Source organism: Thermobia domestica, chromosome 4, assembly GCF_964235325.1.
Source record: "Thermobia domestica chromosome 4, izTheDome1.hap1.1, whole genome shotgun sequence".
NCBI classification, from domain to species: domain Eukaryota; kingdom Metazoa; phylum Arthropoda; class Insecta; order Zygentoma; family Lepismatidae; genus Thermobia; species Thermobia domestica.
In genome coordinates, this window is record NC_137457.1 from 332,855,692 (window position 1) to 332,927,780 (window position 72,089).

Sequence of the window (72,089 nt, forward strand, 5' to 3'; positions counted from 1 at the left end):
TGTTCTTAGTGATACCATTCCTTTTTCAATAATTATTTTGTGCTTGTATGGCATTTAAAACACTTTTGTTCCACATTCGTAATTGCAAATTTCAATTTATTCTTGTTAGTTCTTGTGTCCCGTTGCTAGTTCTTCACGGTCGCCTGTTTGGATACCACTGCTCTACACTGTCCGTACACTTACAACACAGGCAGCAATTGTTTTCTTCTGAAATGCGGCAACGTAGCGATCGCTATGCTGCAGATCGGCAGCTTTCTTCTCGGTTTCATAAAATTAATTACACATTCTACAGACGATGTTATTATCCTTTTTCTTACCAGTTGACGCTTACAATTATTACCCTGCTTAAAAAAATAACCTAATATTTCACGTCCAGTTGTGGAAATAAATTAAAATAATAACCATGTTTGAAATCAGCGCGCTATGATCGCCTGCTGAGAGAGGTTTCAGTGAGAAACAAGAATACATGGCTTGCGAGTGTAGATTCAAGTTCCACATGCCAAGTCAGCTGCTCCCGAATACAAATGTAAAAGGACGTGAGAATGACCCTAGGTACCAGCCACGAAAATTTGTTTCTGTAGTCTGGCAACGCTGCCTGTATTTTATTGATTGTAAGTATGAAATTTCTTCTGTGAACGTTCTTGTAAGTTATTTCACGAACAGTGGTAGAATGAAATAAAATGGAAATAACAGTCGTATCTATTGCGAGCCTATAATGGCAGATGAAGCATCTGTTAACTTGGAAATTATGTGCAAACAAGAAATCATTTATGACCTTCCTGTGGAAGATCCGCTGGAAGGGAAAGAGTGGAAATACCCATTGAATACGGACAATAAAGAATTTATATTACCTATAGAAGAAGGAAAGAAAACAGTGGCGAGGGATGAAGCAGTGACTTCTTCCGATGTAAAAATAAATGTTACTATGGTAAAGTCAGAATCTGCAGTTGAAGGATATTATGAACATGATGAAGCATTAAAAAACGTAGTGGTGCAGGATACTTGCGCGTCGTATTCTGATAACTACAAAGAATTAACTACACATGCAAACAACTTAAATTCAGTTGAGCCAGAAAGGTATGTTTAGTTTTGAATATTCTAAGTGATTCAGATTGGTAACATAACTTCGGAAATTTTAAATGCAAAATACAATACTTAAGGAAAACCCGTAAGTTATTAGGTCCATATTTAGTTCATCTTGCACATATAAGATCTCCAATGATACTTCAGAAAGGGTTAAGTGCCGTATCACCGGACCAATTTTAGGATATTTACCGGGCCAATTGGAGAATTTATTTAAGTTTGTGTAAAAGAATTAGTACAAGGGCGGTAAGGGGAATAGTAAAAGTTAAAAAAGTGGTTGTATTTGTTGATGGTTTTTGATGTTGTTAGCGACACTGTCTGTGGAGGCGGATGGACTATTTCGCGGAGAGGTACACTTGTTTTTATTATACGGATCGAGAAATTGTAAAAAGTACAGAAAAAATTGGCAAGTCTTTAATTTCTCATTTCATGTTGAGAACAGAACCCAACAAACCCCTGCCGGGCTTCTAACCCTTCCTACTTCTACTATTACTACTCTTACTCCTGTTTCTACTAATACTATGGATCCGTATTAAACTAATACTGCACGCCTAATGTAACGCAATCTAATGTAACTTAATGTAATTCAACAAAATATAAGCGAATGCAATACACTTTGGCGCTTTTTTCTTCAGTTTTCAAAGTAGTCCGGCAATACGGCATAAAAGCCCTTCAGAAAATATAGCTGAGCGAGTGAAGGAGGGCAGAAGCCTCACAGGGATGGTTTTCTATTATCACAATTTAGGAAAAAAAAAAAAAAAAACAACAACAAGGTACTCGGTTCTGGAGACACGAAACGAGTTGTGGGAGGTATTAAATGCCATACATTATTAGAAGGAAATACTATTAAATGAGAGGAACATAATACTCTACAGTTTGAAAGAGAAATTCCACATACAAATTAGCTGTATCCAAAATCACAAGAGATTGATTAGGCTTTTACAACTCTTATCTAACACAATAAAATAGTGTTTCCTTTATCCACTGTTGTACATATTTGTTATGTGTGCTCTACGTCAATGTTCATATTTAAAGCCTTACATAAAAATATTTCAGAAAAACAAACGCGAAATCTGTTATACGGGGTTGGTGATTTCAATAACGATTATGGTCGTTAGTGATTTCAACAAAATTATGGTTGTTAGTGATTTCAATCGCGATTTTCTCGAACGTGGCCAGCCGTATCGTCTTGTAAGCTTTATATAAAAATCTACACCTTAGACTTACAAAGAAGATTATATGAATGTTTGAAAGTAATTTTATCGAAAACTTCGTAATTTAAAAGGAATCGTACGTAATAGGTTACTTTGGCTAAGGGAAGAAGATAGCTTCAAAAAGAAGAGGTAGCTCATAATTTATGGCATAGCTTTGGATTTGGGGGATCAGAAATTTTTGAGATTGTTTGTTCAGATTAGGCTAGGTTAGTGTAGATTAGATTATGTTACATTACGTTAGATTAGGTTAACTTAATATAAATCTAAAACTATACCAAATTTCTATAAAAGTAGATAATACCGTAATGTAACGAGTTTCTCATATTGAGAATATGAATGTTGGTTTCTGAACTAGTTTCTAAAAATAAGTTGACGCACACGAATGACAGACTATATGGAAAAGATACTCTGGAGATAAGACACCCCAGATAATAGAGAAGAGGGAGAATGTGAAAATAATCCAAAGTGACCATTGTTAGTATCGAGTCCATAGTTTTTACTGTCGTGAAGGTAAATAGTGACATATTTGATGCTATCTAAGTCCAATTTCAACCCCCATCGGCATAGAATGTGAGACGAAAGGAAGTTAATAGCAAAATGTCCAAAATACTTGAGAACGTGCATGTTAGCTTGCTTAAAGCGTAGTTTACAGATGTGTTTTACACATTTTTTACGGGGATATTTAAGTTGTACCGGAATTGAGAGGCACATCGCCGTGAACGTTGCTCTTCTTCATTTATTCTACTCAGCTCCATTAACGTTATTCTTTCCATGCAGCATCGTGTATCTCAGCTAGTACATGTTATAATTCAAGTGTATGGAGTAGAATAATGTGTGATGTACAATAATTATAAGTTTAAATAAATACGTGCGGCGAAAAATATTCTTCCACGATCAGTTTCTGAACAAAATATACAAGATATGTAAGTGCAGAATATATATTTGTGGTTGTACTCTTTTCAGGAATTTTGAATTTTTCTGGAAATGATACCTTATAATTTTGTTCACGTAAATAATCAGAAAGACAAAGAATCAGAAAAACACCCTCTTGCTTTAAAGAAATAATGGCTCCAGTAACCTGCGCAATTTTGAAAACGTCGTAAACAGGAAACGGCAGAAAATGTTTCATGGCTCTTACCTAGGGTCATACATAAATATTTGTAGATTCAAAAAATATTATCTGAAGTTACTCGATTTGTCTAATAAGAGTGACGTGTTTTGAAATTATGCTTTTCGCGATTGGAACCTGAAAAGTGGTTACAAATAGTCCAAGTTCAAAAGATGTTTCAAGTAGAAAAATGAGAAATTTTTGGAAAGTTGTTTCGAACTTGAGCCTTTCAACGACAGCTATTCTGCTTCTAACTGGAGAAGGTACAATATAAAACATTTTTATTTTCGTTAGATAATTCTATTTAATTATGAATTTTAGTTTCTCTCATATAGAAACTTGTAAGAATGTTCCTAGCTACGAGCCACGAGAAAAAGTCATTCGTTGTATTTTAAATTTTTCAAACACGTTTCAAATTTCAATCTTATTTGCGCCCTTTGGGGCCTATTACAGGAGGATGTCATTCACCATCATTCTGTCCTACTAATTGAGCAAAACCAGTTGTTAGGTACTATATCCTAGAACCTAGAAGGATCTGAGAAAATATCTAGATACAAACGAGGAAGCGAATTCTCTTTTGTATTTCAGACATATTTCGATTTTGAACTTGCTGTCGGCGCCTATTCTTCTTCGAGTTGCGGAGGGTATGATTTGTTCCTGTGCTATCATTAATAGATAAAAAAAATGATTAGTCATTATTTTCTGGAATCAAGAAGTTAGGAAAGTCTCTACGTTTGAGCAATGCAACTTTTCCCAATCGTTTTATTTGAAACTTGTTTCAAACTTGGGCATCTACAGACTGCATTTTACTGCTTCTAATTGCAGATGGTGTTATTTCAGATCGTGTGATTTGTTTCAGGTGAGTGGACTGGATTTTAAATTAGTGAAATCATTTTGAAAAAAAAATTGTTTGAGCTCAATTTTATTTTCCTCCGACCACACTAAGTTTGACTAGTTCTATAAAATATTCCTTCTGCAATTCTTCTAAATAGTTCAGAATATATTTTGGATTCACCATTTTCTATTATTTAAAGTATTAATTATCAATTCATGTACACTATTCAAAAATAGATATTAGAATTTTAATTAAATATAAGATACTCATTTTTCTTAAATTATTATTTTACTATGAGAAGGACCAGTGTTGCTTGGGAAGAATAGGTTTCTATTTCAAAGTTTATTTTTGCTTTGTTTTTTCCAGTAGAACACGTATTTGAGTCCAAGTGAAGCAGTAAGAATGCAGGTACGCTCAATTGCAATAAACTGCCGCTATTGCCTTAGATTTTAGTAGTATCATGAGTGTCATTATTCATCTCGGCGACCAAGATAATTATGGGATTGACAATAATATCGGTCGTTTTAGAGTTTTTGTTTTCACCCTTTTGACCTTTATGCCGATCCAGGTTGAATTTGTTTTAACAGCCAACAGAAGTATCACCATTTACCTCAGTGATCCCGAAAACTATTGATTAGACATGGATATAGATTTCATTTTGGACATTTCTACTTGTAACCCCCTTCTTTAATCTCCGTGCAGAAGGGCTAAAGTTTGATACTAACTACATCGTGTGTATCACAATTCAGCACAATAACGTCAGAAAGTGTCTCTCTACCTTTCTCTGTGTGAATGTGTGTGTGTGAACATCAATGTCTTTCATATTCAATTTTTTCTAAATGCCCCTGTACCCCACATCGCCTGCTAGAAGTGATACGGGTTTCGATTCCCGGTGGGACTCGTGTGATTCGGTTTCCGTTTTAAGTTGTAGATCCATTATATAGACTCTCAGTTGAAAGGGATGCTGAACTCTAGATCACCTTTCCTCGTGAGGTATTCTGCATTTGCATAATTTCAAAACCACTTTTCTTCTTCAGAACGCAAAGTTCCGCTTAGGACACGGATAATCAAATCCGAAACGTACTTCGTTGATGATGGACGAAAGACTACTGTACCATGTAACCCCATGGGACTACGGCGGTGTGTTGCGAGTTCGAGCAGCGCGCACTGACAAGGCACTCTTACATTTATTGTAAATATTTATATCAAAATCATATATTGGGCTATACAATATTGTATTGTTAGTACGTTTGTCCATTACTCGGCAAGACAACCCTATTATCAAAGAGAATTTCTAAATTCTGTTTAATTATTATTATCATCGCAAATATCTCCGCCAACTTCGTTAATACATTTAATTCATCAATCGCAGGAGTTAGAATAAGTCCACTTGCAAGCAGTTATTAACTCATTTGCTAGAGCTCTAGCTTTCGAATTCAAAGCCTGTGAATTCCAGTCGAGGTCAAGTAGATTTTTTTCTGATTTTCTGGAAATAAGAAAGATAAATTACCTGATTACTTTTGCAGTGTAAAGTACATTTTCACGTCTTTATGACGTTTCTAAATGTTTTGGAGTTTTTTCCCCAGATTTCTAGATACCACTTTCGCTCTCTTACATGTGTTTTAACTGGGGTATGGTTATTAATATAGTTTGTTAGTGAATTACATAGATCTTACAGATGTCGAATCTTTGTTTCTTTTCTCTCTAGATTGAGGCCATGGTGGCTCAGTAGTAAAACATTTACTTCTGGTGCGCGTGATCTCTGGTTCCATACCAGCTCACGAAACAAACTTTGTGGTGGATAAACACCGTATGCGTCGGTTCTCTCGGAGTTCTCCTGTTTCCACCCACTTTCTAGAATCCACCATTTCATCCATTTATCATCACCGACTTTTTGGGCCTAACCAGCATGACCGTAGGACATAAAATTAAAGATTTCATTTAATTTTTCTCTTTACCTCGTTTCTGGAGGTGAATATTCTGACAAATAGGCTGCAGAGGCGATTGTGAAACGTAGGATGATATACACTATCAGTGATACATGTGGTGTTTAACATATGAGACAATGAATCGAAAAATTTCTTATCTGTCTTTTGGCCCTTCGTTGGAAAAATTCCTGTTGGGTTAATGGTCATCATGTTGCTTACCTATTGTGTTAATAATTATAATAATATACAATTATTGCAGAGTTTGCTTTAATTAGAAACAGCAAAGCATATTCTTGTACAGCATTATTAGTTTCCATATTCGAATAAAGACAGTGAGGCCAATGTAATACTTCGTACTTAAGATTTATAGCAGTGTTCCACGGACAGTTCGTGGTTAATTCCACAACTCTAACAAGCACCAATGAACACTGTATTCTCAAAGCATTTATTAGCTTTTTGTTAGAACTCTGGCTTCCTAATTCAAAGGTTACAAGTTCGAGTCTACAAGTTCGATTTTTTTTTCTGATTTAAGTTTCAAAATGAAAATATTTTTATCTCCATTTTATCTGGTAACCTTAGGTAGAGACATTTGACTGGTTAAATAAGTATACTACAATATAAGAAAAGTTAGGTAAATTACACGATTAATTTTGCAATTCTAAGCTATATTTTCACCTATAGGTCATTTGTACAAGTTCAGATTTCTAGATCTTCCCTTCTCTCTGTTACATGTGTTCTAACTTGAGTGTTATAATCTTGGAGTTCCTTGTTGAATCACACAGATATTATATATATTGTATCTGTTTCCTTGTATTCTCTCTACATAATGTTTGTAGATGAATATTCAAACAAATAGGCTACAGCGGCGATTGTCAAAGTTAAATGATCTACGTTGTCAGCGATACATATTTTGGTGTTTCAGTTAACATACAACAAAATAAATCGAGAAAGTAAAAATATGAATGGTTTCAGTGCAATGATTTTTCAAACATGCGGCAGTGCTCACTGTAGCGACTTCAATTTCCTAGTCAAAATAAAAACTCTTCAAAATTAATCAGAGATTCTTATGCAACGTAGTCTTCCTTTGTTTAATTCGCGATCCCATACCAGTCATGGCGATGTAAATGGCCTTATGGCGATGATGATACATTCATGTATAAGAATACATATAGGTAATATGCATATAGGTAATACGCGTTATTTATACAGGTAATATCTAAATGAAATAACAAATAAAAATTACATAGAAATTGTTGGTTATTTTCTTTTATCTGTTTCTATTTATTTAATGTGAAAACTTTGTGTCGCTCTGTTGGGGGAAAAGTGATCTTGCTGTTCCCTTATAGGTATGTTGAACATGAGCTTCCCATTCTTCATATGTTATGTGTGGTTTGTTTCAATTTTTCTTTATTGTTTATAGAATACTCTTTCAGATTCAGTGAATATACTATTTCCACAAAATGGAATGCATTTGCTTCAGGGAAGCAAACTATTTTCCAACCAAGTGAGAAGTCTAATACGTATCAGGTGTGCGACGAAGGATTCTCTCAAACATTACAAATGGTTAGTTGCATTTTAGCTCAGACTGGGGAAAAACATCATATTTGTGATGAGTGTGGAAAACGATTTGTTCCAAGATTCCTTTTCACAGAAGACAGACTTTCATATACAGATGAAGAATATCGTGTGTGTGAAGAGTGTAGAAACGGATTTAGTGAAAAATTAAGTTCGGGAACTCATGTTCTAACACATGCCCTGGAGCAATCTCATACTTGTAAGGAATGCGGGAAGTGCTTTAGTCGAAGAGTGCATTTGAGAACACATATGTTTGTACATACAGGGGAGAAACCTCATTCTTGTCAACTATGTGAGAAATCATTTACTCAGAAATCAAATTTGGAACGACATATGTTGACACATTTAGGTGATAAAAATCATATATGTGAGGAGTGTGGGAAAGGATTTACTCAAAGATCACATTTAACACGACATATGCTGACACATACAGGTGAGAAGCAACATATATGTAACGAATGTGGGAAAAGTTTTGCGCTATTATCAAATTTAGAATCACACATGTTAGTACATACAGGTGAAAAACCTCATATTTGTACAACGTGTGGACATAAGTTTACACTGAAATCAAGTTTGGCACGTCATACCTTGACACATACAGGTCAAAAACATGTGTGTGAGGAGTGTGGGAAAGGATTTAGTCAAAGGTTACGTTTGGCAAATCACAGGTTAACACATACAGGTCAAAAACCTTATACGTGTAACGAATGTGGAAAGAGTTTTATTCAATTACGAAGTTTGGAAACGCACATGTTATTACATACCGGTGAGAAACCGCATATTTGTCAAATGTGTGGAAATAGATTTACTTTGAAATCAAGTTTGGCACGACATATGCTATCACATACAGATGAGAAACACAATATTTGTAAGGTTTGCGGGAAAGGATTTAGCCAAAAGTATATATTGGCACGTCATATGTTTATTCATTCAGGTGAGAGACCTTTTAAGTGTCTGGAGTGTGGAAAGGGATTTATTCGAAGACCAAAGTTGGCACTTCATATGTTAACTCACGCAGGCGTCTAACCTCAGGTTCGCAAAGACTGTGGGAAAGGGTAGAATAGACGATCAAGTTTGACGACATACTTTAATGAAAATTCTCATATTTGAGAGAAGTGTAGGATAAGTTTATCCTTAGGTCAAATGGGACACCATGTATAAATGATGTATTTTACACATGTGAGGAATGTTCAATGGATTAGTTTCATGTTCATAACTAACATGCAGTGTATATGTTAACAAGTATAGTTAAGGAATCTCATATCTTTTAAAAGAGTAGTAATAATTTTATTTAAAGATTATATTGCAGAAGTGATGTCACCAAAATCTTCTCTGCACCACTGAACTATATAAAATTGGATATAAGTCAAACTTAGGACTGACCAATCTTATTATTTGTGACAATGGCGAAAAGGGGTTTGGTGAAATTTTTAAGAGACGTGGTAACACATAAAAGTAGTGATTACAGAATATAGTAAAAGCATTTTATAACAAATGTGAAATTGATTTTAAAGATCTTAAAAACATGCTGGCGAACGTGTGAGAAACGGTTTAGTAGTAAATATAACTTGGCTAGGTACGTGGTAAAATCTTTAAGAAAAGAACACTACATACCGATGGGATAAGGATTTGTTACAAAGTGTCATTTGCTAATACATGACTACGCACCCAACAAAAACGTTGAGCTTGTTCGCTATTTAGGAAAGGATAGCGCAAAAAAGATTTGAGAATTTCCATTTTCACGGTTAAACATCATACATACCACTTGTGTTGGCAAAGACCTAGTGTCAGTTTCTTTCATTAGATCGATTTCATTTATGTTTCAACTATGGTATAGCTGGAAACACCGCACCTTCGGAAGATGTATTAAGTCCTAGGTACTTAAGAAGCCATTCGTTCTCTTATTCATGCATTTCGTGCATTATCAGTGAGAAACGAATATAGGATTTGTGAAGTAATATGATATTTGAATATAATTCTTTAACATTAATTTACAAACTATCACTCAAGTATTCGTTAATATCGTAATACGTTTTGCTACACGAAAAGTTGAACAGTTCATTATTGAATTTAAGTATGCTTTTGAGATCCTTCAAGTAAGTCTTGGGCTTATTATAGAATTTAGTGGTCCTAGGAAGGACACTTCTTTTGGTGCCCGCATAGTTTTCGTATTATATGAATATATTATCCATTTGTGACGTGTCGTATGAATGTACGTCGTCAACACGAAGAAAACTACTTTTATTTCTCTTTACATTATGATATTTTTGTATATGTATAGGAAAAGTACAGTTGAAATTTTATTTGACTGAAAGACCCTTTTGTACCAGGCTCCTGGTGATAGATTAAAAATATATTTTATTGCCTTTTTCGGTAAAGGAAAAGTAGTAAGATTGAAATAAAGAAGCTCCCGACAAAATTATTGCATAACTTAACAAACATTAAAATTTACCATAGTATAACAACGGCAAAGTTTCTTTTGACTACGTACCATGTAGTCTATAAGTGATAAAACTGATATGGCTTAATTCGTTATTTGGATTAGTTATATGCACATCCTTCGCTCCGCTCAGTAACCTTCTGAACTCCACCTGAGCTGTCTAAACTTTACTGGCAACATTGACAACACATCACCAACAGCAGCATTGTGAATAGACAGAAAGTGGGCAGGTAGAAAGAAAATAATAAAAGAAAAATGTAGCGATGAAGAATTATTTTAAAGTGAATTAACAATAGAATAAGAAGGGCTTAAGGACTTGTTTTGGTTTAACCTGCCGGTGAAGGTAAGAAAACAATGTGCTCGAAAATAACAAGTAAGCCGTATTCGTGAAGAAGCAAGACACTGCAACTAAACATCGCATATTACTATTGAACATCGTCGTATTGAAAACACTTGGATTATATAGTTTGTTTGCATGCGTCATAGTAAAAAAAATATATATTTAAGCAACTGAATTTAACATGAATTCACGTACTAGCGTCAACGAAAAGGATTAAAACAAGTGATATGTGTATACGGTATAGGACAGACTAAAGCATGCTTTGCATTCGTAACCTTATAGAATTCTTTTGGTATAACCGTAGAAACATATGCGTATATAAAAAGTAAATCTAAAATATTGATACATTATGTGCCGGTGCTGTGTCATCAGTTATAGCTCAGAATATTAAATAAATAAATGTAATCAAATGGGGATGGAACTGATGCACAACACGGTACTTAACTGTAAAATTGTGGTTGAATTTAAATAAAATTCAAATGTTTTTAATTTAGAAAATGACTAGTTGGGGAAAAGGGTGAGAGAAAGAAAAAGGTTGTAATTAAAGAATAGGAATGAGCACTAGCCTGACATATCCAACGAAGCTGGTGTCGTCCTGGTCATCTGGAATGAATATCTGGAGAAGTCTGGATTAGCTGGTGACAGTCAACATCTGGATCTTAATCCTGTTGAACTGCAAGGGGCGTCGATGATGCGTCTTTGCGATGTTGTCCTCCTACACCTTCATTCTACTACTCTGGTGACAAACTTAAAGATGTCTGCGGCGATGAACCGTCAGAATGGTACTCTTTGACTTGTGGAGTCGGTGGTCCTCCAATGGTGGGATCCGCTTCTCTCCGATGATTCTGCACCTCTCTTGATCGCGTGTCGAATACCCCTTGTTGTTCTGTTCCTCCTAGTTTTGTCCAACTCAAGAATGATGACTTAATCGGGAAGTATCAGGCTGTGCTCGAAGGTATGCGGAAAGGAAAGAAGGAAGCTAGTCGAGTTTATTTAACAAATATGCATTTACAACAGGTGTCTGAGAATGTACACTTCTAGTCAAAGTTTTCTTCAATAAGTTTCCAAAAGTTCATGCTTCTTTATATCAAATACACAGTCACTTCATTTCCAATAGACAGATACTTCACAATTATTTATGTAAGCCGTTATAATAATATTAATTTCAAATACTTCACTCATAACCTAACCTATTTTATTGCATACTAAATCTCAGTACTACAAAAAGTAAACATAAAGTTTCTTGCGCCAGTCGATATTAATGAATGTTAATAACTTGTATACACTCTAGAGGATCAGTAAATACAGAACGTCATGTGTATAATGAGCGCACAATATGAACGCATTCCTTTGTATTGAATTCTTTTTGTCGTGAGCTCAAGTTTGAAACATGTATACATAAAAAGCGCTTAAAACAAAATCAATCTATATTTGATATAGGCCTATATAATAGCATAACTTCAATTTATAGCTATAAAAATATCTAACAACTACAGTAGTAATATAACATCGTTACATAACTGCATTATTTCTGAAAAATGTGCTGGCTAATATATTTATCTGAGAAGGATATTTGAAATATCAGTAATATGTCAAATTCAATCTAAATAAAAGTTCGCCAGTCGCGACTATCAAGTGTGAATTAGTTAGTCACTTTGCATTCAAATTAGTATTTCACTAGTGAATCATCTGTTCGGGCAAAGACAGAACTGAAAATAAAAAAAACAATTATACCAAGTGGCAAGTATAATATAATAGTTCAGTGCATCCGTAAAAAGGAAATAATTAAAAATAATAAATAAATAATAAATACAAATATAAATAAGAGATCAAACTTCTCTAAAACAATTCTTTCTAGACATTTGAAATAACATAATTTGCTACTGTCGTTTGGACTTTCATTTATTCTGAAAAGACTTTTAGAAGTATAGTAGAGAAACCTTATTGCATGTATTATTATTATTTTTGTTGTATATAGTATTTTGTATGTTTCGTTGTTCTATATATCTTGTTTCTTTTGAGTACTGTCAATCTCAGTTTTATGTTGAACGGTATCAATAATTAAAATCAGTGACGTCAAATCATTATTGAAGCGACTGTTTACGTCAAAATATTGTTCATTTGTGGTGAGTATTATTCGTTGTGTATATGAATATTGTTTTGTGATAGAATGTGGTATTATAGAAACAAATATAGTAAATAAACACATGGTTTTTAATAACAAGTTTACGCAAGTGTATTCTGAAAATCCAGTCTAGATTGCATCATCTTTCTACGTCCACGCTACGTCTGGCAACTTCGTGAATAACATTAGTGTGGAGATCTATATTGAAGGTTCGAATGGTAAGTTGTCTATTACGACCTAAGAGTGTTGTAGTATTAATATTGGTATTCTTATTTGAGTTCACTATTTCTTGATGCACTTTGTTTTCGGAGCGTGCGCTCCCGCTACCGAGATTCCGGATAACGGGAGGTTATTAAAATGTTGTTTCATATTTTAACCACTAATACCCTCCACCGTTACCGTTACAGAAGGAAGGACACCACATGGAATGTGTATTTAGTAATATATACCGAAAATGACTTATTCTCGTACCGATCAGCTTATTCCTCAAGGTAAATTATGTTGCGTGTATGGAATCGCTGGGAACATCCGCCCTCTAAATAAAAATTCCATGTACTTTGATGTATTTTCATTAATACATCATAAATTTCGTTTTTACTCTATTTATCTTTGTAAATTCAAACTTTAAAATTCATAAACAATCTTTAGAAATTAAAAGTTGCTTTCATTAAATGTCGGAAGCGCAGGGTATGATTTTGTAAATAGCTTTCCATAAGCTAGGCAATACAATTATTACTAATATATACTGTTAAGTCAATCTCGTTTTCAGGATGATGACAAAAGTATGGACCTGAATGTAGGAGTTATTTTATTATACTTACTTGCTGACTATCTTTAGAGAGAGAAATGTGTAAATGGGAGCTATTGTTATACGAAGGTCAGTCATTAAGTTCCCGGAGTTCTGTTTTATCTTTTTATTAGTCAATATAAATACACAATTACTTAATCACGTTCAGAGTTGCCACCTTCGAAACATACAAACCTTTGTTCCGCTGCTCCTACGATTGTGTGAAACACCATTGAATGGCCTCTTTTGGTATCTTCCGAAGTTCAGCCGTAGCGTTAGCTTTGATCTCTTCTACGTTGGCGAAACGGAAAGGACCCATTGTTAGCTTTAGAAACCACCCGATGGTGTTGAACTGATTTTAAGGCTATCAAACTCTCTGAATCAGATTTTCTCCAATTTGCACATGAACAAGATGTTTGCGGGTTATTCGATATGTGAAATTGCGCCGATTAATCACTACACACTTGCGTTCAGCTATACCACTCGTACACTGTCTGTTATGACCTGTTTTCATTTATCAATTTCACAATTAGGTTACGTAAGTTGTGTACTGTAAAGATTCATTGTGATTGCTTCACAGATGCCGAAAATACAACAGCATTCTTTGAACTTTTTGACTAACACTCCTATAACTATACGTTGAAGGCAGTATGGATACAATTGTTCCCGTCGTTGTTTTTCTATCTCTATTTTTATATTACTAAATTAAACTCTGTTGTACCAAGGTGCACAACTTCTACACATATATAAAATACCCTATTGATTAGATACCCAGTAGAATTGAGTACATTGATAATTTTTACTCCGTTTCTTTTTTCTTTATTTCTAACATACTTAAATAAACTGATCGCACATCTGCGAAAGGATAAACTTAATTTATTTAGAAATCAATTATAGTTTTTCATTCGTTTTTCAAATTTGACGAAGTTGGATGCCTTTCTCATAAATGATTGTGAAATTGAAGAAATAAGTGTATCGAATTTGGAAGGCGAATTTGAACAAAAAATATTTATAGAAATTAAGTTCAATTTTCATTCGCTTGCGATTAGTTATGTATGTTAACAATAACAGAATAAATGGATTAAAATTACCATTTTAATTAATACTACTGGTTGCATGTGAGATTAATAGTTCATGTGTGACTTTATGTGCAGATGATACAAACATAATAGTTAGTGGGAAAGATTAATGCGAATTAGCTTCAAACTGCCAAACGGTAATGAACCAACTTTCAAGTTGGATGAACAAAAATGACCTAATCATTAATGTAAATAAAACATGTGCCTTAAATTTTAACAATGGTAAAAGTAATGAAGCCAATGCAATAATAAAAATAAATAATAAAACAGTTAAATATGTAGAAACTGTTACCTTTCTCGGAGTTAAAATATCTAATAATTTCAACTGGGAACCACATATAGCACATGTAAGAAGTAAGCTAAGCAAACTATGCTATGCAATTAGATGTGTAGGAGATAAGATTAATGTAAAAACAGCCAAGTGTATATATTACTCAAATCTTCATTCTACAATAAAATATGGCTTGATGTTCTGGGGAAATGCACCTAAAAGTATTGCTATCTTTAGGCTACAGAAGAAAGTAGTAAGAATACTTGCAGGAGTAAAATGGAATCTCTTCTTGCAGAAATATTTTTAAGGAACTTGGAATAATGATTCTTCCCTCAATGTATTGGTTCGAAATATTAATGTATTTGAAAAAAACAGTAGTGAATTTATTGTTAACAAAGACATTCACAGTTATAACACAAGAAGTAAAGACGACATTCTCAGTTATAACACAAGAAGTAAAGACGACATTCACTTGCATGCACATAGGACAAATATATACAATAAATACGTTACGCACAAAGGTACTCTATTATACAATCTACTTCCATCATGTATAAAAAATCAGGTCTCTGTCAATAGCTTTAGATCCAAACTTAAAAGTGCTTGATAGAACATTGCTTTTACTCGGTTGAAGAATATGTAGAAAATAATTCGTATATGTAAAATTAAATGTATAGTAAGTAAATTAGTGAAACCATAAGAATATATATGTAATAATAGTATATATGTTTATGTATACTGGTATATATATATATAAATGACGTCCAATTTCGTTGTATGACGATGAACGGATACAATAAATTATGATTATGATTGTAGACTGCTAAAGATTGAAGCAGACCCAGACTGCGTCAATCCCTGTGAGTTTGTGCAGACCATCAAAACTGTATCATGTAAAAATGTTACGAAGATTGTGTAGTTCAGACCCTATGGACCACGGTGATTGCATCTCTTTAGAGGAGAAGCTTTTCTTTCAAAAGCACTTAAATAAATGTTAGTCTAACGTTGAAAAATGGGTAGGTTGGTTGAATTTTCGGTTAAAATTGTTTGGTAGAGAACTTTTCACGGAAAGTGGACATTATCAGTTGCTCAAAAATAGGAATAACCAAAAGTCAAAGTTTTCTCAACGCATTCGTTGCTTTTGTTAGCAACTAATAAGAAATATTCTCTTCCGAGTTTCCTCCTTCTACATTTTATGCTGCACTAAACAAAAAAATAAGTGTACTAATAAGCAATTTACATGCTGATGAAGTGTAGATTACTTTCGATTTCAGTAAATAAATTATTTTTATGATCAGTATTTAATAAATATATTTTATTTACAAGTTACATACTAATAAGAGAGGTGAGCGCTTAACTCCATAATGATTTTTGGCAATATCTTAATTTTTCTACAACAGTTTAGAACATTTAATATAGTTATTTTGAAGGCATATTTCACCTGACGAAACGTTACTAATTTGACATTGTCAAACTAGTCTTCTTAAAAATATGAATAGCGAAGATTCTACAGTGCTACCGCATTACGAAGTGTCCGGATGTACTGCATGAAAGTGCTCCTCGGCGCGGTATAAATTTACTTTATGTAGTATGTAGGTATCTTGTGGGTAGCGAGCTTAGCGAATACACTTAGTACCTAAACTAGAAAATTACTCCTCCTTTATTTTAGCTTTCCGCGCCTAACAACTCCCCTCATTTACGTATTAGGATGAATGATTTGATTTTAATTCTACAATCTGGTTGATGCAAGGATCTACAAACAGTTTCTCAGCTGATACAATTTTCCTCATGTTCGTATCTTGCTTTCGAATTTTCGAAGTTACTAACTCTAGTAGCGTATGGAATTCTGAATAGTCCATTCTGTACAAATCTTTGTAGGAACGAGGATCTGCAAGTAGTTCGTTATCCACCATTGAAAATACGGTGCTTTCTTGTGCATTATTGCTGCGAAGAATCCACTCCTGACCCAGCAGTTCCTATTTTTCCTTTTCTGGGAAGGGGCTTTTGTGCCAACAACAATGCAGATATCGCTGCTATGGCTATTTCATCCTCTTCGGAAAAATTGAATTTGGGAAATAGAAAAAAAATAATTTACGATTGCGGAAGCTGATTGCCCTGTAAGTATTCAAGGATGTTCCAAAATAGAGGATTTTTCCATATGTATCTCCATTTTATTACCTCGATGACGCCAAAAAAACAACCTAGCGTCGGCAAAACGGATTGGCTACTCTCGTTTCCGCCATGAATGTTGGCTCAAAACATTGACCAGTATGAGTGGCAAAAGTGTGACGTATGGCTTCGGGCCTTTTTTTTTGTATAGGCAGATCCTTTACTTTATAACATCCTGGTATCACATTCTTCAAGTGTTTTTCGTGTGGTTCATACGGTGGCCAGGAGAGGCTCTGCTGGTAAAATCTATTTAGTTTTAAGGACTCTCTAAGGCTGCTACATGACCTCAGGATATGAGAAACTGTATGAAAGTTTGAATTAAGTAACACTTTCAAGTTGTAACTGGAGTTGAAGCCTTAGTTCAGGTTCACCATAGCATATTCTTAAACAGAGAAAGGACATTTCAAACAAAAGGAACTCAGACTAAGGAGAAGGAGTAACAGAGAAAGAGAACTACGCGGGCACCCTAACAAAAGCACGCTTGCAAACACACAGGTATCACGTGATCGGCCAGCAGGCCACAGAAACAGAGGGAAAGACTGCAACCTGCCACTTTGGAAGCAGACTGCAACGAGAAAACCACGCAAGAAGCCCCGGCTGACGAGACGAGTTGTCGAAATAGTTGGAGCCCTACTATCCTGGGGCAACGCACACAAAGCAGTCATTAAGACCAGAAATTAAAACTCGAAACTGTACTTGTCAGTACAAACGCAAAATCTAACTACGAAAACTCCTATACCTCGTAAAGACCTGTGTGAAAACGTACTTTTTAATACGAACCCTCCAAGACCGTGAAACTCCGGAAAACCCAAAACAAAGAATACCCTTTAACAATGGAGAAGCCAAAGACCGGAGGAAATGAACCAAGGCCAAACAAGAAAAGAAGAGAAGAGTAAAGGAGCAATACTTCAAAACCAGCAAACAATCCGTAACCCCTTGGCCCAACTAAAGGCTGAGCGGGGAAAGGAAACAGAACATTAAAAACACTACGCAAGCTAGTCTACTATGACGCCTTGCGCAACACAACGAAGCCAAACAAAAAATAGGGGTCCCAACTTGGAAAACCCCGAATACGGCTTCAAATAATCAGATATAAACTTGGTTGAATACGCCAAAGTACCAACCATTTTCGAAACCAAACACACAAAATATATTCTTAAAAAAACTGAAATAAACAGACGAGTCATTGAACACCACAGACAACAAAAACAAAGATTTAAAAAAAGGGGAAATTGCCCTATAGACGCGCAAGTCTCGCTTTATCCCACATGATACAAAAAGAGGCAGTCCAGAGAAAAACAAGTAGCTCTGGACTTCTCAAAAAGAAATATTCCAACCACCAGAACAAGAACGAACCACAAACGAAAAGAACCCAACCATAGAAAGACGGAAACAAAAATACCCCACAATGAAAACCAAGAAAGGAATCGACACAAGACCTTACAAGTTTCTGAAGAATTTAAAAAAAAGGATAACACGAAAGGAACAAGGGTCCCTCTCAGGACCACTAAAACTTCAAAACAGAGTTAAAATTTTACATACCCTTCCCAAGCAATACTGAAAAACCACCACCAACAAACCCAAAGAGATAACGACAAAAAGAAAAAGAAGAGAAAGGAAAAGCAAGCGGAACCAGAAAACAAACAAAAAACGAAAAGAATCATTAATACGCAATCTCTTAAACAAAACTCCAACCCGCAACCAACTGAAAATACTGGGAAAAGATTTTCCACTTCTTAACACACGAAACAATTCAGATTGTTCTGAAGAGGAACCCGAGAAACTCACACATAAACTGAAACATTCTACCAAATAGCAATAAAAGACACAACAAACTCTCCTTAAAGAATAATGACAGCTCAAAAAAAATCCCACAGACCTCCTATATAACACAGACACCAAAATTCTACAACCAAGCATTGAAAAGCAAAAAGGAATAGCACTCGCACCAAACCATCACACCTCGAGAGATGCTGGGCGAAAAAAGAATGCGAGGGAGAAATTCTGTAACCACCAGCCTCATCACTAGACAGGAGGGGGCTGGATAGTCTTATGTATATTATTACAATAGGCTTGGTGACAAAACATTTCTCCTGCGCAAACATACAACCACAGGGGGACCGGTTGTCGGTTGCCCATGCGAACGACTACGTTCAAATGGAGTTAACTCACACAGAAACGGGCCGTAAGAAACCTTTATACGAAAACAGAACTGAAGCCCATCGTGCAAATAATCATAGCCACAAAACAAAAACTTGAAACAGAAAAACCTGCCAAAAATCATAGGTGTGTGGGGACTCACCATGGAAACAAACCAAACCCGATCAAACTACCGCGATGTAGGAAGATAAAAGAAAATGCTGTCTCCTAGAGACAAAAAAATACACCACAAGCCCACAATCAAACAAGAAACTCTGGGAAAGGAACCAAAACAAAAGAAAAAACGGAAAAACTAAAAGAGGAAAAATAATAAAGAAAAGAAGGGAAATCAGGAGAAGTAAATAGAAAAAGGAAAATACCAAACGAATGAATAAACAGAAACCTATCCAACCAAGGAAACTGGAAACACAGAACGAATAAAAAATGAAGCTAGAACCCATGAGGAAAGAAAAAAACACAACCAAAACAGTCAAACATCCCAACCAGAAACCACAAAAGAGAGATGATCGAAAACAAACCACACACACGCACGAAAAGGCTTTAACGCAGACGAAAGATTGAACCCGAGATCAAACAAACAAGAATTAAAAGCAAGTAAAACAACAATTAGAACAGAAAAAAATACCGAGACAAAGAAGACGAAACATAATAAAGAAAAAGGACAGAACAACAAAATAACGAAACAGATTCAATAACCACATTTATAGTGAAACAACCACACGTGTGGCCACATTGACATAAACCAAACTATTTAACGAATAATAAAAATAATACTAATAATAATAATAACAGTAATAATGCCAATAACAAAATTAAACCCGGAAAAAAAGCAGAAGGAAAAAGGAAAAGGACGATATACAGGGGAAAACTAAAGCCCCATCTGATTTTATATAGATCACACACATATGTATATGTATATATAAATCTTTGCACACAAACGCTGGTATAAAAGAGAAACCAAGCTCTCTTGAAGCAAAGGAAAAGAATGCTAGGTGTAAATGGAAGAACCGGGATCTATGTCCCGCCTGCACACTTGTATAAAAAAAATTAAACTATCGCCTGGGTGGGAGTCTCAGTAGTATACATACGGAAGCGAGAATATAGACAAAGATAATTACTTGTCTAATTGTAAGGAAAATCCCCTTTTCTTATGGCGGGAAGAAGTTATATTGGGCAATAATAGATGCCAGAACTTGATCGTTGATGTCGGCGATAGACGTGCCATTCCATTTGATGCTTCCGTACGAACAACTCGAAGAAGGCGAATGCTGTGAGAAGGAGATCGCAAAACGAGCGACGTAATATTCCGTATCTACTAAGGATATAACTGACTTCTTAGTGTTTTCGTTCCCTGGGATCTCGCAATGAGAACGTGTATGAATTAACGCGACAACTTCATTACTATTTTCTAGGATCGAAACTATTTACGAATATTAATGTGTAGTCATGTATTTGCAAACGTCCATGGGTTGCTACATATTCATGGTAGCATTAAGACTGTCACTACAAATTCCAACGACAGGTAATTTCCGTTGAAGAGCGTCTTTCAATCCTGTGCAAATTGTCCAGGTCTCTGCTAGATAAATTGATGTATTGGAAGAAGTTTGAGAGTCTGAGTGTAGTTTAGGCCGGCTATATATATTCTTGCTCCAACCATAGGTCCACACTCAGTATGTTGTTTAAAAGCGTCCGTGTACACGAGAATAATACTTGGGAGGTGGAGTTTTATCTGGTGTTCCCGGAGATCGGGTAACTATCTGAGGTTGGGCATGTTTGAAGGAAAATTCCAATTGTTCAAGTTCGGGTAGTATATACGACTTGCATTCTGCGTAGTATACTGTATGTCAGTTTCATTCCTCTATATAGTTGGTTTAGTTAAGTATAAATATGAACATAATACTAAAATGGTGGATAAAGCCAAACTAATTGTTTGTGGCAAGGACGTCTGGTGTGGAGAGTGCTATTTCATAGCAGATGTAATTTTGGAAATAATAATGAGAGATGCGTTAGATGCATTGAAAGAGAAATTTCTTAGCCATAAAGTATGCTTTTACCGAAAAAGGAATAATTCCAGGTCTTTGGTTGTCGGAAATGGGAATGGTACTAAGGCTGACGTCTAGTTGTATACGCTACATGACTTATATTTACCTCTCTGAGACTAAAATATAGATGATAGTTATCCTGAAATTCCCTCCAGTATTAGAATTTATTTTTTAAAAATATATTGAAATGCATCTCTATGCCTGAAAGGAAATAGCTGATGATTATCCACAGATGAGGGGACAATACAAACATATTACTATTATAGGCTTAATTAAAATTGTGACAAAACGGGGCAAGTGCCTTAACTAATGGGCTCAAAGTGGTGGAGGACAGAGCGAAATGAGGCCAATTTATTAGCTATTAATTAGGATATTAAAATTAATGACGTTGCAACCATATTGAATCTTTGCCTATAAACATGGCAACACCTAAGCGACTATTTAATGTACAGAAATCAACGAAACATATTGGGTCGATACATAAGCTCGTGCGGTTCTTATTATATTTTATTTTTATTCGGCTGTTCTGTTCAAATACAAATAGAACATAGACATAACATTAACATATTCTACGAGTGTAACAATACATTGCATACGCACTCAAAACTTGCACCATTTTCCGCGTTGTTTGACGTTGATTCCCATAACGCAACTCATTCAAGAGATTTTTGTCAAAACCTGGTCTTCCAGAACTTGGATCATCAGACAAGTCAAACCGTTCTGCTAGAAAACGGGAAAACCATTTCTGTGCTGTTTTTTCCTCAATTGCTTCATTCTCGTACACTGCAAAAATTGTTCTCGCAGCTTCTGCTGCACTGGATCCTAGGTTAAACTCGACGAAAAAAAATGTGATGAATGTGATCACTTTTCTCAACTTGACATTCCATATTAGTTAGTCTGAAATATATACAATAATACATTTACAATCAAAATAGATATTTGTGCATAACTCGTAACTTGGTAACTCTACTTAAATATACTGAATTATTTCATCGGTTGGTAGACGTCTTATCATCTTGTCGATATGTATCTCGTTTCCTGTAGAGGCCAAGCGAGTGGTTGCTGTGAGCAGTTTTAAATATACAAAAGAGAAATAAAACACTCTCGCTACTTGCGAAACGTGATAATAAATCTACGTACGAATTCTGGAACTGATTCTGAGAATATATTTGTTTCATACAACAAAATATACATATCTTACTATGAAATATGTTAAAACAACGGCACAAAATTTGAAAACACAGTATATCATAGGAATATGGAGGTACGTCGAATAGCCAGAGCAACAAAAAATACGTTGCACCCAAACAAGTCAGCCAAAGACGCTAAATATTATCAAAAGGTGTAGATGGACAGCCAAAGAACACAATAATATTATAGTCAGACGGTAAAGATTATGTAGTTTTTCAACAAAGCAAGAGTATTGAGTGAACTGTAGTGATACACAAACATAATATTCCTTTCTTCTCACTGATCATGTCAATATATATAAAACAACTCATAATGATAGTCTTAGCTATCTTTCTTATATATGTTAAGGTTGAAACTCCTAAACATAAATGCGGAGCGCAGTAAGGAGACGTCCCCCCGAGAAAGACAAAGGTTCTGTCCTTTCGATAGCTTTAGCTTACCATCTTTCAAATATCCAAAGTAGATTCGTAAAGTTTTTTCTTTCTTTCTTTTAAATGCTTTTTTCCCCACCGATAAATCAGCAATCGAATAAACTGTACCATCTCTACTCATTATTATCGTAGATATTCCAAACACTGAATAATTTCCCTATATGCCAATATATGTTAATACAAAACAATATTCATTTTGTAGTTGCTGTTGCTCATGTTTCATATTCATTTGCCTGTTCATAGCTTACAATATGAGGACAATCCACCATTAAGCATTACAGTTGTCAGATATGGTTTACATTCTATATATGTTATCAGTAAGATACGTTTCTACAGTGTAATAGCTTTTTTCTAACAATAATTCTAACAGAGTATTTCTGAATATCCGTTTTTCGTTAATGTTCTTATACTTTGCTGGTAATTTGTTATATAATTTTATACAATTGATATACACAGTTTTGCTAAAATTTGCATAATTCTGTTGGATAATATACATATCACAATTCTGCCTAGTATTGTATGAGTGAATCGTATTAGCTAAAGTAAATAAATCCTTGTTTTGGATTACATACATAATTGTGCGATATATATATAAACTAGGTAATGTCAATAATTCATATATTTTTAAAATCATTTTTACATTAGGATCGTTCAGGCATACTAAACATTATTCTAATAGTTTTTTCTGTATTCGGAATATACTAGCACTTTTTCTCGAATTCCCCCAGAATATAACACCATAGTTTATGATTGAAAGAACTTCGCTATAATATAAGGACATGACAGCTTCCTTTCAAGAACTACTTTGCACCTACGGAATGCAAAGCACAGTGAACTGAGTTTAATATTAATATGTTCAACATGAGTATATCCGTTAAAGACACGAGTATTCAACATGAGTTATGTAAATGATCTCCACCTAAATATTCGATTAACTTTTTATATAAAAATTAAAAGCAACTAATAGACTACACGCTACACAAATGCATATAAGTTAAGTATTGATAGGTAAATCAATCTGATCTGCATTTCGATATGCAAATGAAATACAGAGACCAAGTCTGCACCTCACAACCGTGAAACCATCACTAAACAAAATCGCCAGAAGTGAAACGGCCAAATCTCATTAAAAATGTGACATCGTATAATTTCGAGGTCGATACAACGAAATATGTCTTAAAGTATGGCACAATTAACAGCAGACAGTGATCAAGACCAATATACCTGAGCATGCGTATAGCGGCGCAAATCTGTCTTCAACATTGGAGGAAAGGAGGAGACAAGTGGGACCGTTCCCATGGTCATTTTTATAAAGACATGTTCTAAAAATTTGTAAAGTTGAAAAAAAAACGTTGCGGAAGATCAGGGATGCCAAGTTGTCTTCAACATTGGGAGGCGGCAAATTAGAGGCTTATTCTGGATGGGGGTATCAATTTCATCTCACTTTCCTTTGTGCCAATCGGACACAGCATCACATTTCTACCAAAAAAGACCTTTCAAATTTGATTATTGGGGGACAATCCCCCAGTTCCAAGATTGGAAGTGACATGTGTCACACATCTTCCCGGGATTTGCGCCAGAGACTGTGCACTGTTAGATAGGGTTCCCGCACCTGACATGTCACATATGTACTAGCCATAACCCACAGGATAGTATCTAATGACTGTTATGGGCATTCACGAATAGCCATTGGACTGCTGAGCAATGAAACAGCATTGTTTAGTTTGATGAATGACAATACTGCCTTTATCATATCGACTATCGTGTCATAATTCGTTGTCTTCCAGGGAAACAGTTGTTCGGATCATATATATTGGCAGCAAAATGTGGCAGATGTTTGATTTTTTCTCAGTTTTGAGCATTGATAACCAAGAAAGTTCCCATATTTATATTGACAAAGTAGTCAACGAATTTCTCTTCCAAACGATTCGCAGGTTTAAAAAGTTGTAGGCAGGATCGAGAAGTTATAATAATAATAATAATAATAATAATAATAATAATAATAATAATAATAATAATAATATGTGCACTTTTTAGATAATATGAGCAAGTAGGGACAAATGAAATGAAATTTGGCAGATAGATCCGACATGGGAAAATCTATATCCACGCATAGAAAACAGAAGAGGCATAAAACTAGTACCAAATTATTCCACCTCGAGATATGATTGGCCAAAAGAAAGAATAAGTTGGAGAAAATTTGAAACAACCAGTCCCATCACTAGTAAAGAAAGGGCTGAAAATTCTGATGTAAAATATATATACATTAGGTTTGGTTACAAAACATTTCTCCAACACAAAGATACAGTCTCAGGGACATCAGTGTCGGGTGCCTATGCAAATATCTACGTTCACATGGAGCTAACTTAGAAACGGGTCGTAAGAAATCCTTGTATTAATACAGAATTGAGGACGACATCATGAGAATATTCCCAAGCTCTATACAATAAATTGAAACATATATCCAAAACCTACACTCACACACAAAAATGGTGGATTGGAATTCACCAAGGAAACATAGAAAACCAAATAAACTACCTGGATGTAACAATCAAGGAAAGACAATGCGGTCTCCTAGAGACAGAAATTTACTACAAAATAACACACAAGAACTCCTGAGAGCGTACTCAGGAAAGAAAAAAGGAAAAGAAAAATGGAAATAGAAAAAAGATACCAAAGACAGACAGGAAACCATCTAACCAAAAGGAAACGGAAACAAAATAAAAAGAGAAACTACAACTTAGGAGAAAATTAATTGAAAAGAGCAACCAAAACAGACCCACATCGCAACCGAAAACCACAAAAGAAGAGATCCAAAACTAACCACCTAAAAAAGGTTTTGCATGAAAACGTGGAACCATGAACCAAAATAATGAGGTAACAAGAGATAAAAGGAATTAAGATGACAATGATAACAGTAACAATACAGAGACTCCACAGATGGAACATAATAAAGAAAAGAGAAACAACAAAAAACAAATACAAAAAAGGAAAAAAAGACTCCTGGCGAAACTACCACGCTTGTAGGAGATACCAACATAAACCAAAGAAGCCAACAAATAATAATAATAATAATAAAAACAAAAAAAGGAAAGGAATGAGATTTAGGGGAAAACAAACCTCCTCCTTGTATATATATATATATATATATATATATATATATATATATATATATATATATATATATATATATATACAGGGTTCTAATGAACTGTGTATACAGATACGTGTTTGAGCATTTTCCAAAATTCGGTTGAAATTAGTCAGAGCCATCTTTTCAATAATACTCCGGGCTGGCATAATGACAATATCTCTTTCCTTATTTAAAATGTGCGAAATCTAAAGATTCGACTTTGTTGGAATGTGGAATTTATATGCTCCTACGTACAGAAATAATTATCATAGTTGGAAAAATTCCGTCACACATTGGGTTAATTACTGTATACAAATCTCCGTTTGTTCTCTTTATATCGTCGAATTTTAAGATTCATTTATGTTGAACTTGTGAAATTCGGCAAATAAACTTTTAGTTAAAAGTGATGAAATACAAAATTCACTGTTTCCAGAAATTCCCTCTCTAAGGATGGAAAGTTTTGTTTAGCTCCATTTTTCTAAATCGAAATCTGAAGAGAAAGGTAAGGACAATTTCTACAATTACCAAGGACGCACTCTTGTGCTGTTGCTATCACCAGATTTACCCTTACTTGAATCGATATACATATATGTAAATATGGGCCGTAATGACCATTATCAGAGTTTGATATGCGACTATTTCCAAGACTTATCTTTAAATTCCTTCAGTCACAGCACAGAGAAATCGATATACAAATAGCGGCATCCACGAAAAAAGACATTCAATACTGAAAGTTAGTTTACAATTCTGAGAAACTCACAACACTTACAGAGAGGAAATCTTAAATCTCATTCTTTGTATAATCCGTAGGCTCAAATAATATAACATAACCTAGCCAGTAACAATGAAATATGAAGTTGAGTATTTAACCTTACCAAACTCAGTAATAGAGAAATGACAAAATATTCTCAGTCTATACATCTCATTATATCTACGGTACGGTCTACGGCACAAAAGTCACAAGAAAATAAGACACCAGAAAACACTCGAATATTAATTATTCTAGAAAAGTAATGTAAAAATGTTTTATCAAGCTATCCAAATTTTCTTCATCTGCACAATCTATAGTTACATGTTTTCTCTGATGTAATTGAACGCCATTTCGTCAATGTCCTTTCTTTAGAAATCACTAACTGTTTTGGCTAGTTTTTCTAATGCTGCTGTTCTTAATTTGAACCTAATGATATATCAGCTCCACGAAATACTATATGACTATTCTGTAATGTCGTAGTTAAAAAGTACCAGAGGTGAACGATACAGGGCACAAAAGTAAAAGAACAGGTGCAAATTTAAAAAATGGAATAATAACTGTAAATTTTATAGAACTCGATTGAAATTTCATAGTGGCTCAGTGGCAGAGAGTTAACTTCTGGTGCAGGGACGCTTGGTTCGATCCAAACTCGCGCCAAGTGAGTTTTGTTGAAGACAAATATCGTGCTCTTGAGTTTTCTTGGGGTTGTCCCGTTCTTCTGAATTTCTTAATTTGAACATTTACTTCGTTTATAATCATCATCACTTCTTTAATCTAACACGCATAAAAATGGGACGTAAACTTCAAGATTTCACTTTTTTCGATTGAAATTTATCCTGTCCACATATATGATCCTCCTAAAGGTCTCCTCGAAGTCAAATTTTCTACCCGACATATTTTATCCTTCCTTGTCCTTGTTATTTTCATCTTGTCATGTAAATAAACTGCCATAACATAACATACAGTTATAATAGGAATTCACTTTGGCATCTTTGGATCCAGATTCCAGGTTGGTTTGGAATTGACTAGGGTAGCTGGCCGATAACTATTCATTAATATTTACTGAAATAATTGTTTAGGATCTACGGTACGAGATCGAGTATATGACTTCGAATTAGACGCACTGAAGACTATTCGTCGTCCGACTAAGTCGAATAAGGGTACTTACTATTCATGATGTACCTTCTGCAGGTTTGAAATTTCGGGTCAAGTAATGTTGCAGTCGTTTACTTCTCTTCCATAGCTTTTTACGAATGTTTTTACGTGGCACTTGGATATTTACTTAAAAAGCATTGATCCAAATGGTCTGATTCTAATGGAGAGAACTCATATCTAACAGTATGGAGGCAACAGACTTTTCTCTTAAGCAGATCTAGGTTCAAGATTTTGGACTAATGGTCAAGAAGAAAATCTCTATTTTAGTGCCTACAAAATGAGTGTATGAATTAGAATATGATAACTCTGTCTATTAAATGGAAGCATTTTTTATATTTAAAAAAGGCAGTATAAGAGAGTGCAATATGCTGTAATCGTGTGTTCTCTACTGGCTAATACATACAGATGATGAAAGGGTTTTTCTACTACTAATACAGGATGATAAGCGGAAACCATGCAAACGAGGGTGTTTCTTCCCGTTACCATTTATACAAACCATCGTTGTGAAACGACGCTTTCACTCACTGTGCTTTGGGGTTCCTAAGCAATCGGAACTTATTCCGGCGTAATAAATTAATTTAGCCTATCTGTATCAAAATCAATGAGTTCAATGTTCCCAGAATGATGGTGTGTAAGGCCTAGGAAGTAATTACATTCATGTCATATATTACGTAGTGCAAGAACATATATTGAACCCCGGCGAAGCTAATATCTCTCAGAAAACTGCAATTAAAAGAAACATCTTTCAAAAACTTAATCTTACACCTAGGGTAAAGTATTAACACGAATGTTGGTAACAAACTTAGACCACACTGGAATTAAAGTTAAACCGTTTATTAGGCTTAAAAAATAATAATAATAAATACTTTACTTTAAGATTTATAACACCATCCACAGGTTGTTCTTTCACTTATTTATTGCTTATCATACTTTTACTTCCTAAAAAAGGTTTTATGCTAAACTCAAATCAAATAACCAACAAGAATTAGTAACTCATCATTCTTCAGACTAGGGTGGATAATATTGAAATATGTTTTCATAATTTTTACTAAAACTCGGAAAAGTCAGTACTATTATTAACTTCTGTATTTTTTTTGGCATGCCTTCCTACATTAACACGAAGTTAGAAGATTGTTATTTGACTGTGGAAAGAACGTGATCATCATCGACTAAACCCCCATCCCATACTTATGGCATTCACCATCTTTATCTCATGTGATCGCTACCATACGTATTATTTATTTTTATCAATAAATCCTTTCCCACAGGTTTCGTAAGTACGAGGGTATCATTTAAATTCCGGCTCACACATCTGATACGTATGAGTTCTTTCAAGCTTTGTTAATTTTTGAAGTATCAACATCTAAATTTGAAAAATTTCCTAACCGTGTTCCTGACTCTCACATCTCTGTACCTTACCATAAGTTTTGCCCAATTTAATTTAATAAACCTTTTTCTACAGTTCTGACAATAAAGAAGATAAATAAGTGAATGGGTTAAAGAGTAGTCTCTCAAATTCAACTTTTTTCGTAAATCGCTTCCAATACTACACGTTAAGAGAAATTTACTACTTGTGTGTTTTAACATTAAGAGTCTCAAATAAATTTGTTTTTACACACATCAATATATTAGGATAATTAACTGAGTGTGTTGCGAGGTGCTCTTTCAACCAGAATTGATTAAATTTCTTCCCACACTCCTGGCATGTATAAAGTTTCCGACCTGCATGTGTTAGCATGTGCTTTCTCAGTGTATTATTTCCAGAACACGCCTTTCCGCATTCCTGACAGGTATGAATTCTCTCTTCTTTGTGCGTTACCATGTGGCTTACAAAAGAAGGTTTGCTACTGAATCCCATCCTACACAATTCACAGATAAGAGATTCCTCCCCTGCGTGTTTTAACATATGGAATGTTAACTGTTTTCTTCGGTTAAACCCCTTTCTACAAATTTCACACGTATGGGGATAATTACCCGAGTGTATTACGAGATGCTCTGTCAGTTGACTTTTTCGTTTAAACCCCTTTCCACACTTCTGACAGATATGAGATTTTTCACTTACATGTGTAAGCATGTGCTGTTTTAAAGTAGAAATTCGACGAAATCCCCTCCCGCATTCTTGACAGGTATGCGCCCTCTCTCCTGTGTGCGTTACCATGTGGCCTACCAAAGTTGATCTGATACGAAATGTCTTCCTACACAATTCACATGAAAGAGGTTTCTCACCTGTGTGTTGTAACATGTGCGATCTTAAGGACGTTTTTCGCTTAAACCCCTTTGTACACACTTCACAAGTATAAGGATTATTATCTGAATGTGTTGACAAATGCCCTTTCAAATATGAACTCTTAATAAATCTCTTACCACATTCATGACATGTATGAGATCTTTCTTCTGTGTTCGACCGAATATTTTTTCCCAGAGCCGATATGTCATTGCATTCCTTATTAGAGTCTTGATAAGTCTGAGGTTTCTCATTAGTATATGCTATTATGTAACTCGATGGAACTCTTCTTGCCAGCTGTATGTTAGACTTCATCTGAGAGTCACTTAATGCATCAGAACTTACATTCCTTTGTGTATCTGACATATTTCCTTCACTGAAAAAAGAATAATAGATACATCACATTAAACAAGAAATGAAAATTTGATCATATTTATTTCAACATTCAACAGCATACATTCGTTTATCTGTAAAATATGTACGTTTCCAGTCTTTACTTTGTTTCCAGTTTTGGATGCGACTGCAGAATTATATGGCCAAAAACGATATCTCAAATAACTTTATATCTTCAATATTTGAAAGGCACGCAATAGGATGTAACGGACAATGAAGACATTAGATTCCGGAGCTGAAAACATCGTGTAGTGTATGTAACAATAATAAAAGAAAAAATATTTGTGTCGAGCTACTTAAATAACTTACTTATAACTAAGCTGAGAGTCGTATATACATAGATTGGAATTGGCGGGAGGGATATATATTTATATAGTTTTAAAATTTATATATATATAATATATTATTAGATTACTTTTAAGATATTCCACAAAAGATAAAGAACATAATAATAAAAAAAATACAGGATTGAACAAAATAAATAGATAATACAATCTCACAATTGACTGTGTAACAGCGATATTTTATAATAATAATAATCAAGCTTGAGTTTCAGAGTGAAAAGACATTAACTTCTAAACATGGATTCATGCTGTTATGTCCATTTATTTCTTGTATTTAGTAAATTACGGAATGATAAATAAACTTATGGTATCAATATAAACAAAAAATGTACTTGGATACTGTGTTTGCTTTGAAGTTTTGACTTTCATGTAACTTATTGCAAATTTTTCTTTCTTTGAATTTGGCAAAATTGTATTTTTTGGAAGTCTAGCTAACTAATGAAGGACTGCTCAATTACTACTTTTTTTTCAATTGTTCTTGACTCGTACTACTCCTCAGATAAATTTATTACAATTACTAAGTTCGGAAAACGAACGTCCTGCAATAGCAGCTGTTACAGTAATGGTCAGAAGCAACATCAGAACTATGCAAACTTGAAAAAAAAAAAAAAAAAAAAACAACAACCGACACAAGTGTTTGCTTAGTGTAGAAACTAATTCACGGGATTGTTATCACCTTAGAGATCAGATTAACATGTGCCGAACGGCACAGTTCTAATTTCTCGCGAAAATGCGAAAGAAGTACAATGATGCAAATTTCCAAGAATTTATCATGGTATATGTAAAATATCAATGTAAAACTTCAAGAAATTTAGAAAAATGAAAATTCTACCACGTCACAACTGGGCTCTATTACCATTGGACCACTAATCTTTTTCCCGTCTAGGTATTCTGTAATTTTGTGTCTGCTTAGCAGCTTGAGTATGACTGAAACATTCGAATGGTATTCCAAATCTTTCACTCCTAAACTTTTTAGATTGGCACATTTGAAAATCAAAGTACTTCATTTTGGAAGTAACATTAATACAATGTAGCATCACCCAAATAAAAACATTGCCTGGGTCACAGAAATTTCACGTGCATACTCCAGCAGCTTGAAATATTTAGAACCTTTGTCATATATTTTCGTATTGGTAGAGTTCTTAGGACGATGAGCTGCCAATTACAGAAATGTACTACAAATAACCCAGGATTTATAGCCAAAATGATTGTATTTTCTTAATGTAAAACTCCAGCGAGGACCGAAAGATCGTTTTAGAAGGTACAACTTTCATGGTATTATGGAACTTTCTTATCCAAAACAAGGGATATGTATGTGACTTACATCTAATTATAATTTATTTAATCTGGTTCGTGAGGGTACAAAAGTTAGAGATAAGTAAATAATGCTTCTGAGGAAAGGCAAGTATCCTTTAATAAAGGCAGAGAATAAAGATGTTTAGAAATCTAATTAAACTAATAATTATAGTATTAAAAAAGGAAATCTGCGCAGAGGAGTTACAAGACTCCATTTTTAATGGACCTATGAGCATATCTGGTCGAAAAAGGATTTTATATAGTTATTTTTTATTAGCAGCGCTCTTCTTCTGCACGATATACAAGGCATACTATAATTATATATATATATATATATATATATATATATATCGTCGACTTACTATTATCCGAGATCAGTGGGACTAAGAATACATCGCATATACACAAAATAACTTGGATAATATGTAGACTAGTTCTTATTAAGTACAGCAGTAAATAACGTAAATGAAAAAAACCATTTTTAAACACGAATTGTGTATCATACTATATTCAACTTATAAAACTTTTTCCTATATAGGCTTACATACAGTAAAATATAAACATTTCTAAACTCAAAGATTGTTTACTAAGCCATCTTTTCGCCTCTTTTTGTTGCGCCAAGCCTGTAACTTTAGAAGGTCCATTGGCATAAACTGGCATGTTTTTAGATTGCTTCGGTTAACGGGGATACGAAAAAGCGGGGATATATATAAAGAGAAAGAGAGAAAGACAGAGAGCGAGAGATAAGCAGTGAGTTCCGTTAATTTAAAAAAATGTACTATATACAGTGTTTAGTACATAACGTGGGGAGAATTAAAAACTAACGCATTTATCTTACGTTATTAATATTAAGAACAATGTATCTTGAGTGTGGCTACCAAGGGTCTTTCTACAGTGTTATACGAACAGATTGGCTCAGGACAAAGTAAGAAATTTTAAACAAAAATAGTATCGTAATACACTACCTACAAGAAAAGAAATAAAGCAAAGTAATAGCCATAAATGATAACATAGGAGAATGTGCAGTATAATAGTAACAAATTTTTATTATACAAGTGCAGTGAAACCTGGCCACTTCGCTCTCTGGTTTTGGGCAAAGCACACAAAATATGTAAGTAAAATATACCGATTCGGAACTTACATTCTTTAAGAATTTATAAAAAATATAGCCCAAAATTTATTTTACTCATATAATCAATATAAGACTATCAGCTCAACGACATATGAAGCGACAGGGTGCCAATAATAAGGAATACTTGAGAACACAATTAAAACGGAACACAAAATAATTCGTCGCTGCTACGTAGCTCATTCTCACTTACGTATAATTTGGGAAAAATGTCTCAATTTATTATAAAAGCTTCCCGGTTATATGTACTCTTCTGACCCACGACTATACAAGCCAACTTAAGGAAAAATCCATTTTCATATATTGTTATGTTCTAGAAAAAAGCTTTCTCTTTGTTGGTGAACGTTGATGAGAAATCAATATCCTTTAAGCGTTATAACTCACAGAACAAAGCATTCTTTCATTTCAATTCTCTTTTCATAACACCAGTTGTGACCAGGACAGAGAAATAGTACATAGTCGACACTATTGCTAATCATAGTTTCTTTCAAATAAAGTACTCTTATTTGACTGGTGTGTATAAATATTTAGTGAGCTTGTTGATACTTTAAGTTAGTTAGGAACATTTACATGCTTGAGAAACTGAAATCAACAATTTTCTCATGAATTGTAGTGTTCCGATAAGAGAATCTATGTTCCTGGAACGAAATATTTTACTTAGATAACAGTTTTAGTGTGTTTTATATGTACAATTGTGTTTGCTCATCCTGAGTATTTGAGCAAACTATTATCAACCGCTCGGGATATTCTCTGATGAAAGAACAATGCATCAGCCACCCTGAGAAAGTACGTTCTTAACGAACAGTCTGCATTTTACACCAAGAGGAAGTGAACGTGCAGTGTGAGGAGTTCATCTGTGTGGTATAAGCTGAAAAATCGTCAAAGACCACGTCTACAACAGCAAAAATTGTCAAAAACCACATCTACAATAATACTCTCAGTTAGGATCTAATTTGTCAGAGTTCCTACTCCCCTTTTTCCCTCTCCAAATAGTGCAAAAAAGTGTAACTATGAAAATGTGGAAATTTAGAAGTAAACCGCGATCAGAAGGGCATTTCATAGATATTCGTTAAATATTTTTAATTATTATTTGAAGTTATAACCTCTTTAAGTTCTGTGAAAGCTTTTGTGTGTTGCGTAAGTTTTAGCAATAAATATTTGTTATTTAGGTAATGTATTATTTTTTATTTGTATAATTAAAGATTCTCAGTCATATTGAATTCCAATGCATACATTTTTCACATTGCAGAACTGTCTTCATTCATTTCAGACATGCATTTCATGTATTTCAGAATTCTCTTGCCGAGGACAAATGCTTACACTTTTTGTCTCAACTACATTCTGTTTCAGGTTATGAACATACTAAAATGGAAATGACGTTCAACGTAACGTTGTACTGCGACGCTGCCACTCATAATTGTTATGGTAGGCATAGCACCGTTTAAGAAATGGAAAAACGAAAACGAACTGAACCAAACAACGAGTGTGACGTAATAATAATAATAACAAAGTAAATGTAATTTACTCACCACGCATAACTCACGCCTTCCTTCCCTATTTCCAAAAAGTGCCTTGATGTCTGAGGACAAACTCTCATTCAAAGCTTGATCAGCAGTTTTGATATTAATATCTACCCACGCCTTGGCGCCCGCCTTTGGATTTGTGTGGTAACCCAGGTTTTGTCCCTATGAACAATATACCTAACTGCATCCCTGAGTTGTTTAATACTCTTAGAATACCTACGCTCCATTTTGTTATCTGTCTTCTGAATCAATAGCGTTACAAGACATTCTTTCCCTGCTGATCTAGTAAGTATTGTGTGAGCCTTTATTGTACGTTGTTGCGGGTTCGATTCAAAGTGCCAAAAAAAAAATAATAATTTCATTATCGTTCACTTTCATTAATCAACCATCTCGTTTAACCTAAATGGCATAAGTGTATTACGTAAAGTAACAAATATTTTTTTCTTACGAGACAAATCTGAATCCCATGTCAAGCAGCAGGCGATGCTTCGTCGAAGCAGGCCATCGTCCACTACTACGATACAATGATTTTCTGCAAAGAAGGAAGCGCGTTTACCTATACCCATATGGATTTTACGGTATAATGTTGACTGGGTAAAGGCGTCGTATTTCTCGTCTTGTCTTATTGACGTTGCTAGGGCGCTCATTCCGTAGCGCTTTGGGTCAGCGCCATACAAAAATGGATTCTAGTTTGCAATAACAGGTATAGCGTCTATAATTGCTTATTGTATTTTGGTTAGCTGCGATCCGTAAGACCTAAAAAGTATGGGTTTGATTTCCTTTCTTGCGTGGAGTACACACGTTTCCTTTTGTTTAGTAAGATATAATTCCTGTCCAACTTCTACTATATTACCGTTACATGTAATGTTGTTTCAGAGGTCTTCTGAATATCTCCTCAAACACTTTCAGTAACTTCCTTCACTGTTTGGCTGCGGAAATGTGAATAAACAATAACATAGTTTTTCACTATTAAAAAAAGATTTCCCATTCTTTCCTTTAACACTATAGAATTTGCAGCCATTTTCTCCCCAAAACTGCCCAACAGCATTTGAGGTATTCTCAACTCTTGAAACAAAATTGGATATATAACCAACAGGACTAACAATAATAAAGAATAACTGTAATGAGAAAGTGAAGAAAATTAATAGTAATTGGGCATATTTCGTAATGGTTTGCGTAAATGCAACCCAAAATTTGCGAATTAGTTTGAAAAAATCAACATAGCGATTATAATGATCTTTCGATTTTTGCCTTTTTTTGAGGTTCTGTATACACAATTTTTCGAAGATTGGTACGGAATGAGCAAAAAATTCTCGGAACTGAGACGTTCATGCAAAACACTACGAATTAGGTCCGTCATCAATGCATTCTATTCTGAAGTCGAACGGCGTGGCAACAACTGAGTTAATGTTACCAACTTCCACTATCGCAAGAAAATTAACTAAGAAAAGATAAGCTTGCCATTTCATATTATTATTTTAACAGTCATTCTTACTTCAGTCTTTTACATACTGCAAAAGTAATTATATTTTTAATCTTATTTTTCGATACCCTCTTACCTGAGAGTAGATAAATCTGTAAATATTACTTGTAAATGGAGGGGTATAACTGAGACAGATAATCATTTTTTTCTGAACAAGAGCGAACTGGCAACATTGTTGCGACATGCTTGGCATAGTGACATTTGAACATTTTTTTAAAACAAGGTATATGTATTACTTTGACAAAAACATGAATGCAGGATTTTTTTAAACCGTGAGTTGCACAGCCCGGAATTCCCCCTGGCCATACTAGTACTACAAAAATAAACAGTTTCAAGTTTTGTTATACTACACCTTTCGTGAACCTCTTGTGATGAGGAGGGAATCTAATAAACTATAGATGAAATTTAAAAAAAAATCAGGACATAATTTGTGTAAACAAATTTCCAAAATAATTCTAGTAAGTTTTAAGATAAGACGAGACCAAAGTTTTTCATAATCGAGAGTAGAGTAGCTTCGTGCCGTTACTATTCATCTCAGTGACCCCCCCCCAAAGTATTGATTCGTCACTAATATCAATCGTTTCCATTTATTTTAAAATATCAACCCACTACCAACTCGTCGTATACTAAAAGCGCCCCGTCGTCAGTGACGACGCCAGAGGGGGGGCAAGGGGGCGAGCGCCCCCCTGGTGGCTATTCCTGCCCCTTTGACTGGCATCCAGACTGCCCCCCCAGACTCCTACAGTCATGAAACATTCTACATATAGTATTTTATATCAGTATCATAATCAATCTCATTGTCAGATCGTACTATCTATGCATTTACTATGTAGCAGATTAGTCTTCAAGCTTTCTTCTTTGAGCGTCTGGGTATGCACGCATATTTCTGTTTTCTAATTTACCGCCTTTTCCGGTAAATTTTATAGTTCTTATGAATTTTAATTATTGTGTCTAGCGAATAATAGCAGATTTGGTCCACTTGTTTTCTTCTCGTTGGATCAACTTCGGTTAGAAACAAAAGAAGGGTAAAACGAAATATGTAATAACTTGTTTGTATTTATCAAGATTTGAAATTTTCAGTTTCATATTTTGTTTTATTTAAAGGTTCTATACTTCTATTTCCTGAAACATTATTCTCGGCTTTCAATATTCAGAGGATGTGCTTATAACAGCTTAGTTTGCAACTACCAGGGCTTAATTTTTTGAAGGGGATAAAAAGAGTTCTGTTTTTCCTACCCGCAAATGATAATAATAATAAATGTGTGGAATTAAATTGATTATTTATTTAGCTCCCCCCAAAAAAAAAAGGTATTGTCAGAGTGCTGATCTTTAGTTAGTAATTGGTATACATTACTGCTCCCTTACTCATTTTGTTTCAAAGTACTGACGTGACGTTTACCATATTGACTAGAAATGTACGAGCTGCTGAAAAATTAGTAGCTCAACCCAGAAGGAGTGCACGTGGAATGGTGAAGTTTTACTTCTTCTACACTTCCCCCGAGAGTCAATATACTACCTTATACAGTGCTCCAGTTTTTGCAGAAAAGTTAAGAAAATCTGGAGACTTCCTTGCACTACTTATCAGATCTAAAATTGCGTGCTTTCAAGTGTTATTTAAGTTGAAAAATAAGTACAGGCAATAGTTAAACGGAGCTAAATCTGGGGAACAAGGATGATGATCTAGACATTGAAATCCTAGATTATGCAATGCCAATTGTGTTCGCAGGGGCTTGATGAACAGGTGTATTCTCCTGAAGGAACAGAATTTCTTTCTTTTCATTTTCCGTGGTGTTGAACTTCGAATTTTTTTCAGTTATGTGAGTAATGTAGAGATTCTGGATTAATATCTGACCGTTGCGGAGGTAGTCTATGAGTACGACTCCATACTTATCCCAGGAGAATGTTGCAAACAGTTTCTCAACCTACTTCTGTGTCTTGAACTTCGTGGAGCGAGGGAGTATTAAGTGCTACTAATCCAGTGACTGTTGTTTCGTTTCAGGATCATAGTGGTACAACCATATTTCGTCCATGGTTACTATTCGTGAGCGAAACGATCAGAATTACAGTCATATTGGAGGAAGATTTCTCTTAATGTCGTCATTCTTTTATTCTCCTGACACATTTTTTGTGGAACCCTTTATGTCGAGAACTTGCACATACCCAAGCCATTCTGAACTATGCTACCGACGCGTTCGAAAGAAATGGCCACAATCTCTGACACAAGTTTTGCTCAGATGGTAAAAACTATAGAAGGGGCTTGCAACCAGACCTCAGACTGTAATAAGTATATCGTGAGTTTACTATACACTTCAAAAAGTATATAAACAATAGCTTAAATTATTTTTGTCACTTACTGGGGTGGCCTAGGCCCCCCGACCCCTGGCTATATCCACCACTGGTTGAAATGCTGCAATTTTAAAGAATAATGTCACAAATTTCATCCATGATTTCGGGAACAGTCACTGCTTCTACTCATCCTGGATGTAAAGCATAATTTGTTGAGAAATCGTCACGTTTAAACTAAGCCACTCACCCTTCACCACTGTATTTAACGGAGGAGAGTATCGTAGTGTTTCAGTAATTTCCTCATTAATTTACTTCGGTGACTATCCTTGGTATAACAAAGTGAGGATTTAGGATTTAGATTTCAGGGCTTTCGGCATCTAAGGCCATTTAGCCCGTCACGTTTTGAGGGATCACTCCCTCGGTGAGCACACTATCCGGGGAAAGGGAAGGAAGAAAGGATTGGAGAAGGAAGGAAGCAGTCTGAGACCTTTAAGTTAGGTACCACCCCGGCATTTGCCTAGTGGCAATGAGGAAAACCCAGGAAAATTTCATTCAGGGTGTCTGGCCTGGAAAAGCGTTTTACACTTATTCAACAAAAACCTTAAAACAGTTGTGATTTGGATGTTCGTGAAATTCGCTTTTTAGGGCACACATAATCACTTCAGAGGCCTGAGAAAGCAATAAGAATTTCACTATTAATATGAAAATTTGTATTTGTACATACATAGATATGTTTTTCAAAACTACAGTTTCATCTTTGTACCTAGTACCTACATTCCTTCTGGGTTGGGCAACGAGATTTTCAGCAGCAGCCCCTCGTAAATTATATATACATAGCATATAGTACTAGACAAATGTGTTACTCGTAGCATACGCTTAAGTAATTTAATTTATGTTTAGGTTTCAAAAGTTGCATTGAAAAATATTTCATTTGCAGACGTTACTTATTTGTTAGTTAAAAATTTAACTTGAAATAAGTTTATCATATAGGTCTAATATAAAAACAACAACGAAATACACAATGCAATCTAAAGTATGTAAACATAATAAATGTCATTTCTGGTGTGAAAAATAGCCGCCCCCCCGAAAATGTATCTGCCCCTCCTTTGCCCCCCTAAGAACTTAAAGCTGGCGTCGTCACTGCCCGTCGTACTAAACAGAGAATGAGTAAGTGCGCCAGGAACTTAGGTGGACGTTCAAAATAAAACGGGGTGTACTCACAAAGTAATATATTCTGTAATTCAACTATTAACGATAATAACTGGTTTAATGGTCTGCTCCGTCTCAACCTTCATTTATACTATCGATCCTTTAAAAAATTTACGCGCTTTAATTGGCATCAGATTATACAATATGAGGTTAGAAGGAAAATAAGCGACACTAGCATGTCAAACTTCAAAACATATTTCAAATAGAATAGTTGGGAATTTTTTTATGGCTTCTACCTAAGGAAAGTCTTACATTCCTTTGGGTTTTAGAATATAATAAATCAATTTACTTCACTCGTATAAAAGAAATGACACGATTTGAAAGTACACTATTCGCAGTTAGAAGCAGTACAGCCGTCGTTAATACGTCCAATTTCGAAATACGCTTGAAACGCTACGATTGAAATATTTGCTCCGAGTGGCACGTAGGGACATTCTTACATGCCTCTACATTCTAATGATAATGATTCAGTAGCAATAGCACGATGTCAAATGACATATTGCTGCGATTGTTCTCAGAGATTCAAATGCAGAATCTCAAAATTTTCCTTGCAAATAGATACAGCCATTCTGTTTTCTGGTTTCTAGGAATATACAGGGCAATTTATTGCACACGTCAAAACAACACGTCAAATGAAAATGACAAGATTTCAAATTACACTTAATGCAGAAAGACTGACATGAAAGGCTCAAGATACAAAAACTTCTCAGTCAATGTCAAATACTTTTAGAGCCTGAAGTCGTTAATGGAAGCTTTTCTTCTAGCCGCGTACAATACAATACATCCTGTTAACGCTACTAGCTGAGCGAAACAAATGGTGACTTTTACTGTATAAAATCTGGAATTATGTAAGAATAGCCCTAAGTCGAAGCCACGAGAATTTTTTTCCATTCGTTAAATTTCAAGTCCACTCTCAAATTAAATTTCTCATTTCCTTGCTCTGGAACAAAATGGGGAAAGCTTCGATTTCAAGTTAGTTATTAGTAGTCTATGAGAGAAATGAATTATGAGTTACTCTTTTCTAGAAACTAAAGAATTGTAAAAATAACTACAGTTATTAACCTTGAAAATTTTCTCTAATCCTGCTCAATCATGCTTTGAATTCGGACCTTTAATTAATGCTTTGATTCTTCTTCCAAACCGCAGAGGTTATAAGTTGAAATCAAATCATTCTCATCAGGTAACTGAAATAAATTGAGATACTATTTGATAAGATCTAGAAGCATTTAAGTATAGCCATAAATACAGCCGCGAAATTTTCCTAAGGTTATTGTCGACACTACAGGGTTAATTTGTTGTTTGTGGGAAGGTTATTTTGAAATTGTCTGTTTCATTATTATATAACTGAAATAAATTAATTTCCTCAATTCTTCAAAAGACTATGATTACCAACATATTTATTTTCATTTAATGCTTTCTTGAAAAACGATTCCAAAATAAATAATTTTTAATGAACTTGTTTATTTAAGACTATAGTTACACAATATGCATACGTTATTCTAATGCACAAACTTCTATTTTATAATGTACTTCCTAAAATACAAGGCGACACTTGAGACCAATAAAGTTTATGCCTAATATTCTAAGATAGAGGATTAATCATCATATGTGTTTTCCCATTATTGGCAGGAGTTTTGCCATAACTAAGAAACTTTTATGATCCTCGGTTTTCAGCTAACCACATCGCCTTCACGTATGATTATTCTGTTTTGATATCATCCATCAATTGTAGCCTCCTCCGTCTAATTTCTCTCTTTCATGCCACCATACACTCTTTGCTCATGATAAGATTTCTTAGCTAAAATTCCAGCCAGCTTCTCTTTCTCTTCTCAATACTATCTAAAAGTGTTTTTCCCCCATAACTTCTAACACACTGTCATTCGTTTTCCTGTCGATCCAGCTGATTCTTCCTTCTCCGTATTAATATTTCCAGGCTTCCATTTCTTTTTATCACTTTTGCGTAATATACATGTTTCTGATTCCAGCAGCGTAATATCTCAACAAAACATATGAGTCTTTTTTCAATTTTTTATTCAATGTCCCACATAATAGACTATTCTTCCTTTTAAAAGCTTCTTTTGCCATTTGTATCTCGGATTTTATTTTACGTTCTAATTTTCGATCATCACTAATACTCAGATATCGAAAAATAGTCACCTGTTCTATTTTCTTTCCTCTTGTAGTCGTCATAATATCAAAATTAGATGAAAAAATCCTTATAAGCATGGGACTTTGTAAACAGATGTATTAAGTTGCAATGAAAAACATACTAAAAGTCCCCAAGAATCGCAAGTGTGCTACGGCCGCCATATTAGAAAATGGCCCCTGCAAGATAAGAAATGGTTTTAAAGTTGCTATAAGTTTAAAAAATACTTATAAGCATGGAACTCACTTTGCAGATGCATTTTGCTAGAGTTAAAACTATATTAAAAGTTGGAAAAGAATTACTGGTGTGCTAAAGCTGCCATATTAGAAAATGGCCGACTCAATATGAAAAATTCGTATGAACTTGTAACTAGAAGAGAATTTGCAAGAATGGGACTTCGCAAATGGACGCACTCAGGGGCAATGAAACAGAAGGCATACTTAAAGCAATCAAAAGTTTGAAATGTGCTATGACCGCTATATAGGTAAATGGTCATCTATTATGAAAATTATTTTCAAGCTATGATCAGTTTGAAAACTTTTAAACATGAGCCTTTGTGAATAAATTCCGGTAATCACGTTTCCTTGGAACTTCATACAATATATTGCACGGGCAATGGTGCTATGTGAGGAAGAAAAAGTTTGAGAACGAGAGGTATAGAATCGTCGAAATGCCGGCCGAGATAGTGCTTCAGGATATTCGATCAAAGACTTATGACCTTACATACCATCCATCGTTGGATGTTATGAAAACTGGTTGTCATGATGTAGCACCAGATCCTTTGCAACGTTTTCTACAGATAGTCATACGAGAAAATAACAGTAAACAGCAGACGGATAAATCGAAGGAGGTTACGTTTTTAAGGCATACTATAATCTCATCTTTCGACCGAGATCCTTCCTGTTACCTTTGCATTTAGTTCTCTCTATTTACCTTTACTCTAAGTTTGAATCACGTTACCTAATTGATCTCCTTCCATTCCATGTATTTGTGTATCCCCTACAACGAAACTGTCACGCAAGTGAATACTGCTGCTTATCATGCTCGCCACTTGCGAAGAAATTGCTTCCCGCAGTACGTTTTTGACAACGCTGATGTAAATACTAAAACATTAGATGGCCATGCAACGGTACATATACTTGGGGTTATCGTGCGTAACACCTGCTAATACAGTCAGCTCCTCCCCAACTCTTCTGCGCGTAAAAACCAACAAAACACTGGCTCCATCAGCGAATAGCATACAAATATTTTAGTATAAGAAACCATTGCATGTTGGTCTGGAAAACGTGCAGGTGAAGACCTTTATGTGGAAAGCACTGAGAAAGATGTAATCAGAAAAGCACTTAACGTACATTTGCTCTGGATGGCTGGTTACCTGTTTTCAAACACGACAGTGCCTTTCTGGAATAGATACATGCTTGAAGCCACACAAGAATCCACAGAATGCAGACATCAAAAGTTATACCCTTGCCTTTCATCCACTTGGATTCTGCCAACTTGACATCGGTGTACACTGTACTGCTGTACGCACGCAGCATCTGAATCCCAGCGCAGAAATCAATTTTGTATTGTGACATTTTTGCAAGCCACTGTTTATTAAAGCATGTAAAATAGTATAAGGATTTGCCGTCGACAGTCCACTGTCTGCCGTCATTGTCAGGCTCGGAGGATTCTATCTACTGATGAGTTTTTTGGGGAGTATAGGAACCGTCATGAGTAAAAGTGGAATTGAGGAACTATGGGAATGTGTAAATGTCAGAGGAACCATTCTACAATTGATATCGAACCATGCATTCTCCCTATGCGTTAGAGCTCATTTGTTAACAGTCGTTAGCTTATTTAAATGTTTAGTTGAAACATATCCAACACTAAACAGCGATATATCACTTGAAGTAGTTGAGCACAGCGACATGTTAATACGGAATGGGATAACATCAACCGATATTTTGTTGTCGGAATTGGGAGCGTCTTTGGTTGAAGAATTCCAAAGAGTATGCATTGAAGCTACTAAATCTACTCGAACAGCCAAACTATTAAAACACTATATCCAAAAGGTGATCCTGATGGTGGAGTATACCTAGGTATTAGAGCAGAAAGAACTGGAGACTTTCAGTTGCACTTGAATACGGTCATGTGGATGCTTCCTTTCTTCATCTATATGCTAAAAGCGCTCATTTATATCTCCAAAAGATCGAACTACCGTCTCGAATGAGTGAAGAAGATTACGACCATTTTGCGCATGAGGGATATTTAACAATTCAACGAACTTCAAAATACTGGTGTGGTACGTGGCCAGCCATGGCAATTGAGCATTCATTCATGAAACCTATGAAATCAATTGGTGGGTTTACGCATGGAAGAGGACTTACAGAACAGACTCTACTGTTTGACTTCGTCTCTCGCTTGCAACAGATATCGCCAAATCTTTGGAATCTTTCAAGGCGTGACCTCAAAACAAGTTGCGAACACAATGTAGAGACTCCTGGCAGGCACATTAGCGATTCGCGTGATATAGAGAAAATGTGTGCATGGTTAATGGAGTACTAACCATTTCGACAGGTCAATGATGATATCGTAAGCCTTTCTACCAGGATTAATGTAAACTCAACATGAGAAACCCATGCATGCAATAGAAAGAAGTAATCTTCTCTGTGAAAATACAGAGAAAATTTAAAGTAAAGTCTGTTGCATCAGTCACATCTGCTGTCAAAGTGGGAGATACAAGCACCGTAATCAACACTCAGAAACTATTACATCGCATTACGTACGTCGTGAAAGACCAACAAAATTTGAAGGAATGTTTTTCTTATGAACTAACACCCAAGCCACCATTTCTATTTCATGAAGCATTTCTGCGAAAAGGAGTTAAATCTTTACTGCAAGCTTTGACTCTGAGCCTCGACCAGCTACATATGACCAGGTTGTTGACTGCTACGTTTCATTTCTGTTAACCCACTTTAGCAGTAATTGCATCTTTGTGCTCGACGGTTATCCAGGAAAACCTACAATTAAATGCTGGGAGCAGCAAAGGCGAGCAGCTCGACGATCCTCATCGGCAATACAACTTCATCTAAATGCAGTAACTACATCATCACAGGAAGATTTCCTAGCAAATAACAAGAACAAAGCATCATTTATCGAACTTCTAGCTAGTCGCAGCAAGTCATACAACACAGATGTTCGCATTGCTTATGCAAATGCTGATACACTCATTGTATCAACTACTATACAGATGGTAAGCACAATATCATCAGTAGATGTTTTCAGTCGTGATACAGATTTAACTGTCCTATTAACATCTTTGTCAAGTTAAAGTGATATAATCTGGTTTCTTTGCCCAGCATCCAGTCAACAGAAACCGAAGGTATTCTCTATTCTGCGCCAGAAATCACTGTTGGGAAAAACATGTAAGGCATTTGTTTTGCTTCACGCAGCTACGGGATGTGACACAACTTCGGCGTTATATAAATAGGGTTAAAAAAGGCATTACACCTCATACAGAAAAATAGCAGCGTAACAGGCAAAATGGAAGGAGAATATATTAGTATTTATTAACCCTTTGGCAACACGAGTGCAGATATACAAAGGATGAGAAAATTTTTACTACACTTTTATGGTGGTGGACAACAAGCATTAGACAATCTACGGTACTACAGGTATAATAACGATATCCAAACAACCTTACAACATGACGTTTTACCTTTGTTCACTACCTCCTACAAGTGACGCAGCTGCCCAACATTCGTATCGTGTGTACCTTCAGGTCCAGGTATGGAAAAACAATAAATTGAACCCAACCGACTGGGGGTGGGTAAGGTACGGAAATGTCTTGCCTCCAGTGCCGATAACAAGGAGTCCAGCAACTCCACAGTTGTTAAAGCTTATTTCATGTCGATCTACATTTATAATAAATGTTATTGTAAAAACTCGGGTTTGTTGTGTTCTGCTATGTCAAAACTGTCAAGGATTTTTCTGTATGAATAAGGCTAAAGCAGTGATCTATTTCTGATCACGAGGAAAATATGGACTAAAGTGGTGATTGACATAATTTGATTGCATTTGTCTTATTCGTAGAATCATCTTTTGCTTTTCATTTATTTTATTTCTAATAAAAATTTTGTAAGGTATATATTTTCAAATAATAATTGCACAGAAACTGGAAAGATTGTTGGAATTGGTATATATGTATAACACATTTGTGTAAAATTTAATTTTCACTGATGCTGATGAGAACAAAAATGTATCAGTACCCTTGAGGATCTAAACAAATAAGATGGCTGTCATAGTGCTATATGTCCGAGGTAGTACAACAGGGTTTCTGAATTTTATTCATTATAGCTAGATCGATATGTATAAAGAACTCATAACAGCTTCTAATTATTTAATATTACGACGTACAGATTTCAATATGGCAGCCATGGCACACTTGCGCTTTTGGGAAGATTTCAGCATGTCTTTTACTACCACAAAATGCATCTATTCACATAGTCCATGCCTATAAGGTATTTCCCTTATTAATGACAACTTTAAAAGATTGAATTTGTTATGGCGGCCATTTTTCAAAATGGCGGCCGTAACACACTTGTGATTTTTGGGAAGTTTTAGTATGTTGTTCAATACAACCCAAAGCATCTAATCTCAAAGTCTTATGCTTATAAGCTTTTTTTTAAAAAAAAAATAATCACAAAATTTTGAGGTATAATGACACGACTATTACTTGTGTATTTGACACCACCCACTTTGTTCTAACCCCCAAGGCTTTTGTATTTCTAACATTTATTTTTGACCCTTATTCTCTACAACACTCCAAGTTTTGCTAACATGTTTGTGATTTTTTCTGCTCTCGGAGAAAGTGCTTTATCTGCAAACCCTATATATCTATAATTTACTTTTTATTGAAATGTGTCTTTATTATGTAGGTTCTTCTTCACACCTGTTCGTCACTTTTTTTTAAGGTAGATTTTAGATAATGTTGGTTAGAGACAGCATTGATGATGTACTTTTCTTACAATTCCATTTCTAGTATGGCATTTTTTTTTTCCTTGTTCTAACACTTAATTGCTGGTTTATACGGAAGTTTCTTATGAGTGTGCAATCTTTCTATTTCAACCCAACCACCTTCGGAAATCAGAACTATTCAAACTTCAACAGGTTCCAATAAGTAAAACACACACTACTTTCCCTATATCTGTAAACTTTTTACCTACCACACTTCAGAATCTAATTACATCTATTGCATCTTCACCTCTCACAATCAGGAAACAGAACTGTTTTTCCTCAACTGTCTTAATTGTTCTTTCATAGAACCTTTTCTTCAATATTTGAAGCAAAACTTTTGTTGCATGCGATTTAAGACTAATTGTTCAATAATCTTCACATCTCTTGGGGCCGCGGTGGCTCAGTGGTAGAGCACTCACCTCTGGTGTTTGGGGTCCCGGGTTCAAACCCTGCTCCCGCCAAGTGAACTTTGTGGTGGACAAACACCGTGTGCGTGGGTTTTCTCGGGGTTCTCCCATTTCCTCCCACTTTCTTCATTTCATCATTTCATTCATTTCTCATAATCACCGTCTCCTTTAGCCTAACTGGCATAACCATGAGACGTAAAACTCAAAGATTTCATTTCATTTCAATCTTCACATCTCTCTGGGTTCGATTTCTTAGCCATCAGTATTAAGATCGTTTTCATGAAGTGTTTCGACTACTGTCCAATTTCACATACTTCATTCCAGGGTCGGAGCAATTCTTTCCTGCCCTTGATCCAATTTTCTTAATGAATTCGATTGGTATATTATGTGTTCCGGTTACCTTTCCATTCAATTAGCCATTTGCTTGTCTTCTGAAATAAGTAAATATTTTTTCAATCTCATTCGCAAGAATAGGAAGTCTTTTATCACCATGGGATACTTCGTTTTGTACTTCAATATGTAGACCACACAATCTATACCTACCCTTACATAAGTACTCAAATTATTCTTTACATCTTAAGACTTCATTTCTATCGTAAACTACCTTCCTACTCTTATTTACTACTGTCATCGTAATACGCCTTTGCTTCCTCTGACGTTCCAGAGATATCACCTCATTTTACATTTCTTCAAATTTCCCTGCTTTTTTTAAAAAAAATCTTTTCCTCACATTTTTTTAAGGTAAAATCCTTCCCTCCTTCTGTCTGTTTCTCTGTTCCCCATGTCATTTCCAGTGCAACTGACATGTACTTGTCAAATAAATAAATACACAAAATGAAAAAATACGTATCTAAATATTCAAGAGCTGGCCCGTTCTGGACAATTCGATTTGCACGCTCCTAACTCAACTTGGGATCATCTGTCATTGGGGATGTCACCAATCAGCTTACCGACCCGAAAAATTGTGAAATCGACAACAATCTCAGCCATTTTGATCATTTTATTATCCATTGCCTTTCATCTTCTACTGCAGGAAGATGAAGGATGAACTACTACTTGTCGACTCGACACTACTCGTCTCAGGAAGACCGAGAGAAAAAGATTCGATAGTAATAACGTTTAATTGTGATTTTTTTATACATTTCATCCTCTCCCAGTCACTCAAAATACCTTATTTCCCCACTACCTTATTTCACAGTGTAATCGTAGGAATACGTCAATTTTTTTTTAAAAAAAATAATGACTTTACATAAGAAATTTCTTTAAATGAGAAATTCGTGAAATATTGTTTTAAAACGTTACGTTACTAAGAGTACGATCCAAAAGGTTAAATCTGCAACACACAATCTTCCAAACTGCCCTGTGTTCGATAAAATTACATTAAAGTACATCAAATCTAAGTACATCTGTGAAGTGGTATACCGAAAAGACATAAACTTTAAACACACAAAGCATCATATCCATAAGGTTTATGACTATTTTCCTTTAATTAATGGTGTGTGACGGAGATTATTTTTATTTTTAATCCGAATTCTGTGTTAGCTTGTGTTCCGCTAATGTTCTTGGGGATCTTCCGGGAAAGTTCTTGCTCTCCGTTCAAAACAAATTTTATATGAAACTAGTGTTGTAAATAGAAAAAAACGGTTTGTATTATTTCAGAAATTTACGTTTTTTAAAAAAAAAAACATTGCCTCTTGTTTTTTTTCTAAATTTCGTTTTTTTTTCAAATAGTCATTTGTAATGTATCTTACGTCTATTTAAGTATGAAATATTTTTATGTAGGTGTAATCATCGTAAAGTGCAACATAAATTAAACGCTAGATACTGATACGCTACAAATATTTTACAATTTACATAAATACCATACCTATTAACAATTCGGGTTTCATCAATATCAACTAAGAAATAAAAGTAGAAATGAAATTTTGTTTTTTCGTGAAAGCAGGCCTTTAAGAAGTACGAAAATAATGTCACGAACAGTATGAAATTCCAATAACTTGTCTAAATGGAAAAATTAATACTAATTTGCCTAATAGTATTTTTCTAAATGTCATATTTAAATAATTTGTCGACTAGATATATATGATATGCAGAGCCGGCTCTACCATATATGCAACACGTGCATTTGCGTGGAGCGGCAAGCTTGGATGGTCCGGCAAAATCTGTCATAAGTATATTATTTAAATTAAATATTTCTTGTTGGAAATAGACTTCATGATGATGGTAGTTACATTTACTAAGCTGACATATTTGAATACTACAATCATAAATTATGTTTAGGTTGCATTATTTAAGGCCACATTGACAATGCTGAAGCAAATGGTCGAATAAATCCGAGCACAAATTGCTTGATTGTTGTCAAATGCAAGAATTCAATTCTCGAATAGTAGTGCATATCTGTTCCATTTAGTAAGTTATCACAGTTTTGGTATGAAACTAGTCTTGTTTTTGTCAGAAACAAGTTCCTTATCATTGAAGATAGAAACAAGTTTTTTTTTTAAAAAAAATGTTAGAAGATGTAGAAGAAAAATCAAGAAACAAAGATAAAAGAGCTAGTTGCACTGGAATTGGAAACTGATACATTGAGATTGAAGCTCGATAGTGAATTCTATAAAAAGGATTACCATCTTTCTTCTGCAGGTGTGTTTGCTTTATCTTTCACTAACATAATAGATTAATATTTAAAGAAAAAAAAAACAGACACAACGGGATTGCATTTTTTGTAAGTATTTAAGCCTTTCTGAGTGCAACTGCACTTGCCCTCACCTTTGTTGTTCATGCTGGAGTAGCATACTTAAAATTATGACTTTTAAGATCTGCTTTTTCTGGAGAAAGGGGGAGGCGGCAAATTATGCCATTGCACGAGGCGACAAATTGACTAGGACCGGCCCCGATGATATGTATATAAAAGACATGAATATAGGACGACTCAATTTGAAGTAATGCAGGGTGTTTCAAAATTAATATTAAGGTTTTGAAACTTTGTAGTATCTATTACAATTAACCTACAATTATAAATATTATATCAAATGAAAGAGCAACTCAAACAGTTTTGTACGCACGCATGTACATGCATTGTTTCTTCTGTCTGCTGTTAGAAAGAGCAAGTACCAAGGATGGATACTAGAGAGCAGAAAGCTTTTTGTTTTAATAAACACTGAATCTGTATAGTGCAACCGTCTGTGTAAAGAATATCAAGGAGACGCAACTACGTCTTTATCGTTTGCAGTTGCTGCAGGTCTAAAGCCTACAGACTACGGTTTACGTGCCAATTTCGCAAGTGAAATACTCCTGCATAACAATGAAGATTTCCTGGCTAGTGTCGTCTTCAGTGATAAATCGACCTTTCACCTAAGAGCTAATGTGAACACTCATAATGTTTACATCTGGTCGTCAGCAAATCCTCAGGAGATGGTACAGTTGAAACGAGACTCCCCTAAATTGAATGTGTTTTGTGTCATATGGCGGAATGTTTATGAGCCTTTCTCGCCTATCGACTAGATGTGTGCCGTGTGACGAATGAATCTCACATTGAACACTTGTAGCAAAGACTGTTTGAGGTGCTCTTTTACTTGATGCATTGCTTATAATTGTACGTAAAATGTAATAAGTACTACGAAGACTTAAAACCCCAAAATTTATTTTGAAACACCCTGCATTTCTCACCAACAGTGTTGGTACTAATATGTAAAAGGGAGAGAAAATTTTCCTTATAGAGTTATTGTTTACAACGATATTATTATTAGTCGACACTATAACTCCAACAACAACACGAGTTAGTAGTCAAAAAAATGTAATCAAATGTATACTCGGCGGCCCAGGTGGCCGAAGTGGCACACACGGGTGTGTCACTTGTTTAATCCGCTCTTGTGTGGACACTAATTAAGATATCGGGATATTATTCTTTCAAAATATGATTGGACTATAGTTTATCACATTAATTTCTTTTTATTCTGGTGTCGAGAATTTCCTTCTCAAATTTCACTTAAGTCAAAAATTCGACAATTTTCTAATTTCGAATTTTCTTTACTTCTTTTTTCCCTGTAGCTTCCATCGTTGTAGTAAGACATCCTTAAGACTTGCCAGGTAGATACCTCGGATGGATATCTAACTGTTGACATCAATTGGACGGGCCTGCGCTCAGGGTTGCCAATTAAGGAAATTAAAATTCTCCTATATTTGGGCAACAAATTAGACATTTTTCTTTATAAATCTGTACCTATACGTCCGAGTGCAAGTTAACTTACGCCAAACGAACATTTGTCCTTACTTAACAAACGCAAGTACAGATCGTTACAATGGGGTAATTAGGGGGCGCACAAAAAATTCGTATTTAGGTTGTAACCCTTGATTTTTCTAGTTTTTCCTTACTTTTCTGTTTACCGTAATATATGTTTGATAATAAGAAGCTTTGTTCCTTAAATATCGCCATAATACTTGTAGGCTATATTAGTGGTGTACCAATGTTTAATTTAAGATAGTTTGCGTCTGTCTGGTAGCAGTGTTGCCAGCTACAGAAAATTTTAATTCCAGATTTTAGGGGGAAATTTTGGAAAAAATATATGTTTTGTCTCTATTATTTCCCTCTTGTTGGCTATATCGGAACAAACGTACCAGTATCTGGAAGTCTCGTCTTTGCTCTACACAACGCACTATAGAAAATTTCAATAGGATAATTAGGGGAAGTACAGTTGAGGTTTACAGTAGACCTTGTTCTCTAATTGGAAAAATAACTGTGATTTTTTCAAAGGTAGAATGTGATATTTTTTATTGATATGCTTACTTCATTAGATATCGTCACAATACTTGTAGGATATATTAGAGGGATACCAAAGCTTATTTTAAGATAGTTTGTGTGTGTCTGATAGTAGTGTTGCCAGCTACAGAAAATTTTAATTCCAGATTTTAGGGGCAAATTTTGGAAAAAAATTCTCTATTTATTTCTATTATTTCCTTCTTGTTGGCTACATTCGAACAAACGTACCAGCGTCTAACAGCCTCATTCTTAGCCTGCACAGCGCACCATAAAAAGTTTCACTAGAATAATAAGGGGAAGTACAGTTGAGGTTTATAATAAACCATGTTCTGGAAATGGTAAGAAAATGGTGAATTTCTGAGGTAGAATGAGATTTTTTTTTTAATTACATGCTTACTTTGTTATAGATCGCCATGATACTTGTAGTATATATTCTTGGAGTACTACGGTTTATTTTCAGATAGTTTTCGTCTGTCTGATGGCAGCGTTTCCAGCCAAAACAATTTAATTCTCGCTTTAAGTGAAAAATTCGGAAAATTTCCCTTTTCCCCTGTATTATTACCCTCTTACTGGCTACATTGATACAAACGTACCACTACCTGAAAGCTTCCTTTTTGCCCTACAGAACGCACCATAAAAAGTTTCAATATGATAATTAGAGAAGATGTACCCCGGCATATTTGATTTTTACTTCTGAAGCGTAAAAAGTGTCAAAATTTCTTGTGTATGACAGAATTTTTTCTTTCCCCTCTTTGAATGGAAGCCAGCGACTTCAGGATTTCACTGTACCTTGTCAACACACCAAAGATTTGTTTAGGTGACTTGAACCTATAAAGCACCAGTGGTGCTAGATACAAAAAATTTTGAAATTCGGTTAGGGAATTTTTTGTAAATTTTCACCCCTGCATTTCCCTCAATAATTTTCCACCCGTTGGCAACACTGCAATGCAACTTACGCTAAAAAATAGCCACATCCATTTTCTAAAGAGACAAGACCTTAATTATATCAATCGAATAAATAGTTTTTGAACAATAAGTCACTAACAGGAAATATAGGAAAACGCCAAAAATGACCTGGGGCCGAAAGGAATAATCACACAATTTTGCTCGTATAGGTACAAAGAAACAAACGATTTGTAATTTACGAGAGCTTCGACTCAAGTTCTGTTGATTATTTCAATAATCTGCAACATAAATCAATAAATAATAGTTGCCAGAAAAAAAAACAGAGATTTAAAAAAAAAACATGAAAAAGAACGACGTTTTTTATTGAAAAAAATCTTCACAGAAAAAAACCGTTTTTTTTACAACACTATACGAAACCACTAACAGCCATATTTTTGTTCGACTGTAAGACATTTCACATTTTAATTTCAGAAATATTCGGGTGCTATTTCGTGTGAAGTATATAAAGTCCCGTACTGTAGCCATTGGGCCATATTATTGTGCTATAGAACAATATTCCAGATCAAGGCATCTCCATTATTAAAATAAAAACATTCTCAATAACAAAATATTTAAAGGAAAGTTAAAAAAAAGATTAAAAAGAAAAACCACAAAATATAAACAAGATATTCTTTTCAATACACATATGAAAAGGAACTTAAGCTTGTATTATAACGTTTATCTAAGGGCTACAATTTACGAGGCACTCATCTGCTTGAACACAATGCTCTAGATATTCTTCCCAATGGAGGCGTATTGTAGAGACCTGCACGGGCCGAATTTTTCGGCCCGAGCCCAATCCGGCCCGAACGTACCTAGACCCGGTCCAGCCCGGGCCCGAAAAGTTTTGGAGATTTTCGGCCCGAGCCCGGCCCGATAAGTTTTTTAAAATTCTTGGCCCAAGCCCGGCCCGGGGCCGATAAATTTTAAAAGTTTTTTGCCCGACCCAGGCCCGATATTTTTTTTAAAATTAGCTCGAGCCCCAAACTTTCTCAAAATTTAGTACTAAATTTGACCTAACCCTCAGAAACATTTTCTAAACTCTGGTTCACAACCTGACGCTTGCCTCCCGAATGGTACCATTGCCTCCTAGAACTTTGCCTGTTATCGAGAGAACAAAAACTCCATTCCCTGTAACAAAAATCTAACTTAATTGATTTTTAGCATAAAGTGAAGATGGCAATATTGTTTAGCGACACGCAAAACATTCCCACCCCTTCTTGTTATATTTTGAGTTCAGTGAAGGTCAATGTCAGAGCTCAATTTACCGCATAATGCCTGCAATCCTCTATAGTGAAATTGGAGCCGCTAAGCAACACAAACTGTAAATAGCTATTGCATCCTTTGTAACATTTTTCACGGACACACTTCTTCAACGTTTGGCTTTATTCCAATTATCGTTTAACGAAAGTCAATAATTATTAAAGAATTGCAATTGATCGGCCTCAGCCCGGCCCGACCTGAAGAGAAATCAGTGTCGTCCAGCCCAACCCCGGCCCGGCCCAAAGAAATAACAGTGTCGGCCCGCCCAAGCCCGGCCCGGCCCAAAGAAATAGCAGAGTCGGCCCGCCCAAGCCCGGCCCGTGCAGGTCTCTAGCGTATTGTAACCTTTGACCCCGGACATGAAGATTACAAAGTACACTCCATCTACAACGCAATTAACAAATTATCTTTTAAAAAAGAATCCACATTTAAAGGGGACAAGCCCATTAAACTCTAAACTAACTTTATCTTACCAAACTTCAACTCGTCTTTCTCCATTACAATTTTAGGACCACTACAGCTCTTATATTCTTCAACAGCCATTACAAATACTACTGCAAGAATTACTCGAGTCAACAACTGTTCTTGACAAAAAAACGAAATTCATGTTGAGGAAATTTTACGATTGTGGTAAGATTATAATTTGACTGGAACTATGACTGAAACCTGTTTCTGTAGAAGTATCTCTGCTAAATTTAAAGTATATTAGGCTAAGTTAGGTTAGTTTAGGTTACGTTAGATTAGATTGGATTAAATGAGGTTAGTTTAGGTTAGCTTTAACTAGGGTAGAATAGATTAAGTTAGGTTGGTTTGAGTGGGTGTCCTACCCAAAGTAAAAACGTACCCTGACTTCTTTCAAAATAACGCACAGAAAATTAAAATAAAAAATAAGCTGCACAAGTAAATTTGAGTTCTCGAATATAAATAAATATATAGGATCGTATTTAGGGCGGAGTGCAATGCCCTTCGTAGTAAATGTACACTTTCTAAAATGAGAAGCTACCAGTGAAAATAGCAACATTATTCGAAACTTTCTACTACAATGTTCCCGTTTGGGTCCCATAAGAAAGTATGGTTTACCAACAAAATAAGTTTGAGTTTCTGAACGTTGAAGGAAAAAGATTCAGCAACCAAATCAATTAAACATTTCTCAAGTTCGGAAGCAAACAGAAGCCAAGACAAGACAACTTTTTTTTTCCCCGAATTCCACTTGCGACCCTCATTACAATACTTCCAACAGTTCTATGCATCAGCGTGGTCATAGGTAAAGAATTGTCACATGTACTTTCAAGAATTTTAGTGTTATTGATTATTTGATAACTATTAATGCACACACGGGCTGTCAGAAAATCCTCGATGCTGTTCCGTATAGATGTATATATACTTTACGAAAAGCAGACTCACACTGAAAAGACTTTAATACATTAACCAACCAATTACTCCGGAAAGTATACAGGCCTCTAACCTTCGACTTGAAACTTACCTCACATTTACGGTAACGAGTTTTTAATTTAATTAAGTCATATCACTCTAAAGCAACTTTTCACTATAGGAGCCCCTTCGGGGCTAAGCGTTTATCGTACGCGCATTTGGTGTGGGAGACTGGGATTCGATTCCCGAATGGAGTTCATATGTTTCGGATTTCACGTTAATCAGTAGGTCACGGTGTCATATACCCTCGCTGCTGAAAGGGAAGGTAAAATCATATCAACTCCTCACTATAAACAATAAAAATTTTTGGAAACTTAACATCACAATTAATACAAAATTAAGTCACAATACGAAGTGACGTAACAACAGTTCAACAAGAACTTAAGCAAACAGAAGCAATAGGAAGTAAATTACACACGATTTGTTTTCACACTATTAATCATTTACGTGATGGAACAATACTGAGTCACGTGTTGATATTATTATTTCGACGCCATCTCTTGACAATGAATAACACTATCGGAAAAAATAAAGGAAAACTGTTTTCGATGCGGAAGAAGACAGACTGAAGCAATTATTTTAAAATTTACCTCTATTTATGAGCGTTACCTATTCTTTTAAAGAGGACTATGTATATAAAGCACTATTATACTGCACTCTTATTGTAAATACCTACACGAGTGGGCGAATTATGAACATTATTTATCAAACTACATGATAAAGGTCATATCGATCACTCGTATTTTAGATTATCTATGTACGCCGTGTCACTTCCTATGTATAGATTACGATTTTAATTTACAGATATCTATCCTAACTTGCTGTTTTTAGTGAAGTATTGCATTCTACCTGTAAACTTACCAGATAGGGTTCACTCGAGCAGACGGTTTTACCAAAAACAAAAACAAAACGAGAGATACAGAAAGAAAGAAAGAAAAAAGTTTACAGGTAAAGTAGGATGTGAAACATTTCTCATGAAAGAATGAGAAAGTGAATTTAAGTAATTACAGTCAGTGCACAGCATACCGAAATTAATTTTGAGTGACAGTGAAACTATTGTGTCTAACTATCTCTTCTGCTATCCTCGCTTATGCGTATACCCCTTGTCGCCTACGCGCTTTCTTCCTACGGACGCACCAGCTCACTACCGTTTGGGCCATCTAGTGATGGGTAAATTCCCGGAAGATATTTTTTGGGAATATTCCCAAAATGGAAATTTTTCTGGGAGTTTATGTATAATCACAAAGAAAATTGCATTCAATTACTATATTATGATTTCAAAGTTAAATTCGTTTTTTTTTTTAAATCCCAGTATATTATTACAATTGTCTTCAGAAGACTGTTTAAAAGGTATATACTGAACGGTACTATGTTACATTAATTAAATTTTATTATACTTAGAGTATGCATAAATGTATATTCACTTACGATATGTTGTATGAAAGTAAATATGTGGAAAAAATTGTGGTCGACCAAAATTGTATAGTAAGTCTACATTTTTTTACACCGTTAAAGAGTTTAAATATATAAGTAAGCGCATTTTCTAAACTTTGCTCTGCTACTGATATTATAAACATATTAAATTTTTAAATGTTATAAAGAAATTAGATTCGGTAACTGCTAGGAGATACATGTCTCACCAATTTATCAATATTTGCGCATACATATTTATGTTCACAATATTTGCAAGACACTGACTTATTATTATAATTTTTCACGTAACATTGCCACACAAAACCTTCCTTTCTACACATTTTTCGCAGCTTCATGCGTTAACTCACATGTAAGAGAACTCCGAGAACCTCTTCAGAAATTCGAGGCAGACAGGAGACAGACCGACGTTTATTACTAACGATGGTTCGGGGTGTATTAATTGTACTTCACCTCTATTTCTACATTACTTTACAAACTGGTTCATTTTCGTCATTTGTAAATTAGTACTTTGCTACTTTTAGTGCAAATGGAAATGGAACTAATTAATCATATGATAAGTTATATAAAGTACAGTCAACATTTTTTTAACATCCAAATTATTTAAAGCCTAGAAGTAAATCATAATAAATGAAAGTAAAGTAATTAGTCATACGGTTCTTATAATTTGGAAGATGAAATAAAGAAATGGAAATAAATTCCTTCCCGGGAATTTATATGCTAGCGAAGAAAACCCGTGATTATCCCCATTTTTTATTTTCCTTCCCACCGGGAATATTCGCACTGACCATCACTAGGGACACCCTTCTGTGCTACTATCCACACTGCGTTAGATAGCATTCGTCCTATTTTCCCGGCTACCTAGTTCGTGTTTTATGTACTGTAGTTTTCATGGCATACATCTACACTGTATTTATATAGAGCCCTCCTCAAGTCAATCTGCAAGCAGAAATGAACCTCCTCATTTAGTGCATACGTTGCTAAAAAAAAAAAAAAAAAAAAAAAAAAAAAATACAAAGCTCTAACCTAACCTTAAAACGTAAAAAATGTGTATTCGGAAATTATCCCGTATTACCAATATGAAAAATATATATATGCCAAAATATATATATTATATGGAAAAATAAATGTTACCTTTCTGGGGCAAGTGAATTAAAATTTTTTGTCACATGTTCGTAGTCAGTGGAATAGAACGAGCAAGTCTCTTGAGCCACTGTAATTGTAAGGGTTTCGAAATCACTTTCATTTGAAGAATCTTCTTCAACGGCAGGTTCTGATTTCCCAATATAGTATACGTTTAATTCCACATCGGAAGAACTCATAGCTTCACCCTTCGTCATGGTTTGCTCTACTCTATCTGTACGTGATATTAATTTTCTGTTGTCTGCCATCATTGGATATGTCCAACCTTTTCCTTTGAGTAAATCTCTCAGATCAATTCCATTATCAATATCTTGTTTACACATCCAACTTCCCAGATGTTTCACCTGCCGCCATGAGCTCACACTTATACTACATTTGTTTACTCAAGCAATCTTAATGAAATGCTATACATGACAGTTCACAGAAGAAAGAAAATAGGTGAAACCATCCTTGCAGTCAACCATACGTACATATTGTAATAAAATAAATTGCTAACTGTAGGTAAATAAACTAGAATACACCATCTTCAAATTTTCTTCTTCTTCTTCTTCTTCTTCTACCATATTATATTAGGTATCATAAGAAATCTCTTACTTAAAAACATGGAGGAATTAACTGTAAAGGTATATTATGGGAACATCATAAGAATGATTTCTAAAATAAAAAACTAAAGTGTCCAGAAGAATAAATCACAATATGGAAAAACAAAAGTTACAATCAGAAGAAGAAACCGTAAAAATCGAGAGAGAAGGTTGGACAATAAAAAACAATGAAATACCGAGATTGACGAAAGTAAAAGAAAGGCAATAGTATAATGAATTTATGAAAATTCTAAAGGACGTAGTGAATGTATGAACGAGCAGCATATAAAGAAGAGATATATAAATGTAGTGTATATGTGAACGAAATTCCACTTGACCCCATTCCTCCAAATAACGCCACGGAATGATAATACGCACTACGAAGTCTTTTCGTTACTTGAACGAGCTTGAAATTTTCTTAAGGATGCGAGTGAGCATGGAGATCAGTTCTAGATCAAAGATTTAAAGAAACACTACGCAGCACCAAAACATCAAACATATTGGTTAACTTTCCTAGGAGTTTTACCTGTAACAACCGTCGGTGGTAGAGTAGTGTGGTATGAAATGCAACGCAAAACACTGTACACTATGGAGAGGTTGCTTTTAGTGTGATTTTAAAAGATTTGTAAAGGGTGATGCTAACTTTCTTATTATGTAACATGTTTTAAGAATAATCTATCATTTAAATCTAAAAAAAAGTTAGACTTTCTCGAGAGTCTGTCCACATTAGGGTTGCTAGATATAGTAAACTAAAAACCGGGAAACATCAAGGTAATATATAAGATCAGAGTTCCTATTCATTTTGTCAGAATCAATTAATTACCTGTCTTTCCCAGGTTACCAATCACAATTTTCCACTTCATTCTACCCATAGTTAACACAAGTGAAGCCCCCCAAGGTAGATCAAGAACGTGAAAAGTTAGCATATAAAGATCTGTCTGGCGTTCCTTATTCTAAACTAGAATTTGTTCTGTTCAACAGGTCCTAAATATTGCCCTAATTACGATACACCCTCTCATTTATGATTGAAGACAAATTTTTTTCTTTGTTACGTCATCACCTGGCTCAGAAGCACTACCCTATGACAGGGTTACTTCGCACAAGTTTTAAGAAATTTAAAGAAAATCGCATGTAACTTACAAACGTGATGTTTTAAAGAACACTGTATTTTAAATATGTAATAGCTAGGTATATACATATAAGGAAAACATTAGTAGAAGTTCATTTGTAAACATTCAGTATGAACATAGTATTAAAATATAAACTTTGGTTCAAGATAACCCCATAAGTGGGGTTAGATTGCACAACATACAAAAAGGTATGTTACACATACGAACATAACGTTTCTGTGCAATGTTTTTCTTTCAGTATTTCTACATTTTACTTTCTACATAAAACTGCATGCAGTCTACAAATATTGATATTGGAACGATGGTGCCTTTGTAGATACTTACCAATCGATACTTATCGATTAACAATATTTGTAAAGAAAATTATGTATTTTCTGGTACCGGCACAGGGGCCATATTCTAATAGTTTAGCATATGTCCCAGAAAAATGCCGACTCAGAAACACACACACACACAAATCCCCCTTATCTGATTTGCCTTGGATATTCCTTATGTCAAAGAATATTAACCGTAGCTAATCAGTGGAAGATTTACCGGATTTGGGACTTTCATACTGAAGGCCACAGAAATTATATGATTTCTTTTCTAAAATATCTAATGTTACACATTCCTATGCATATAAGCTTCAAGCTCTCCCGAAAGTCCAGTGACTTCTAAAAAAAGCGAAGCACTTGTGAGTGAAGCCCACCTCAAAATATTTTCATGGATCCGCCACTGTACATAATTTATTTTCCAACAAGAAATTCATTACAGTAGTAGTAGGGACCGGCGTTGGCCCGAATGACTCACAGTGACGTCATAGGTCAAAGGTCAATGACATTGGCCCAGGGTCAATGACATTGGCCCAGGGTCAATGACCTAGGGGGACTTAGGATCACCCCCTCTAAAATTTGGCAGGGTACATTACCCACCCCCTAAATTTCGGCAAGGGTACCTACAATCACCCCCTTAAATTTTAGAAATTGCCAAATCTAAAAATTGGGTATGGTAGCCTAGGACCACAGTATGTACCTCTATCAGTATTGGGGGTCTATATCGTTCCCTTTTATGGGTAAAAAATTTCCAAAAATTCAAATTTCGGGGGTTTTTGACTTAATTTATCCACTTTGATGAGGTGTTATTATCCTATATGGTTATATGGGCGTATACAGGGGTCCATTACTTTTCATAAGACATGGGTATATTAATGCACCCCTTGAAACAATTGGGAGGGGTACCTTGGCCCACCACTTAAATTTTAGAAATTGCCCAATTTAAACATTTGGTATTATAGAACAGGTCCATAATATGTATTATGATAAATTTGGGTGGTCCCCCTCGTTCCGTTTTAGGGGCACAAAATTGCCAAAATGTAAACGTAAACAATACGTTTTACCACGTGTTTGGTTTTAGGTCGATTTTATCCCCTTTGATGAAGTGTTATTATCCTATATAGTTATATGGTCATGTATAAGGGTCCATTCCTTTTCATAAGATATGGGTATAATTGTGCACACCTAGAAAAATTTGGGAGGGGTACCTTGGCCCACCCCTTCAATTTTAGAAATTGCCCAATTTAAACATTAGTACTGGACCCTAACATGTATTATGATAAATTTGGGTGGTCCACCTCGTTTCGTTTTAGGGTTACAAAATTGCCAAAATATAAACGTAAGCAATACGTTGTACCACATGTTTGTTCTTTTGCCCCGATTTATTTCCTTGGATGAGGTCCTATTACCTTATATGGTTATATAGTTATGTATAGGGGTCTATTCCCTATCATAAGACATAGGTCCATTTGTGCACCCCATTTAAAAATTTGGGAGGGGTACCTTCGCCCACCCCTTAAATTATAGAAATTGCCCATTTTACACATTTGGTATAATAGTATAGGACCCTAATATATATTACTATAAATTTGGGTGGTGCACCTCGTCTCCTTTTATGGGTACGAAATTGCCAAATTTTAGTACAACCACGTGTTTCGTTTTGACCTAATTTATTCCCTTGGATCAGGTCTTATTACCTTATATGGTTATATGGTCATGTATAGGGGTCCATTACCTATCATAAGACATAGGTACTACCATGAGCAAAATAAATGACGCGTCTCTTTATTTTGAAGTTTTTTGAAAATATCTCCGTTTTCTTTATATGTTCGAAATTTCGGAAGGTTTCCCCAGCAGGACAGGTTAATAACAAACCCGTTTTTAATATTTGTGTTAGATATTAGCTTAAAATAAAGAAATTAGAAGCAAAAAAACATTAAATCGACAGAAATCTCGAGAATTACCAACTCTGCTAAAGTGGGAAATTTTCAAGAACACGAGGGAATTCTGCATTTCAACACGAAGCAGCGACATCTATGTCATTGAGAGAAATGTGGATTAAATCTACAAACTAAACTTTTAACGAATATTTCTAGTATGTCTTATTATATGCATTATCTGCAAACTCCAAATATATGAATATATGCTAAGTATTAACATAAAGATAGAGCAAATAGTGGAAATTATCTATGGAAAAGGACGAATTGGTAGGACGATCGTAATGAAATATCGTCTTTACCGGAACAGGCTCAGTTCACGTAAAAAACCAAATAGCTCAGTTAGTTAAAGCAATGAGTCTGTATGCTGAAGGTAGCGGGTTCGATCCCACGGAAGTGCCGTTGTCATTTTTATCTCTACATTACGGTTATTTTATTTATTTTTTTATGTGGGAAAGAATTACATTGTAACGTATGTGTAAAACTCATGACGATACCAAAAAAAGAAAAAATGCCGTTGTCGCACTTGCATTAGCGTCCCTAATTTTGTTTGCAAACAGTTTCGTAATTATTTCCCCTGTGCTCACTGTTCACCATATGCTCGCTGGCGCATAACGAATGTTTCCCAGTAAATGTTAATTCTAATTTGGAGAATTTTATAAAGTTTTACAATATTTCTCACTAGATACTCTTCTATCTACGTGTTTGGATATTTTGATAACAGATGTCCCTATTAAATGTTTAATTTTCCCTAGATGTTTAATTACGGAAAAGTTTTACAATGTATTTGTATTGAATTGAAATTGTTTTGAATTTACTACATAAGGTAAGTAGACCGAAGGAGGAGAACTCAAGTAATTGATATTCTACGTAAAAGCAACCTATTGTAGAATGATGATGCTTCTTACCTTCAGCACATAATCTTTACGTTAGAGAGTCAGACAGAGAAAAATCCTGGTTTTTCCTCCTCTATGACCACCCATCTTAAACCTCTACATATCATTGTTCGTCTCACAAAATTTCGGTGCTCCAAAAACATTCAAATAATAATAATAATAATAATAATAATAATAATAATAATAATAATAATAATAATAATAATAATAATCCTGAATATGCCATCCTTACATAATGTAAGGATATCTTAGTTTCCTAGTTTAAATCTTAAATATCTTAGTTTAAAATGCTTTCTTTAGTACTTATTTAAGCAATCATGTAGGAGGGGGTACGACTTTTTATTTTGCCCCTCTCATTTCAGTACCCTTCCAATAGAAAGTAATTTCTGATAAGCAGGACAGACAAAATGAATAAGAAATATATTTACAGCATCCTCTCCCCTTTCATGATTGGAATATCACGTAATATTTTTTATTCTACGAAAGATGGCCCTGTGCGGTTAGGGGTAGGTAACTAAAAAAATACCTAATATATAGCGCCCCTTGATTGTAATATTACCGCTTCTTTATTTGTACGAGGGAGCCCCTACACAATCAAGGGTGACAAAAAGAATAGGAAGAGTATCTATTGATTCCAGTGGTGGATCCAGCACGAACTCCTGGGGGAGGGGAGTTGAAGTGAAACATTCTTTTGATGATGTGAAGCTGTCACAAATTACCACTTAACTAAACTAAACAATAGTGGGGGGAACCGGAACCCAGTCAGTTTAAATTGATGTAAAAGTTTAATTTTTGGCTTCATATTAAAAGTTGTGGTTTCAAATGAGAATTTCAGTCCAAGTGGTCAATCATCAAATCTCGTGGGGCTCTTCAGTGTTGGCTAATACGGCCCCCTTATGAGAAAAGGCAAAATTATTAACATGTTTATAACTTTCGAATTTTTCGTCTATTTTAAAGAAATATTTTGCTTCGTATTAAAGTGTTGGTTCCAAATGACAAATTCAGTCCGAGTGGACAATGATCAAATCTCCGGGGGGGGCTCTTCAGTATAGGGGGCTACGGCTCCCTTATAAGAAAAGGCAAAAATATGAAAATGCTTATAACTTCCGAATTTTCCGTCTATTTTAAAGAAATTATTGGCTTCATATTAAAGCCTTGGCTTCAAATGACAATTTCAGTCCGTGTGGACAATGATCAAATCTCGGAGGGGTCTTCGGTGTAGGGGTTTCGGCTTCTTTATGGGACAAGATTCACGTAGTTGATATTGCAAAATTGTTTTGTATATATCGGGTGTTGCAAAATAAGTGTTACAACTCTTGGGTGGTGACTCCTGCCACTGAGACAAGAAAAAAAGTTCTCTTCAACTTTCTGCTATCGGACATAGTTTCAGATCTACAAGGTGCCGAAAGCGTGGGAAAATGACTTTCGGACGCCAATAGTTCGGAAACTATCCAACATAAAGAGGGCGCCTAAAAAATTCACTGAAGAAGTCATACCTGCTCTATTGAATTATGCATGTTTCACAATCCTACCGTGCACGCGCAAGGGATTCCCCAAAGGAACGTAGGGAATCCCGAATAATCTGCCAAATGAAACTTGGTCTAAATGGATATGAATTGATAGGCTTTCTATCAGGTAACAATAATTCGTTTGTCTTAAGTCGATATCTGGAACAAATACAAAATGGCAGACACCTTTATGCCCGTTGTATGTGGTTGCATAATCGCCAGGTACGGATGCTGGCCAACAGTGACGTTCTGAGTATTAATTGTAGCGAATTTGTACTCAAATGCTCTAGAAAAACATCTGGAGTGTCGGTAGAGCATAACAGATGAAGCAGGGTGATTGACATGTGTGGAAACACTTAACGAAAAATGCCTAGAAATGCACTCATACTCAGTAAACGTGAGTTCAAAGCGTCGGAAATGTAAGGATTAGCGTCAAGAACATGAAAGCCATTGCCAATTCACCAATAATATTCCTTGTGCAATGGACTCAGTAAGAAACTGGGTAAACTAAATGAATGTCAGTAGTGGGATCGCATGATCGATATTGAAATGTGGCCAATGTGTGTGTTGATATCAACATGTAGCTAATGAGCAAAAGTCAACATGTCCCACTACTGTCGCCCAGCAGACGATTTTTCATTACGATTGGGCTAACAATTCGTCTTTTTCCATAGGTAATTTCCACTATTTGCACTATCTATACGTTAATACTTAGCATAGATTCATATATTTGGAGTTCGCTGATAATGCATATAATAAGACATACTAGAAATATTTCGTTAAAATTTTCGTTTGTAGATCTAATCCACGCTTCTCTCAATGACATAGATGTCGCTGCTTCGTGTTGAACTGCAGAATTCCCTCGCGTTCTTGAAAATTTCCCACTTTAGCAGAGTTGGTAATTCTCGAGATTTCTGTCGATTTAATGTTTTTTGCTTCTAATTTCTTTATTTTAAGCTAATATCTAACACAAATATTAAAAACGGGTTTGTTATTAACCTGTCCTGCTGGGGAAACCTTCCGAAATTTCGAACATATAAAGAAAACGGAGATATTTTCAAAAAACTTCAAAATAAAGAGACGCGTCATTTATTTTGCTCATAGTAGTACATCTGTGCACCCCATTTAAAAATTTGGAAGGGGTACCTTGGCCCACCCCTTTAATTTTGGAAATTACCCATTTTACACATTTGGTATAATAGTATAGGACCCTAATATATATTACTATAAATTTGGGTGGTTCCCTCGCTCCCTTTCATGGGTACGAAATTGCCAAATTTTAATACAATCACGTGTTTGGTTTTTGGCTCAATTCATCCACTTGGATGAGGTCCTATTACCTTATATGGTTATATGGTCATGTATACTGGTCCATTTCCCATTATAAGATATGGGTATATTGATGCATCCCTTTAAATTTCGATTTAAGCATTCGGTATTATAGTACATGACCTCAACATGTATCATGATAAATTTGGGTGGTCCACATCGTTCACTTTCATGGGTAGAAAAATTGCAAAAATATAAACTTAAGCTATATGTTGTACCACGTGTTTGGTTTTGGCCCAATTTCTCCCCTTTGATGAGGTTTTATTACCTTATATGATTATATGGTCATGTATATGGGTTCATTTCCTATCATAAGACATGGGTACATTGATGCACCCTTTAAATATTTTGGGAGGGGTATCTTGGCTCATCCATTTAGTTTTAGAAATTGTTTAATATAAGCATTTGGTATCTCCGTACAGGTCTTCAATATGTACCACTATAAATTTGGATGGTCCATCTCGTTCCCTTTCATGGGTAAAGATCTACCAAAAATCAAATTTCGGAGGTTATTGGCCCATCTGATAAGGATTTAACACGTTATATGGTTTATTACCTTCATATGTTTATGTGCCCTTTTAAATTTGGGAATTATCAAATAACCAAATTCGGTAAACGTTTTCTATTACCCATTGGTGTTCCTCTTATAGCCAAATACTCAAATTTTGAAGGCTATTGACCTATTTTTTGATACGGCTTTATTATTGAATAAGTACAGGATTTATTACTTTTTCGTAAGACACATGTGTATTTGTGTACCAATCTTAAATTTTGGGAGGGGTACATTTCTTATTGTCATATCAATAATTGGTAATTGTTCTTAGAATTTGGTGGTATCTCTTTCTTTGGGTAAATCATAGTCAAATATTAGTATGATCACGTGATCAGTTATTGACCTATGATGGGATTAGGAGTCCAGGACATTGGTACATTTAAACTTTGTAGAATAATTTGAGAATGCGAGATTGGTTTTGATTATTCCAGCCTATGGACCAAATATAAACGTAAGCAATACGATGTACCACGTGATTGACCTTGATGAAGTGGTGTACAGGAATTCATTTCCTTTGTTGTGGTACTTCTTAAGTTTGGGTACACACTTGCAGAAAACAGTTGGTTCTACTCAGGTAAACAATTGACAGACATTATTGACCTTATTGAACATATAATGATATGATTAATTCTAAGACTTAGGTATATCGAGAGAAGTATTCTTTAAATTTGTGAATTTTGATAAAGAGAACCTTATTGAATGTTATGACTCATAGTCTTAAGGTAATACATGCTACAACACTGAAATTTAGTCACAAGGTGATGTAATCTGTCACTGTCAAAGTTATTGTTGAAGCAATTTGATTGGTTGATCACTATCTCTCGCGCAATCTGATTGGTTGATGATTTTCAAATCTTTGCTGCATTCGGTTTTGTTTTGTTAACATTTATAAAGTATTTGAAATTTTTGTTTAAAAAGTTTTTGTTTGAAACTTTGGTTTGACATTTTTTCGTTTGATATTTTGTTTGAAATTTTTGTTTCAAAATTTTTTGTTTGAAATTTTTTCGTTTGAAGTTTTTAGTTTGAAAATTTTTGTTTCGAAATTTTTGTTTGAAATTTTTGTTTCAAAATTTTTGTTTGAAAATTTTTTTGTTTGAAATTCTTATTTCTGTTTGGTTTGACATTTTTAAAAGTTTGTGCACTCATTAGTAAAGAACCGGAACTGTTTAGAACAAAAACCTCTGGCAACACTGTTTATCTTGGGCAATAGTACACGTCAGAACATGGGGTTGTACTTGAAATGAAAAAACACAAATCATTGAAATGGGTCATTTTATTACACTGCACTGGTTAATTACATACATCCATACCAGATAGAGGACCTGGAAATTGTCGATACAATGTATTTTGAACTTTCTGCACTAGTTTATCTTTAGGGTATAATTTTAATTCCAATTGAAGTCTTTTAAGGTCTATTGCAATATCAATTGGTGGAAACTCAATGTCCATTTGATCACAAATAAACTGTTTATCAATACATGTATGCACCCACGAACGATGTTGACAACCATCACAACATCTAGATACATGCTGTACAATATGCATGAGACATTTTTCAAAATAGTACTTTTTCAGGAATATACTTGTATTGTTGCACACTTCCACTGCATGTTTAACACACTGGAATACGTTGATGAATTTGTTCCATTCCGTTTGCGTTAGATACACCATATTGCGAGGGACATGAAATGTACTCTTTTTACGTAACAGCACCATCTTCTCTTCGAGGACCGTACGCAGCACCACTTCATGATTTGAGCCTAATGATTTGACTATGGTCACACTTAGCTCATCATGAAAAAAATCATTCATTTGGTCGATTCGTGAACATAATATTTGAAATTCTTCAAAGTTCAGTTGTACACCAAATTGTTCTGCTTTGCCCAATCAAATCACTGGTTCAAATGTTCTAGCAGTGATACCAATCATCAGATGTTTTGTTTGAAATATATTTATTGGATAATAGCTTGCGAAGATGAATTCTTTATCGTTAGAAGTACACATCTTTTCTGCTGAAACGCAATTGCTCAAATGATTTCATGGGATGACACTGTATATGCTGATTTATAGAACTACGGCTGACGTCATTGGAAAGAAATGTGCTGACGTTTGAATTCATGATTTCATCACAGTTGGTGACGTCATGCTGACCAACCAAATTCGTAGATCACATTCAGCATACAACTACGTCTGATTTCAAAGGAATGTGCTGACGTTTGAATTCATTTTTTCATCACAATTGCTGACGAAACCGGTTGTGTACTAAATTCAAATTGATGACTTCGACCCAAGAATCTTTTGTAACATAAAGATACAGATCCAGTATTTAAGAAACGGAGCAGTTCTTCTTGTTTTGATGCTTCCATGGGTAAATATCTTGCTGGTAAAATTATTTTCTTATCATTTTCAACCTTCACTACGATTCTTAATCCAAATTTTGTAGGGATTTTTTGGCTAGCTAAGATTTATAAGGTACATTCTGTTGTAAATCAGTAATCTTGGTAAATGATTTCATCACATCACGTATGTTTAGAAACTGCAGACAACTAGCCATGATTATGTTATCATGAACACTAACGCGAACGATACTTATATATGATGCAAAACTGACGACGTTGCATTATCATGTTCTGACGGGTACTATTGTACCATGATAAACAATGATGCCAGATGTTTTTTTCTTCTAAACAGTTCCGATTCTTTACTAATGAGTGCACAAACTTAAAAAAATCAAACCAAAATTTTAAAACAAAAATTTCAAACAAAAAATTTTCAAATAAAAATTTTCATACAAAAAATTTCAAACAAAATTTTCTTTAAACAGTTCCGGTTCTTTACTAATGAGTGCACAAACTTAAAAATTTGAAACTAAAATTTTCCAAACAAAAATGTTCAAACAAAAATTTCGAAACAAAAATTTACAAACAAAAAAATTCAAACAAAAACTTCAAACAAAAATCTTTCAAACAAAAATTTCAAACGAAAAAATTTCAAACAAAACTTTTCAAACTAAAAATATCAAACGAAAAAATGTCAAACCAAAGTTTCAAACAAAAACTTTTTTAAACAAAAAATTAAAATACTTTTTAAATGTTAAAACAAAACCGAATGCAGCAAAGATTTGAAAATCACCAACCAGTCAGATTGCGCGAAAGATAGTGATCAGCCAATCAGATTGCTCGAAAGATAGTGATCAACCAATCAAATTGCTTCAACAATAACTTTGCCAGTGTCAGATTACATCACCTTGTGACTAAATTTCAGTGTTGTAGCATGTATTACCTTAAGACTATGAGTCATAAGATTCAATAAGGTTCTGTTTATCACAATTCCCAAATTTAAAGAATACTTCTCTCGATACACCTAAGCCTTAGAATTAATCATATCATTATATGTTCAATAAGGTCAATAATGTCTGTCAATTGTTTACCTGAGTAGAACCAACTGTTTTCTGCAAGTGTGTACCCAAACTTAAGTACCACAACAAAGGAAATGAATTCCTGTACACCACTTCATCAAGGTCAATCACGTGGTACATCGTATTGCTTACGTTTATATTTGGTCCATAGGCTGGAATAATCAAAACCAATCTCGCATTCTCAAATTATTCTACAAAGTTTAAATGTACCCATGTCCTGGACTCCTAATCCCATCATAAGTCAATAACTGATCACGTGATCATACTAATATTTGACAATGATTTACCCAAAGAAAGAGATACCACCAAATTCTAAGAACAATTACCAATTATTGATATGACAATAAGAAATGTACCCCTCCCAAAATTTAAGATTGGTACATAAATACACCTGTGTCTTACGAAAAAGTAATAAATCCTGTACTTATTCAATAATAAAGCCGTATCAAAAAAATAGGTCAATAACCTTTAAATTTCAGTATTTGGCTATAAGAGGAACACCAATGGGTAATAGAAAACGTTTACCGAATTTGGTTATTTGATAATTCCCAAATTTAAAAGGGCACATAAACATATGAAGGTAATAAACCATATAACGTGTTAAATCCTTATCAGAGGGGCCAATAACCTCCGAAATTTGATTTTTGGTAGATCTTTACCCATGAAAGGGAACGAGGTGGACCATCCAAATTTATAGTGGTAAATATTGAAGATCTGTACGGAGATACCAAATGCTTATATTAAACAATTTCTAAAACTAAATGGATGAGCCAAGATACCCCTCCCAAATTATTTAAAGGGTGCATCAATGTACCCATGTCTTATGATGGGAAATGAACCCATATACATGACCATATAATCATATAAGGTAATAAAACCTCATCAAAGGGGAGAAATTGGGCAAAAATCAAACACGTGATACAACATATAGCTTAAGTTCATATTTTTGCAATTTTTCTACCCATGAAAGTGAACGATGTGGACCACCTATAAATTTATCATGATACATGTTTAGGTTATGTACTATAATACCGAATGCTTAAATCGAAATTTAAAGGGATGCATCAATATACCCATATCTTATAAAGGGGAATGGACCAGTATACATGACCATATAACCATATAAGGTAATAGGACCTCATCCAAGTGGATAAATTGAGCCAAAAACCAAACACGTGATTGTATTAAAATTTGGCAATTTCGTACCAATGAAAGGGAACGAGGGAACCACCCAAATTTATAGTAATATATATTAGGGTCCTATACTATTATACCAAATGTGTAAAGTGGGCAATTTCTATAATTTAAGGGGTGGGCGAAGGTACCCCTCCCAAATTTTTAAATGGGGTGCACAAATGGACCTATGTCTTATGATAGGGAATAGACCCCTATACATAACCATATAACCATATAAGGTAATAGGATCACATCCAAGGAAATAAATCGGGGCAAAAGAACAAACACGTGGTACAACGTATTGCTTACGTTTATATTTTGGTAATTTTGTAACCCTAAAACGAAACGAGGTGGACCACCCAAATTTATCATAATACATGTTAGGGTCCAGTACTAATATTTAAATTGGGCAATTTCTAAAATTGAAGGGGTGGGCCAAGGTACCCCTCCCAAATTTTTCTAGGTGTGCACAATTATACCCATATCTTATGAAAGGGAATGGACCCCTATACATGACCATATAACTATATAGGATAATAACACCTTATCAAAGGGGATAAAATCGACCAAAATCCAAACACGTGTTATAACGTATTGCTTACATTTACATTTTGGCAATTTTGTACCTTTAAAACGGAACGAGGTGGACCACCCAAATTTATCATAGTACATATTAGGGACCTGTTCTATAATACAAAATGTTTAAATTGGGCAATTTCTAAAATTTAAGGGGTGGGCCAAGGTACCCCTCCCAAATGTTTCAAGGGGTGCATTAATATACCCATGTCTTGTGAAAGGTGATGGACCCCTGTATACGCCCATATAACCATATAGGATAATAACACCTCATCAAAGTGGATAAATTAAGTCAAAAACCCCCGAAATTTGAATTTTTGGAAATTTTTTACCCATAAAAGGGAACGATATAGACCCCCAATACTGATAGAGGTACATACTGTGGTCTTAGGGTACCATACCCAATTTTTAGATTTGGCAATTTCCAAAACTTAAGGGGGGTGATTGTAG

General features: G+C 34.9%; 2 protein-coding genes across 4 annotated transcripts; one reads left to right on the forward strand and one right to left on the reverse strand.

Moving 5' to 3' along the window:
* The first annotated feature begins 617 nt into the window (after positions 1-617).
* Positions 618-11,656, forward strand: LOC145684464 (uncharacterized). Its single transcript, XM_081756887.1, has 2 exons — positions 618-1,077; positions 7,602-11,656. Exons 1-2 carry the CDS (start codon positions 716-718, stop codon positions 8,767-8,769), a joined length of 1,530 nt encoding a protein of 509 aa, XP_081613013.1. The 5' UTR covers positions 618-715; the 3' UTR covers positions 8,770-11,656.
* On the reverse strand, positions 11,643-58,790 carry LOC145684465 (uncharacterized). Of its 3 annotated transcripts, none has more exons than XM_081756889.1 (3): positions 58,216-58,790; positions 30,182-30,417; positions 11,643-12,232 (listed from the first exon to the last, which is right to left on the reverse strand). In XM_081756889.1, the coding sequence occupies exons 1-3, from the start codon at positions 58,545-58,547 to the stop codon at positions 12,201-12,203; spliced, it is 600 nt and encodes a 199-aa protein (XP_081613015.1). In that variant the 5' UTR covers positions 58,548-58,790; the 3' UTR covers positions 11,643-12,200. The 3 variants fall into 3 exon arrangements, with proteins under 3 accessions (XP_081613015.1, XP_081613016.1, XP_081613014.1); XM_081756890.1 differs by lacking the exon at positions 11,643-12,232 and adding an exon at positions 21,434-22,053 and having other exon boundaries at positions 58,216-58,789; XM_081756888.1 differs by lacking the exon at positions 11,643-12,232 and having other exon boundaries at positions 28,636-30,417.
* Between the last annotated feature and the right edge of the window lie 13,299 nt (positions 58,791-72,089).

Bases quoted from the DNA above. Each gene is read 5' to 3' on its own strand.
- LOC145684465 (XM_081756888.1), bottom strand. From the start codon at position 58,547: ATGTGTAAACAAGATATTGATAATGGAATTGATCTGAGAGATTTACTC. The intron at 30,418-58,215 runs GTAACATTTATT...TTCTTTTTTCAG, and splicing joins AATTCACTTGCCCCAGAAAG to TGAAGGAAATATGTCAGATA.
- LOC145684464 (XM_081756887.1), top strand. From the start codon at position 716: ATGGCAGATGAAGCATCTGTTAACTTGGAAATTATGTGCAAACAAGAA. The intron at 1,078-7,601 runs GTATGTTTAGTT...ATACTCTTTCAG, and splicing joins AATTCAGTTGAGCCAGAAAG to ATTCAGTGAATATACTATTT.